The sequence below is a fragment of the Paramormyrops kingsleyae genome, chromosome 25 (assembly GCF_048594095.1).
Source record: "Paramormyrops kingsleyae isolate MSU_618 chromosome 25, PKINGS_0.4, whole genome shotgun sequence".
In the NCBI taxonomy this organism is placed as follows: Eukaryota; Metazoa; Chordata; class Actinopteri; order Osteoglossiformes; family Mormyridae; genus Paramormyrops; species Paramormyrops kingsleyae.
This window is the reverse complement of record NC_132821.1, coordinates 1,548,386-1,609,333: the sequence shown is the minus strand read 5'-3', so window position 1 is coordinate 1,609,333 and position 60,948 is coordinate 1,548,386. Positions and strand designations below refer to the sequence as shown.

At 45.3% G+C, this 60,948-nt stretch overlaps 2 protein-coding genes across 5 annotated transcripts; one reads left to right on the top strand and one right to left on the bottom strand.

The window, feature by feature from the left end:
• The first annotated feature begins 2,288 nt into the window (after positions 1 to 2,288).
• On the top strand, positions 2,289 to 11,116 carry LOC140582950 (uncharacterized). Of its 2 annotated transcripts, none has more exons than XR_011985754.1 (2): positions 2,289 to 2,571; positions 9,569 to 11,116. XR_011985754.1 is itself a non-coding variant. In XM_072707474.1 (2 exons), exon 1 carries the CDS (start codon positions 5,637 to 5,639, stop codon positions 6,678 to 6,680), a length of 1,044 nt encoding a protein of 347 aa, XP_072563575.1. In that variant the 5' UTR covers positions 5,039 to 5,636; the 3' UTR covers positions 6,681 to 7,154; positions 9,569 to 11,116. The 2 variants fall into 2 exon arrangements, 1 of the variants encoding a protein (XP_072563575.1); XM_072707474.1 differs by lacking the exon at positions 2,289 to 2,571 and adding an exon at positions 5,039 to 7,154.
• A 40,281-nt stretch (positions 11,117 to 51,397) lies between these two features.
• On the bottom strand, positions 51,398 to 58,924 carry LOC140582786 (uncharacterized). 3 transcript variants are annotated; one of them, XR_011985567.1, is made up of 2 exons: positions 58,708 to 58,924; positions 51,398 to 52,862 (listed from the first exon to the last, which is right to left on the bottom strand). XR_011985567.1 is itself a non-coding variant. In XM_072707114.1 (2 exons), exon 1 carries the CDS (start codon positions 56,402 to 56,404, stop codon positions 55,214 to 55,216), a length of 1,191 nt encoding a protein of 396 aa, XP_072563215.1. In that variant the 5' UTR covers positions 56,405 to 58,381; the 3' UTR covers positions 51,398 to 52,862; positions 55,040 to 55,213. The 3 variants fall into 3 exon arrangements, 1 of the variants encoding a protein (XP_072563215.1); XR_011985566.1 differs by lacking the exon at positions 58,708 to 58,924 and adding an exon at positions 58,389 to 58,701; XM_072707114.1 differs by lacking the exon at positions 58,708 to 58,924 and adding an exon at positions 55,040 to 58,381.
• Positions 58,925 to 60,948: the final 2,024 nt, after the last annotated feature.

The window sequence follows — 60,948 nt, the reverse complement described above, 5'->3', positions numbered from 1 at the left end:
TTGTGTCCCACTGTATCCCAGGTAAATTAAAATCACCCATAACCACCACATCATTTTTATTACTCATAATCCTGATATCATCATATAATATTCTGCTTTCCTCTACAGCTACATTAGGTGCTCTATAACAAACCCCGACAATTAGGCCATTTTAATCTTTAGCATCAAGTTTTATCCATACAGCTTCTGAATTTTTATTTTTATCAGTGAGATCCCTTGCCTGCAAGTTCTTTTACGTATACTGCAACACCACCTCCCTTCTTGCCTATCCGGTCTCTACGGAACAACGTATAACCATCCATATTATATTCATCACCATCATTGTCACTCATCCATGTTTCAGTTATTCCTATAATGTCATAATTGTCTGAAGAAATTAAAGCCTCTAAGTCAGTAATTTTGTTTCTAATACTCCTAGCATTCAAATACAGACCACTAATGGTAGGCCTTTTACAGTATCTACTTTTAATATTTATTTGGGCATTCCGTCTCTCCCCACAAAAATTCTTAACTGACCTCCCTGCCCCCCCAGTCCCTAGTTTAAACATTCCTCAACTATTCTGCACATACGCCTCCCCAATACACTGGTTCCCCTATGGTTCAGGTGCAACCCGTCCGGCTTGAACAGGTCCCACCTGTTCCAGAAGGTCTGCCAGTGCCCCATAAACCTGAACCCCTCTTTCCTACACCACCATTTTAGCCACGCATTTAATCCCCTTATCTCAGCTAACTTTGCCTTACTTGCACGTGGCACGGGAAGTATTCCAGAGAATACCACCGTGGATGTTCTGCTTCTAAGCTTATCCGCGACTTCTATAAATTTATCTTGCAGAACAGCCCTTCTTCCCTTTCCTATGTCATTGGTGCCAACATGCACCACGACCACTGGATCCACCCCGGCTGGGGCCAAAAGCCTGTCCACTCGATCTGGAAGGTCCCCTACCTGGGCACCAGGCAGGCAAGACACCGTACGGGACCCTCTATCACGGGTGCACACATAACTATCTACACCTCTTATAATTGAATCCCCTACTACCACAACCTCCCTCCTACTGGGGTTAGGTGGCTCCTTGGTGCCCAAGGGCTCACCTGCCTCCACAGTCTCTTCCGGCTCTAAAGCTGGAAGCACCTGAAAGCGGTTAGACACCGCTACTTCAGGTGATGCCGCCTCTGTGAATTGTGTACGCCCTTTTCTACGTCTACGACCTACGTTCACCCAGCTCTCTCGACCTACCTGTTCATCATTCTCCCCCCTCCCCGCTTGTGACGTACACACAGTCTCCCTAGAAGGCGTATTAACTCTCTCGTTTAACTCATTGTTATGTTGGATGAGAGCCAGTCGCTCCTCTAGGTCACGAACCTGGACCATGAGTGAGTCAACTAACCTACATCGCTCGCAGACGAAATCCGACTGGACGCAAGCATCCAGAAGGGCAAACATCTTGCAAACACAACACTGAGCTGGCCCCATAATTACCTAACTCACTATGTCCCCGTCCTTTACTCCCAGCCCAGTATATTAATAGAGAATATTTAAACTTTTAGTTGATCTAATTAACGTATAGTTAAAACAAACTGCCGCGTACACTAAAACACTAAATTAACACTTGCGTTAAATCGGAACTTTATTATAAATTATCCGGCAGCGTCAGCGATAACAACCTTTAAATTAAACTTTTAAAATAACCAAATTTACAATTACTTACCCGAGATTAACTTCCTGCTGAACCACGTTTAGCTAAACTAAAGCGAAGTTGCTCTAGGCTAGTCTAGGGAGGCCAAAAAACCACAAAAAACCCTCTCAAAGCAGGCTACTGCCGGAGCGGGAAAAAAAGTGGAAAATGTCCTCCCGGCCCCGACCGGCGACCGAGCAAAGCTCCGGAGCAACTGTCCTTTTAAAGTTAATGTTACCGATGTTCGATAATATTACCCGCGGGTGTTTGATGCGAAGGACGCAGACAGAAACGCCGCTCGCGCCCGCAGCTGTCGGTAACACTCACGCTGTCAATTAACAAGGATAGACAATTACACACTGAGGGAATAATTAATAAAATAAAGGGAATGATTCTATAAGGCTGTAACTAATCAAAACTAGAACTGACTGGCGCGCCGGCAAGGCAAGGCTACCTAATCGGAACAGATAGGGAGGGCGACAGAGAATATCAGCGGCCCCTACTTATCTTTTAGCCTTCCAGAAGGACAACTACTGTACGAGCCGGCTAGAATCACACATATGGTTGTCACGTACACGGAAGGTACCGAGAAAGGGGGGATGCCGAAAGGGCTTTAAAAGGGATACAGCTGATACATATGGCAGAGCCTCCTCCTGTACATGCTGAATGTATGTCAGATGGCCGCTCCCGGATTGCAATCTGTCAGACAATAAACCGGTGATTTGCAACTTCTCCCCGTGTCAGCTGTGAATCTCTTCTCATCCACGGACCCGGTGGAGACGCCGTGCTCCAACAATTTGGGGGCTCGTCCGGGATCCCCAGGAGATTCGCAAGATTCGGCTAAGGGTTGACGCGGCCTACTTGGACACAGAGAACTGCGAGGCGCCGACTAGAAGAGGTGAGCAGAGCCTGTTACATCAAAATCTGCACATTGGATATGTCAAATTGAGCAGTTTGAAGTGTCCAGTGGCCCGTCGGTAAAGACGGAGGAGAGGTTGCACGCACTGTGTTTATACAGTATATTGGGTATGTCTATGTATTGTGTATGCATTGTGTCCAGGTATCGTGCGCAGGGAAATAGAATTTTAGGGAGCAGAGGGTACGGGACCCCCGCAGGGAAATAGAATTTTAGGGAGCAGAGGGTACGGGTAGGGTTGCCACCCGTCCTTTAAAATACGGAATCGTCCCGTATTTGAGAATGAAATTGCGCGTCCCGTTTTGAATCAATACGGGACGGGTTTTGTCCCGTATTTTTTTATCATTTTTTTTTAAAGCAGCGTCTCATGCAAATCATCCCACACGCATTTTATGAAGATGTCTCCTTTCCTACTTTTGATTGGGTAATACTTGATGTCATCATTAGTTTGATTGGTCATTTTAACTGTCCAGTGAGGAGGGCGGGTCTTTTAAGTAGGGTCTGCAAAGTGTTGGCAGAGAGTAATATTGAAAAAATGGCAGATGCTTCTCCAGGTAACCCCCCGCGTCTTAAAGTTTCAGAGCTTAAACGCAAGCGGCTGCAAAAATACCGCAGAGAGTGGGAGGAAACAAATACTTGGCTGCAGAGTGTTAGCGGAAATTGTTATCAAGCCAACTGCACAATTTGTCGGAGAGCGTTCTCTGTGGCTCATGGTGGTCTGTCAGACGTGACAACATGCCTCCGGAGAGCAGCATTCCCGCAATGACAGAGCTCACAAAAATCAAAGCACAGTCAGACAGTTCTTCGTACCCCAAGTCTCTCCCGAAGCAGACATGGTAATGACAGTATAATAATACATAAATAAATAAATAAATAAATAATTGCTAAATAATGTTAAAAATGTGACCCAGTCTGTGAAAACCTAGCTGGAGTAATTTTTTTTTTTGTAATTTACTGTTTTCTACATGAAATAAAGAACAGTATGTGAAAATAATAAAAATATATGTGTTTAATATTAACTGAGTAAAACCATGTCAACAACTGAAATCACAGTGAAATGAATTATGGCTAAAATCAAACTTTATCTCAGAATTAGATTTGGCCTGGTTTTCACACACTGGGTCACAAATTGTAATTTGTAAAAATTCTGTAAATAGCCTACAATGTAAGTGGATCACATTCCAATGTAATATTATGATTTGTTAAGGTTAAGTCAGACACATAAGCATTAATTTATTACATGAAACATTACATTTAATACATTAATAAACAACATAATGCCCATGTAAAGAAAATAGGGGATGTGGCCCCCGCTGCAGTATGCGTCCCTTATTTTTTTGTATAAAAAGTGGTAACCCTAGGTACGGGACCCCCGCAGGGAAATAGAATTTTAGGGAGCAGAGGGTACGGGACCCCCGCAGGGAAATAGAATTTTAGGGAGCAGAGGGTACGGGACCCCCGCGTTGTCCTTGGTGTGGCAACCCCACTATTTGCTGACGAGCGGTAGAAAAGCTGGGTGGGAGACCCGGGGAATTCAGGACCCCGAACTCTAGATTGGGAGGAGGGAATAAGGTCCCCCTCTCTAACAAACAAAAAACAAAAAAAAAAAAAGAAAGGGTGAATCAAAGCACCAGCTTGGGTGCAGTTGTACTGGGTTGTGTGTGAGCAGTGTTGTGGGTTCTTCCTGTCCTGGGTGCTTATCACTCGCTCTCTGTTGGTTGAACTTGCCCGTGGCTCTGCTGTCACTGCTTGCGGTCTTACAGTTTGTCAGAACCGAAGGGGAGTTCTCACAGAACACCCCCTTCCAAGTTGACATTGCTGGGGATCGGGGGGGTTTCGGCTGGGAGCAGGCCTGTTTGACTGGGATTGAGCTTGTGGGACGTGCCCTGTTCAGGGGGGACATAACAGTAAGCTGCTTTGAATATAGTCTTATTATTTTAGAAGTTGTTGATTTATGTATTGGTGGTGTTTGTTAGTAGGACATTCGACTAGGATAAGGAGGTGTACTGAGTGTGGGTGGCTGAACCCACATCCGGAGGCAGAAGGGCTGCTAGACAAGGGATTAAAGACAGTCAGGACAGATTAAAGATGGACCGTGAGTTTGATCGGGAGCTAAATGACGGGGGATGGGCGCCCCCGGAAAATGCAGTGTGGAAGCCACTAGTAAAGCAGATCCAGGTGGTGAAGGAAGCCATAGAAGGGGCAAGTGGTGAAGGAGATAAAGAGAAGGAGGTAGCTGACGCCTGGGGGCGTATGTGTGCAGTGGTCCGGGGTGCTGGACAACAGATAGGAGACAGGCGCTCATTGGGAGAGCTATTGTGGAAAAAGGAGAGAGAGCATGCTAGGCAGAGGGACGAAGCAGCACGTAAGAGAGAGAGCGCTAATCTGATGCAGAAGTGGGGAAAATAATTACGTACGCAGTTTTGGGCTAAATCGGGGGAAGCCCACGTATACTGTATGTTCAACAGATAAGTTGCAAGTAAAGATGTATAAAGCAGAAATAAGTACAAAGTAGAAGAGATCAAGTTAGCAGGGGTCTGGATAGAGCATTTGTGCATTTCCATAAAACGTCATTGACAGTAGTGGAAGTGCGGGTTGGTAAATTTAGAACTTAAAATCTTAATAATAAATCTTAAAATAATAATTAAATAATAATTAAATCTTAAAATAATGTATTTGAATAAAATATTGTGATTAATAGATTTTATGGATTATAGAGACTAAGTTTAGAGATAAAGGGTATTAAACCACATCTTTGTGAGAAAAATAACAGTTTATAGACAAGAGGTTTTAGTATATGTGTGCCCGTAGATAATTGGGTGTAGTGTTAGGGATTTTAGTTAGGAGAGGAAATAAGTAGAAAATAAATAATAATAAAAAATAACAACAAATAATTTAGAGCCACACATCAAGGTGAAGTAGCTACAGTCAGGGAGAGAATTCGAAAGAAAAAAAAAGAATAGAGCAAGGGTTGACTGTGAGGAACTCTGTTCATTTTTAGACAGGAAAACAGTTCAAGTGACAGTAGAGTGCAGAAAAGCATTAAAATGCAGGCCCCGGTAAAGGCAGCAGAAACGCCAGTACAGCAGTTGGGGAGAGAGCACCCCCTGCTTAAAGCGAGGATAGAAAAGATGTCTAAAAAGTGGCGGAATAGAACAAAGGCCCTGGTAACTAAGTGGCCTAAAGGGGGCACATGGGATGTGGCAGTGTGTGAGGAGATGGAGACTCTGATAAAGTATCATAAGGCTAATAAGAACACAGAAAGGCGTAAAAAGAAAAGGAGTGAGGAGCTGGAGGTACTGAGGTTATTTAAAGCAAAGGGAGAGGCCTGGAGAAGGGAGCAGAAAGCCATGAGAAAGGCACTAAATGAGAAGAAGGGGGGTGAGAAAGAAGAGATGAGGCAGGAAGAAATATGGCCACTGTCATATCAAAGTCAGTGTCCGTTAGTGGAAGCCCCCCCTCCTTCATACAAGGGTCAGTTTACAGTAATAGAGGGGAAGGTAGAATTCAGAGGTGAGGTGACACAGAAGGATGAAGGAAGTAGGGAGCAGAAAGGAACGGCAAGTTGTTTAGATGGATACAGGGAAGTGAGTGCATTGCTGCGGCAGGCAGTGCAGGAAGGACTGCGAGGGAGTGAGAGAAGAACAGAAGGCCAGGCATGTGGGCCTGAGAAACAAGGGAGTGAGATAAAGGTGGGGTACGGAGCAAGTGGTAGTAATGCAGAAGGGCTGGTGCATCTGCTGGACACCCCTAACCCTCCATCTAAAGGATGGAGTCAGTTTCAGGAGAAGGAGACAGAAACAGAGAGTGAGGAAGGAGTAGAGGAGGGTAATGCAGATCATAGAATAGTGAGAAGCAGGAGGGCTGTGAAGCCCCCCACCAGGTACACTCCGATGCTTCCGCTGAGGGTGAACGGAGCACAGACACAGTATGTGCCGTGGGCAGGACAGGATCTGGAGGGCCTGATTCTCAGACTCCCAGTTCTGGCAGAAGGGGCCGGAAAATGGATAAAAGCATTTGAGGAGGAAACTATGGGTCGGCTCCTGGCGATGGGGGACATAAAGGCGGTTCTGGCTTGCGTTTTGGGGTAGACGGAATGGAGAGACTGCTGCGAAGCAGTGGCCTGGCAGCGGTGACAGGGACTCCTGTGAATGACGCATGTCACTTTGACGGTTACCGTGCTAACTGCTGGCATCAGCTGCGACTAATGTTTCCTCCACGGCTGAGTGTGGTTGAAATGAAGGTGGAGCCCATCAAGGAGGGGGAGAGCCCAGCTGCCTATCTGCAAGCTCAAGAAAAGCGGTGGCGCACTGAGACGGAGCAGGACCTGCAGAATCCGGCATTCAGAGAGAGGAGGAGGACTTTGCTAAAGAGCGTGAGAGGGAACTGACAAAGAAATGGAATCAGATGGAGCTGGAGGAGCTGACCGCTAAAAAGAAAAAAGTCCAGGCACCAGTGGTCTCTCCGGACCCAAGCCCCGGGGGCAGCCTGTGGACAGCCAACAGTCTCCTGTCGCTGGGGCCCCCCATGATACTAATTGGCCTCAGGTCCCTAATTGGAACAGAGTGAGTAGATACAATGGATGGGGGTTTCCTCAAAGGGCACCCATTTACCCACAAATTTGATGATCCCAGACTCTGGAGAGACTGGGGAACAGGCTGATTCAGCTGGTGTGCTGGAGCTGTGATCAGCCAGGACACACCTGTATGTTCCAAAATCTTGTTTAATGGAAGTTCAGATAGGTTACAAACATGTAAATATGCCCATACTAATATTAGAGCATATCCCAGTGAATTTGTCAGGCAGAGATGCTTTGTGTCAGCTGCAGACAGACATAAAATGGGGCGTAGAGGTGCTCAGTGGACAGTACAGCCTTCTGCGACAAAATTTGTTGTTCAATAGGGGACAGCATAGTTCATACGGGATTGAAGATGTTACTGATAAAGTTGGGGAAATTCTAGAACAGTGGGGCCCATTTATACAGGAACAATATAGCAATAGGCTGAATTGGACATAGAACAAACATACTTGTTTGTTGCAATGGAGAGATTTCAGTGTGATGGAATGCAGGCTGCTACCGAAGGTGAGTTGGTGAGAGTCAGTGGTGAGCAGAGTATGTAGGAGACTTAAGAGGTTTGTGGCTGTGGAGCATGATAGGAGTGCAGTGTGAAGGGAAATAAAGTGTAGAGGAATGTTGGCAGGAGACAAAATGTGGAGGTTAGTTTATGATTTGTGTGCAGCGAAATAGTTAGTGGGGGATCAATCAGTGGGAAATCCCAGTCCTCACACCCTGCTAACAGATGTGCCACCCATTGCAGAGTGGTTCACAGTTGTGGATTTGTAGATGGCATTTTTAAGTGTGTCCCTAACACAACAGTCACAGTTTTTGTTTGCGATCACCTATAGGGGTCAGCAGTTCATCCATGCGAGGATACTGCAAGGATGTGAACACATGCTTAGGGCAGATTTGGATGGATTGAATCACATTGCTACAGTATGTGGGTGATCTGCTATGTGTTATATACACAGGCACTGAAGCCACCGTTGCTGAAGGTCTTAGCGAAAGGGGGGCTTGAGGTGCACAAAGCTAAGCTGCAATACTGATAAGAACAGGCTGCATGCTTGGGGTGTGAGTTCAGCCACGGGAGGGGGCCTTATGAGGCCTCTGTGTGGAAACAAAGGGGATGTTAAGGACTCTGATGGTCTGTTTCACAACCGTGATGGATTTTTGGTTGTGCCTTTGTCGTGTGGTTGACACCTTAATAATGCATGCGCATGGTCTTGACCATTGCGCAAGGGGGGAGTGCTATGAAAAGAAAAAAAAAAACAAGGTTTATGAGTTGAAGTTGTACATGGGGTGTCTAACTCAAATATGCAAAGTTATTTTCAAGCAGGAAGAGGGGAAAGCAAGACGGCAAGAGAAGAACAGACACAGGTGGTTTGCAGGCAGGGTATGCAGTGGTGGCCAGACAAGGCCAGGATTATGTAACCTTGAAGGCAGACAGGCTGGGGGGAGCCCAGTCAGCCCAGAGAGCCGAGGTGATAGCGGTTATCGAGGCCCTGAAATTATCAGAAGGGAAAGAAGTTACCATATACTCAGACTCAGCATATGCTGTAGGCGCAGTGCATGTGGAACTCAGCCAATGGTTGAGGGCAGGATTCTTGACCTCGGGAAACAAGCCAATAAAACACGAAGCAGAAATGAGGGAATTGGCAAAGGCCTTGATGCTTCCCAAAAAAGTGGCAGTGGTCAAGTGCAAGGGACATAAAGGGTCAGGAACAATGGTAGCGAAAGTGGAAATTAGCGGGAGAACATTTTAAAACAAATTTGAGGAAGCACTTCTTTACACAGCGTGTAGTTAGAGTATGGAATAGTCTTCCTGCTAGTGTAGTGGAAGCTAAAACCCTGGGTTCCTTTAAATCAGAGCTAGATAAGATTTTAACAACTCTGAGCTATTAGCTAAGTTCTCCCCAAACGAGCTTGATGGGCCGAATGGCCTCCTCTCGTTTGTAAATTTCTTATGTTCTTATGAAAGGAAATCAGGCCGCAGATGAGGAAGCAAAGAGGGTCACAGGGTACGTGATGTCCAAACAGATGATCACGGTAGAGGAGGAAGTTCACCCGAATTACCGATTGACCCTGGAGAAAGCGTTGGGATTGAGACATGCGTTTGGAACTGTGTATCATCCGCAGTCCTAGGGAAAAGTGGAGCGAATGAACCAAATAATAAAACAAAAATTGGCAAAAATCTGCGCGCAGACCAAAATGAATTGGGTTGACGCTTTACCACTGGCAACGATGTCAGTGAGGTGTTCCATAAACAGGGGGACCGGGTTCACCCCCTTTGAGCTCCAGACAGGCAGGCAGTTCCTAGGACCCCAGAAAGGGTTAACCTGGACCCCCGACGAGGAGGGGGAGCAAAATCCTAGAGCATATTATGATTGTTTGCAAGGTCTCATTGCAGATTTCTCTAAACAGATCCAGGAGGCGAGACCAGAGAACCAGCCAGCCAAACCACACACGGCGGAGTGGGTCCTCCTGAAAGTCATCAAACGGAAGTGGTCAGAGCCCAGGTGGATGGGCCCCTTCCAGGTCACTGAGAGGACGTCACACGCGGTTCGTCTGAAAGGCAAAGGCGACACGTGGTTTCACTGGAGCCAGTGCGCGGCTGCGGAGGACCCAGGGAGAACCACAGCAGAGATCCAGGAGGCCCTGAGGGAAGGAATCCAGAGCGTCAGTTCGGCTGAACTAGACGCAACTCAGGTCTCAACAGAAGGGGCAGAATAATCCCCTGACCTGAGCAACCAGAGCAGGGTAGTCCACCCCTGCTCCAACCACCAGAAAGAACAAAAGCACCTCATCCACCACCAGACAACGCTAGGACCAGGATGAAGATCAAGATAAAAAGGGGAATGTTGGGGGGAAACAAGTGTGTTACGTGTGATGCTTAAAATGCTTAAAGTGTTAATGATTAGTGGTTTGTGAGCCATGCCAGCCATGGACCCCAAAGGGGGGCCGCGCCTGTGGCGGGCTGGGAGTGGAATTTCCCTGAAACTCAGGGTTTTTGCCCTCCTTCCTAGGCTGGATGGACAGATTGTGTGTGGAACTCTTTGGAGTCCTAAAGGGGGGAGTGTGCGCTATGTTTGGGGAAGTATGCTGTACTTACATTCCCAATAACACAGCACCAGACGGCTCAGTGACCAGGGCACTCGAGGGTCTCCGGACCCTCTCCAAAATGATGCATGCACAATCCGGGATCAATAACATCTGGGATGCTTGGCTGACCTCGGCGTTCGGACAGTGGAAAGGCTTAATGGGCTCGCTTTTATTATCCTTTGCTACTTTTACTGCGATTTTAGTTGCTTGCGGGTGTTGTTGTATTCCCTGCCTGCGCGCACTGTCAGTTTGTTTCATCACTACCGTGATAGAGAAGCGGGATGACACCTATGCGCGGATGATGCCTCTCCTGCCTGTCGGGCCGGAGAGGGGCAAAGGTCATTTGGACAGCTTTGAACTACAACTCCCCCGCCAATAGGATGATCTCCTTGCGGAGACCAAAAGGGGGAATGCAAAATTTCATAAATAAGGGAAAATATTACTAATCAGCATAATCAGGGTGATCTCCTTGCGGAGATCAAAAGGGGGAATTGAGGGAATAATTAATAAAATAAAGGGAATGATTCTATAAGGCTGTAACTAATCAAAACTAGAACTGACTGGCGCGCCGGCAAGGCAAGGCTACCTAATCGGAACAGATAGGGAGGGCGACAGAGAATATCAGCGGCCCCTACTTATCTTTTAGCCTTCCAGAAGGACAACTACTGTACGAGCCGGCTAGAATCACACATATGGTTGTCACGTACACGGAAGGTACCGAGAAAGGGGGGGGGGGGATGCCGAAAGGGCTTTAAAAGGGATAGAGCTGATACATATGGCAGAGCCTCCTCCTGTACATGCTGAATGTATGTCAGACGGCCGCTCCCGGATTGCAATCTGTCAGACAATAAACCGGTGATTTGCAACTTCTCCCCGTGTCAGCTGTGAATCTCTTCTCATCCACGGACCCGGTGGAGACACCGTGCTCCAACAACACGTAAAAATAAAAGTTAAAAATGAAACAACAACCACCCTCGTAACCGTGCTGGCACACAAACACTCAAATATACTTTACAGATAATTCAAATCAACCGCTTCAACAGGCGCACAACACAAGTGCACAAAGCGACTACATCACTCCCGAACAGTACAGCAATCCCAGCAGCCCAATCAGCCCAATCATCATCTTGAACATGACAATGAGTTCACTGTACTAAAATGGTCCCCACAGTCACCAGATCTCAACCCAATAGAGCATATTTGGGATGTGGTGGAATGGGAGCTTTGTGCCCTGGATGTGCATCCCACAAATCTCTATCAACTGCAAGATGCTATCCTATCAATATGGGCCAACATTTCTAAAGAATGCTTTCAGCACCTTGTTGAATCAATGCCACGTAGAATTAAGGCAGTTCTGAAGGCGAAAGGGGGTCAAACACCGTATTAGTATGGTGTTCCTAATAATCCTTTAGGTGAGTGTATATAAGAATTAAGTCCCGACCCCAAATATTTGTCCCATGATGCATTGCATTGCAAGTCAAACGTCCAAAAACCACATGTGTCTGAATGAGACACTGATAGAAACCTTGTACTTCACTTAATGACACCAAAGGGCTCTGACCATGCGTCGGTTTTTGACCCACCAGGATGAGACTGGGTTGTGCTCATGTACTCGCCTCCTGATCCTGAGCCTGTAGAGTACACGCTGAAAAGTGATCTGAGCCTGTAGGGCACAAGCTGAAAAGTGAACTGAGCTGGTAGAGCAGACACTAAAGTGGCACCCCTATAAATTACGTGCCAATGAATTCAAAGGGTTTCAAGTGAAGATCAAGCAGTTTAATGATTCAAATTGCAGGATGACAAACACCAAAAAACACTGAAAATCAGGCTCAAAAAAGCAGGTAAGTTCAGAAGTCAGTCTAGGGCAATGTAAATGCAAAGTCCAGAAATAAAGTAACAGACAAGGGCTTAGAAACTGGGTGGGCAAACAGGGCATCCAATAGAGACAAACTGTCATGACTGGATGCTAGGAGGGAGTGACCATCCATGAGCAGATGTGGGTTGTGAAGGAGGAGGCTTTGTTATGCACTATATGCACTTTAAGTTTTTTCTGGAACCAGAGCCTTTTTCCGGAAGCAAGGGCATTTTGTAGTGTTCACACCGCAGGAACTCCTTCAGAACCCTTTTTTAGTCTGGTCATTCCATGTCAAATCATCACACTTTCGGACCTCGCTGTCAGATTTAAGCGAACAAAGTTTGAACTTTTTGGGGGGCTATCCCCCTTTTGGGGACAGCTTACCCCCTTTTGGCTGCTGGGATTGCTGTAGAGGCTGCTGGGATTGCTGTACTGTTCGGGAGTGGTGTAGTCGCTGTGTGCACTTGTGTTGTGCGCCTGTTGAAGCGGTTGATTTGAATTATCTGTAAAGTATATTTGAGTGTTTGTGTGCCAGCACGGTTACGAGGGTGGTTGTTGTTTCATTTTTAACTTTTATTTTTACGTGTGTAATTGTCTGTCCTTGTTAATTGACAGCGTGAGTGTTACCGACAGCTGCGGGCGCGAGCGGCGTTTCTGTCTGCGTCCTTCGCATCAAACACCCGCGGGTAATATTATCGAACATCGGTAACATTAACTTTAAAAGGACAGTTGCTCCGGAGCTTTGCTCGGTCGCCGGTCGGGGCCGGGAGGACATTTTCCACTTTTTTCCCGCTCCGGCAGTAGCCTGCTTTGAGAGGGTTTTTTGTGGTTTTTTGGCCTCCCTAGACTAGCCTAGAGCAACTTCGCTTTAGTTTAGCTAAACGTGGTTCAGCAGGAAGTTAATCTCGGGTAAGTAATTGTAAATTTGGTTATTTTAAAAGTTTAATTTAAAGGTTGTTATCGCTGACGCTGCCGGATAATTTATAATAAAGTTCCGATTTAACGCAAGTGTTAATTTAGTGTTTTAGTGTACGCGGCAGTTTGTTTTAACTATACGTTAATTAGATCAACTAAAAGTTTAAATATTCTCTATTAATATACTGGGCTGGGAGTAAAGGACGGGGACATAGTGAGTTAGGTAATTATGGGGCCAGCTCAGTGTTGTGTTTGCAAGATGTTTGCCCTTCTGGATGCTTGCGTCCAGTCGGATTTCGTCTGCGAGCGATGTAGGTTAGTTGACTCACTCATGGTCCAGGTTCGTGACCTAGAGGAGCGACTGGCTCTCATCCAACATAACAATGAGTTAAACGAGAGAGTTAATACGCCTTCTAGGGAGACTGTGTGTACGTCACAAGCGGGGAGGGGGGAGAATGATGAACAGGTAGGTCGAGAGAGCTGGGTGAACGTAGGTCGTAGACGTAGAAAAGGGCGTACACAATTCACAGAGGCGGCATCACCTGAAGTAGCGGTGTCTAACCGCTTTCAGGTGCTTCCAGCTTTAGAGCCGGAAGAGACTGTGGAGGCAGGTGAGCCCTTGGGCACCAAGGAGCCACCTAACCCCAGTAGGAGGGAGGTTGTGGTAGTAGGGGATTCAATTATAAGAGGTGTAGATAGTTATGTGTGCACCCGTGATAGAGGGTCCCGTACGGTGTCTTGCCTGCCTGGTGCCCAGGTAGGGGACCTTCCAGATCGAGTGGACAGGCTTTTGGCCCCAGCCGGGGTGGATCCAGTGGTCATGGTGCATGTTGGCACCAATGACATAGGAAAGGGCAGAAGAGCTGTTCTGCAAGATAAATTTATAGAAGTCGCGGATAAGCTTAGAAGCAGAACATCCACGGTGGTATTCTCTGGAATACTTCCCGTGCCACGTGCAAGTAAGGCAAAGTTAGCTGATATAAGGGGATTAAATGCGTGGCTAAAATGGTGGTGTAGGAAAGAGGGGTTCAGGTTTATGGGGCACTGGAAGACCTTCTGGAACAGGTGGGACCTGTTCAAGCCGGACGGGTTGCACCTGAACCATAGGGGAACCAGTGTATTGGGGAGGCGTATGTGCAGAATAGTTGAGGAATGTTTAAACTAGGGACTGGGGGGGCAGGGAGGTCAGTTAAGAATTTATGTGGGGAGAGACGGAATGCCCAAATAAATATTAAAAGTAGATACTGTAAAAGGCCTACCATTAGTGGTCTGTATTTGAATGCTAGGAGTATTAGAAACAAAATTACTGACTTAGAGGCTTTAATTTCTTCAGACAATTATGACATTATAGGAATAACTGAAACATGGATGAGTGACAATGATGGTGATGAATATAATATGGATGGTTATACGTTGTTCCGTAGAGACCGGATAGGCAAGAAGGGAGGTGGTGTTGCAGTATACGTAAAAGAAAACTTGCAGGCAAGGGATCTCACTGATAAAAATAAAAATTCAGAAGCTGTATGGATAAAACTTGATGCTAAAGATTCAAATGGCCTAATTGTCGGGGTTTGTTATAGAGCACCTAATGTAGCTGTAGAGGAAAGCAGAATATTATATGATGATATCAGGATTATGAGTAATAAAAATGATGTGGTGGTTATGGGTGATTTTAATTTACCTGGGATACAGTGGGACACAATCTCTGGCTCTTCTGTAAATGAACTTGAGATGGTGGAATTAGTACAGGATTGTTTTTTTACTCAGTTTGTTAATACTCCTACCAGGGGAGAAGCCCTTCTTGATCTGGTTTTCTGTAATAACCAGGATAGGATTGGAAAATTAGAGGTTTTAGACCCATTGTACGGTAGTGATCATAACATGGTTAAATTCGAGGTTAATTTTAGTGTCCGAAGAGCAAAGTCGAAATTAAAAGTATACAATGTTAGGAAGGCTAACTTTAATGGTATGAGACGGAAATTAGAAACTGTAAACTGGACAGAGTTAAATAGCAAAACAGTAGAAGAGGCATGGGAATTTTTCAAAAGCACATTGTTGCAAGTGCAAGAGGACTTCATACTAGAGATGGGCGATCCACGTTTTTTCAGTTCCGATCCGATTTCGATACACAACTGACGATACCGATACAGATTCCGATACAAGAGCTCTTTTTACTTTGTTATACTTTACATATTTTTTTTTTAAGCTAGTAAATACAGATGGAAAAAATGTATGACAAAAAATATTTAATTAGGCTACTACAAACATACATAACATACTGTTCCACTTCATTTGTTTTAAGCGTTTTTGAGGCATTTGCAGTTCAATATCAATATCTTCAAAGCAAATATACACAAGTGGCGAATGCTTAAAATTTTAACAGTTTTTCTCCCATTGGCATCAGCGCAGTTACACTTTTGTTGCGATGGCAGCCCCTCTTGTATCACAAGCAACGAGTTCGCAAAACAGTCCAATTAAGTTAGCGACTCCCAAATCATCCATTGCTTTGTTTTGTCTCGCAGTTGGGATTTTCCATTAAACGCTATTCCCACCTCAAAACCTTATTTTACATAGATTGCAAAACGCTGTGCTTCCGGTTTCTGTTAAAAGCCTAAAATACTCCCAGATCGTCACGTCTTATCTTACGCTCCTCGTACTGCGAAGGGTATGCGCATGACCTCACAGCAGGCGGAAGTCACTGTACTCACACCCACTGAGTAGCAAAAAAGACTTAGGGGCAGTGATAGCGTTCGATTTGAATTCCGCAAAAACACACATGTAAAATGGGAAAGAGCTGTCGAGCGATTGATTGCCAAAAACTAAATAAGTAAGTATAGGACGTGGATCGGTCACGCATGGCCGATTCCCGATCCGTCAAATAGGTCTGGATCGGCGCCGATACCGATCCGAATATCGGTATCGGTGCATCTCTACTTCATACCTGTTTCCAGCAAAACTAAATCTAGGAAACGACAACCAAGGTGGTTTACTAAGGAAATTAAGAATAAAGTCAGGAGGAAAAGGGCTCTGTTCCAAAAATGGAAAATAACTAATGATTTCAAAATTAAGCAGGAGTATCTAAGTCTACAGGCAGAGTTAAAAAATGACATTAGGCTATCCAAGAGGGATGTAGAAAGAAAAATTGCATTGGAGGCTAAGCATGACAGTAAAGGTTTCTTCCAATATTTTAACTCCAAGAGAGCACTAAAAGCTGAAATCACTAATTTGCAGGATAGTAAGGGACTTATAATTGATAATGAAATTGATATGGTAAATGAGTTTAATGATTATTTTTCAAGGGTGTTCACAATAGAGAACACAAGTAACTTACCACCAATTAATACGAATACAGCATCGTCTATGACCAATATATGTATAACTGAGGTTGATGTGATACTAAGCCTAGCTAAACTCAAAATAAATAAATCGCAGGGGCCTGATGGCATCTTACCTATAGTCTTAAAAGAGATGAGGGATATTATTAGCCAACCTTTAACTTTAATATTCCAGAAATCGTTATCTGTGGGTGTGGTACCATCAGATTGGAAGCATGCTAATATAACACCCATATTCAAAAAAGGGGATAGAAGTAATCCAGCAAACTATAGGCCAATCAGTTTAACTAGCATTACTGGAAAAATAATGGAAGCTATAATTCAAGTGAAAATGGTAGATTACCTAGATGCAAATAACATCATAAAGGATAGCCAACATGGATTTAGGAGAGGTAGATCCTGCTTAACGAATCTACTTGAGTTCTTTGAGGAAGCTACAAGTGAAATTGATCACAAAAAGGCCTATGATGTGATTTACTTAGATTTCCAGAAGGCCTTTGATGTTGTCCCCCACAAACGTCTCTTGCTAAAGCTTAAAGCTGCAGGGATTTTAGGAACTGTGGCAACTTGGATCAAAAACTGGCTTACTGACAGGAAGCAGCGAGTAGTTATTAGAGGCACAATGTCACAGTGGGCCTCCGTTCATAGTGGGGTACCGCAGGGTTCAATTTTAGGACCTCTATTGTTCCTAATTTACATTAATGATATTGACACAAATACATACAGTAAACTGGTTAAATTTGCAGATGACACCAAGGTGGGCGGGGTAGCAGATACTAATCTAGCAGCAGAGAGGCTTCAACGGGATCTGGATTTAATTAGCGAATGGGCTGATACATGGCAGATGAAATTTAACACAGATAAATGCAAGGTAATCCATGCAGGGAGCAGAAATATAAAGTACAGATATTTTATGGGTTCCACTGAAATAAAGGTAGCTGATTACGAGAAAGATCTAGGTATGTATGTTGATGCTTCCATGTCCCCCTCTCGCCAGTGTGGGGAAGCAATAAAAAAGGCGAACAGAATGTTGGGTTATATATCTAGATGTGTGGAGTTTAAGTCAAGGGAGGTGATGTTACACATATAATTCCTTGGTAAGACCCCACCTAGAATACTGTGTGCAGGTTTGGTCACCATAGCTCAAGAAGGACATTGCTGCCTTAGAAAAGGTGCAGCGAAGAGCTACGAGAATGATTCCTGGTCTTAGAGGAATGTCTTATGAGGAGAGGTTAGCGGAACTGAATCTGTTTAGCCTTGAGCAAAGGAGACTAAGGGGGGATATGACTCAGGTCTATAAGATTCTAACGGGTCTGGATGCTGTTCAGCCAAATGACTATTTCAATATTAGTCTAAATACTAGAACTCGTGGCCATAAGTGGAAATTAGCGGGAGAACATTTTAAAACAAATTTGAGGAAGCACTTATTTACACAGCGTGTAGTTAGATTATGGAATAGTCTTCCTGCTAGTGTAGTGGAAGCTAAAACCCTGGGTTCCTTTAAATCAGAGCTAGATAAGATTTTAACAACTCTGAGCTATTAGTTAAGTTCTCCCCAAACGAGCTTGATGGGCCGAATGGCCTCCTCTCGTTTGTAAATTTCTTATCTTCTTATGTTCTTATGACTTTGACTGGCTATATTTACCTTAATATAAGCTGCACAGAAATGGTCCTCATATTGTTTTAAAGCTATTGTGCAGCTCTATAGATTGAACAAATAATATGCCATCCCCATATGAATAATTACTATGTAATAACTGATTAAAATACAAAAAATTTTATAACAAAAAACCAATATTTCAAAATTGATCCATTTTTTACTAAAGCTAGATCATAATGTCTTGAACATCTCCAGAAATTTGGTCTTTGGTTTTTAAGCTGTTGCTGAGATATCTTGACGTAAAGGTAGTGTCACATGGTTACATATCACTAATGGGCCTTTTTAATGGCAGCCAAACTGACATGAAATAGTATAACAAGCACAGGTGTACAGCTGTACTTGCCATACTATTGAAAAGGCCCACATGGCTAGTAAATATGGCTAATAAATGCCCTGCATTCAACAGAGGTGAATGAGATGTGCAAATCAGTCCAGTGTAAGTGCACACTTAGGGAATCACTCAACTTTGCAAGCATCAAAAGTTATGTCGTGGCTGCATATGATGATAGTTGTCGGCTAGGATGTGTTGACATTTGTTCGTTCAATATTGATCCCAGACACTCCCAATTTCAGTTTCATGAGTTACTCATGTGACCAAATCAGCATGGCAAGTTTTGTTAAAATCCATGACGATGAGGTTCGAAAGTGTGCTGATTTGACATGGAATTACCCAGTAGCTACTCCAGACTAGGTACTTTTGGTTTGAACACGAACTACTGGGGAGGCCCTTAAAGTGACTGCTTGCTAATTGGTTGACCAGAAGCACTGGCATAGGAGATATAGCTGAGCAAAAATTGAGCAGTTGCAATTATTTGTCATGACGATGTGGCATAGTGTAGATGGAAAAAAGGTGACAATCCACTTAGGGCTCTGAGACAACAAGGTTTTATTGAATAAAACTAAAAACACAATGGGGAAGTACAGCAAAGCAAAAGGACCATGAGGGGTCAGAAAACAAACAAGGAAAAATAAGGAAATAAACTAAAACCATGAAACAAAACACAACTAAGGAACAAGCAACCACCGGGAACAGGACTGGGCAAACTGGCAAAGTAATAACTATGCTGTAACATAGGCATAGCAAGGTAAATCAAAAGTGAGGACAAAAAGCAAAGACAAAGATAAACAATACCAACACACACACAGGAAAAACTGATAATACTTTAACTACCGACCTGAGGATTTACAGTCTCAGGGCAACACACTGTGTCCTGCTTTGATTGCGATTGATCGCCCCAATAACTAACCCATCAAATAACTAACAAAATGGCTTATTTATCCTCCATTTTTCTGGCATTCCAGTGTAGTTTTAGATGAAATTAGTTGTGAAATTTAGCCTGCAAACTTCTTGCACCTCTAATGCTAGTTTAGCACAAAAGCCTCAGTTCTGGTTGTGTGGCGTGAAAGCAACACACAAACGTGGCCAGGAGCTACAAAAGTACCAGGTCGAGACAGCCCAGGGATGAGGTTCTGGAACTTCGGTGTGAATATGAACAATAAGAAGAACTCAAACAAGAGATGAGAAGGAACTTAAAGGAAGGACTGGAATAAACCAATGATGTGGGAGAATCAATGGGCAGGTACTGGGAAGATCTACACTTGCACCAGATACTAACACAGATGACAACCACAATAACCGGCCTGTGGAGGAAGGCAAAGGCCAGCACATATATACATACATCAGGTATTTATGTGGCATCCTGGTAACAGCACAACCTAATTCCCACCTTTTGCCTTGGTAGTGCTGAAATCAAAAGACCAACACAAATAATTTCAGGCTAATTTACAGGCTTTTGTGGGCAGTCAGGCCACCAGGCAAGATACCCTGGTTACTTAAAATTCATGATGGTTTTTGTCATACTGTAATTTGTCTGGCCTCCTCCCACAGACCTGACCATGAAGAAAGGTTGTAGCAGTTATTCAGGCTATAGACGACTTACGTAAACATATAAAAAACATATATTTTTTAAAATAAAATATAAAAATATCTTCCTGTTCATATTATTTTAATGGATTTTTTTTCATTGCATTTCATGTTTGACCTTTGAAATATGGGAACAATTTTATTTTAATTTTTTTGGAATTAATTGGAATGCTGAGACGTGATTTTTATAGGCTATTTTATATTTATTACATGACATGAGTAGTGAGAGCGCAGAATTTCGTCCGGCGGAACAATTTTCAATCATTTTCTTATTAAATAGCACCATACAGAAACCATTGTGCCTTATCGTAGAGATATCAAAATATCAATATCAGGAATAGTCTAAAAAAGCAACCAACACACAATATCAAGTACCCAACCCTCTACCATTGGCCCAGGAAAAAATAAAAACAAACAACAATAATGATAATAATAATAACAGGTAGTCTCAGCACCTATAACAAGACCAAGGGCTCAATCAGGTTCAATAGTCTTCAAGGACTTAAACCAGTGGCCTGTACTACGAAGGGGGTTTAACCAAATCAGACTTAACCCCGAGGTAATTTGCGAACGCGAGGTTAACAAAATCATGTTGACTCCATCGGGGCTAATCAGGGGGGTATTCCAGAAAGCAGGTTATGTGACATACCCGGGTAAGTTTAAGGGTAAGTTAGTGGATAACCTCATCTTTCGGTTCCAAAAACGGAGGTTAACTTTCTGGGTATGTACTGTACGTAACCATAGCAGCTTACTCTCTGAAGATAACCTGCTACTGAGCAGGTTATGTTCCAGGGTCAGTTTGTTGCAGAAGGTTACTGAGCATGGCGTGCCCTTTTGATGACGATCCTGTGGACATGGAGGCACAAATTATACAAGGTTTTTTTCGCCGGAAGAGAGTTATAAGACCGCGTATTGATATCTTTTCATTTCCTAATGATTATTTGAAAAAGCGTTATCGGTTTTCAAAAGAATCGTTAATTTACTTAACATCTCTTGAAACCGCATATTGCAAATGTCACAAACCCAAACCGCGGGTCTGTGCTTAGCACAGAAAACATTCTGTACATAGCACTTCGGTTTTTTGCATCAGGGCATTTTTTGTACAATATGGGTGTTGGGTTGAGATTGTTTGTTTATATATTATCACTCGTGTATTCTTATGAATGTATAACTTGTTTTATATGGCAACTGTGTAAGTGCTTAACAGTAATTTTCTATCACGTGCAGCAGACGAGCCCACCTCTGCTGTACGTTCTGTTGTTCCTATTTCCACTCCCACTTCCACATCCCATTCTATCCCACTCGAAATGTTGTTCACACCCACAATGTAACCTGATCACCTTAATGTATAAATAAACCCTCTCGTGGTGCCACACCCTTGTAGCTACACTGCGGTGTGCACCCTTGCAAGTAAAACAGCGCGTGTCTCATACTCTGTGGGCCAGCGGCCGGGGGGGGGCTGATCACTCTCTCCGACATAAAACTTGGTCCTTCGAGCCGGATCGGGAATCCTGAGGACATCACCAGGGCGCCGAGAGGAGCGACACCGAAGTCTGTCGACAGCCGCTCGTCTAGGCCAGGCCGGTGGTTAGAACTGCGCTTGATGCCTGGTGATGCCTGACGGACCCCGATCGTCGTGACTGACCCCAGAGGTGAGACGTTTGGTTATATTTCGCCGAAAGGAAATAGTTTGGTTATATTTCGCCGAAAGGAAATAGTTTGGTTATATTTCGCCGAAAGGAAATAGTCTAAATTTGGTTATATTTCGCCGAAAGGAAATAATCTAAATTTGGTTATATTTCGCCAAAAGGAAATAATCTAAATTTGGTTATATTTCGCCGAAAGGAAATAGTTGAATTAGAATTTAATTGACCTGTTAACTGACAAAGGCTAGAGTTGGCCGTAATCAACTGGGTATGAATGTTTGTGTGAATGTGGAGGACTAAGTGATTTATAGAATCCTAGGCTGATTCTACTAGTCCTTTGTTTCTTTGCCTGGGAAGAAAGACGTACTGGCGATTGGGAGATCAAGGACGGGTTTCATCCCTGAAAACTGACACCGCTGCACAGATAGTGTGCAGTAGAAGGCCGTGTTAGTGTCCTCTCCCTAATCTCGTGCCAGAGAATTTCTGCTCAGGACCCTTGTAGTAATAACAATCGACAAGTAAAAGGATGGGGAAGGGGCAAAGTAAACAGCCATCCTTAGAGGGAGATGAAAAGTTTATGGAAGGATATGTGGAAGGAGCAGGGACTATAAGTAATCAAAGGTGGAAAAGAAAACATGGGTTTGGAGGAAGCCTCCATACGCCACACATTCTTAAGCTACAGAGTGATTTAAAACTAGAAATGTTGCACACTATGAATAGCGGAAAGTTGGACAGACGGAAGAAGGAGTATAGAATGTCAGAAAAATGGTTGGAACAAAGTAGGTTAAGAGACTCAACTAGACAGGAAAAGAAAGGTAAAAGGAAAGAAAAGCTTGCGGCCGCAGTACTAGTTACTCCTGATGAGGAAAGTGTAACAAAGGCCCCACATAGACAAGAAACATCTGCCGCTCCCCCGCTGTCGCAGCAGACACCGGGAGTAGCACTAAAAGATAAGCAGATAGCAGCGCCTAAAACACTGATAACACATTCTGCTCCATTAGCGTCATTGGCACCAGAATCTCCTTTCCATCCAATGGTGACCCGGAGCAAGGATTCTTCACTGTATCCAGTGAAAGACTTAGAGTCATATAAAACTAAATTTCACCCCAGTAGTGAAGACGGGGCATCAACCCCAGAGTTTCAATGCCCCATGGTGGAAGTTGCGAATCCTGATAGGGGGCAGGACGGAACAGGTCCCGAAACAATGTTAGTGTACAGACCCTGGACAGCAGAGGATAGGACAGCTGCTTTAAAAGGGATACCCCCTGTAGAAGAAGGTGTAGGAGAATTTTGGGAAGCGGTGTTAGAACTTCAAAGCAGCTTCCGCTTAAATGGGAGAGAAATGTTCCAGTGCCTGAGGCAACTGTTTACTCACAAATGGGTCAGAGTTGCAGGAGATTTCACAGGGCATGCGTACGATGGAACACCCCTCCCGCATGATTCATCCGCCCTGAGACACAGCCTAAGGCAGCTAGAAGAAAGAGTCAGAGAAAGATTTACGAGGAGAGCAGATTATGGTAAAATCTCACAATGCAGACAGAAAGAAGGGGAAGAACCAGAAGACTTCCTGGACAGATTGAGACAAGTTTTCAGAAGTAATTCAGGCATTCCCCCAGATGATGATGAGGCCGGAGTATACCAACAACAATTAAAAAGGGCATTTCTTGCCGGTCTAAGGCCTGAACTTAAACGGTATATAGATAAATATTGGGTCCATCAGAATACAGGCTCAGTGCAGCAAGCTATAGAGTACGCCCAGCATGCACAAAAGGCACAGAAACAAAAAGGAGAAGCGACCTTCGCAGCCTCTGGCGATACAATCGCAGTAGTTTATTCAAACCCCCAGGGCAGGGGCGGTTAAAGAGGTAGAGGTCGAGGAAGAGGTGGTAGGTCAGGAAACTCGCCTCAGTATGATAACTGCTGGAGGTGTGGGAGACCAGGACATATAGCCAGGCATTGTAAAACGAAGCGCATAGATAATCCAAATTCCACAGAGAATGATCAGTGACGCCAAGCTGAGAAGTTGCAGGCACCACTTTCTCCACCCCGCTAGGGCCCTCACTAGATAGGGAGGAGGAGGAGGAGGTTGACCTTCAAGTGGTGTGTCAACTGATAGCGCTTAAACAGCCTGCAGAACTGCCTAGGCGGCGGTTTATTATAAATGGAAAGACATATGATTGTTTATGTGACACGGGAGCCTGTAGAACAGTATTAACTACAACTCCGCCAAAAGCAACATTCTCTACTTCAACAGTATATGTGAGAACGGCCGGAGGGCAATCTGAGACCCATCAATTAACTAATCCCATAACGGTAAAAGATGAAGAGACAGGGACAGAGTGTGAGGTCCAAGTTCTGGTGAGCCCGTCATGCCCAGTAAACCTATTAGGAAGAGACCTTATGGTCCAGATGGGCATAAGCGTTGTTGCCACGACCATAGGCATGAAAGCAATAATAGACAGGCAAGCTTTAGTGGTCCATGGATCGTCAGTTCCGCAGTATTATTGGTCTCTAGACCTAGGCCAAACACCACAAGCTCGGGAATTATTAAGGAAAACTATCAATCAATCAATCAATCAACGTTTATTTATATAGCACTTTACAGCAACCTAAGTTGAACCAAAGTGCTTCACAGCAATAAAATGTAATTCACTACATTTCTGTAATTCACTACATTTCTCTACAAAGGCGCGGTAACTAGAGTAAAGCAGGAAGCAGATAAGGTTCAATTTATGCCCGACGATGGCCTCCATGTGACCATGTGGTACAAACCCAGACCTGGCCCTGACTACCGATATGATCGGCAGTTTCACGCTATGGGACCACCCCAGGTCACATTGCAGTATCTGTATGTTAATCCCACAACTGGCTACGCTGCAGCCTCAGTGTTATTGGGTCCCAAACAACAAAATTTATTCAGGGAAAAGGTGCCTCATGTGTCACTATCAAAGCCACTCCAGGGTAGATGGCGAGATCTTGGGTATTTTGTGGAAGATGCCTCTTATAGATCTACATATTACCAGCCTGACCCAAATTCAGATTGGAAACATGATAAAAGCACAGGGGTTTGGAGGTTCCCCCTCGGATGGAGAATTAAAGTCACATCTGTAACACATTTAGACGAACCTGAATGACAAGATCTATTATCAGCCGAGGCAATGGAGGACCCAGAATTGAGCCACATTCCTGAGGGATTGTGGTCCAACTCCCCTACGGATGTAGGATTGATTAAAGGGTTCCCTCCTTACAAAGTGACCCTGAGGTCAGATCACCACCCAGTGGTACGACAGTACCCATTAAAGCCTGAGGCTGAACAAGGCATAGCCCCAGTAGTGCAAGATATGCTGGCATCGGGGATACTGAGGGGGGCGCTAGAGTCCACGTGTAACACCCCTATTTTCCCAGTGCAAAAAGCGAATACGGGTACATGGAGAATGGTATAGGATCTGAGACCAATCAATGACATCGTGCAACATGCAGCACCAGATGTCCCAAATCCCCATCTCCTACTCAATTCATTGACACCAGACAAAAAATTTATACAAAACAGCGGCATTGGTGAGCCACGGGAATACCCATGTCTCAACAGGAGGGATGGTACATATAATACATCAACGATTCTATACTATAAATTTTTCTGATTATGCAAAGAACTTTTGTAGATCATGCCTTATCTGTTGTAAGCATAATTACAGGACAACCTCAAACCTGGAGATTGGGTTCTCATCAAGGTCCTCCTTCGGAAGGACTGGAGCTCTCCCAGGTGGGACGGCCCATATCAAGTGCTCCTCACGACCCCGACAGCCGTGAAGATAGCGGAGCGACCATCGTGGATTCACAGGAGTCACTGCAAGCTCATTAAACCCCTACAGGAGCCAGTACAACCGACGGAGTAGCAGTGGAAGTCCGCTACAAAGGCGCGGTAACCAATAGGGTGCCGACGTCTCAACCCGGTGAAGAAACCAACTGATCTGCACTAACTTTTAGAATGGCTGACTGTAAGCGGTTTCTTATACAATGGCTTCTGATCCTCCTGACTGTAGTCGGCGGGTTGCTTTTGTGGACGAGGTCCGCATCGGATAACACTCGCCGCGTCCCCAGGTGGACGCACGATGGCTCCCACCTGAGACCTCTTACAACTGACCATTCACATCCCTATATGCAAAATTACTGGTATCGCTACGTACACGACACAGTTACGAAGTCCAATGTTTCTAACTGTTACATATGCTCACATATGCCCACACATGCGGAAGGTCCCGCAATATTTGCTAAACCCATGAATGAATCCCAGGCTAAATGTGCTTCTTCATTTGGAGGGGTTGGATATCAGCATTTTGGTATCACCATTAATGATACGAATCCCTATGCCCCAGGGCTTATTAATGGTACTTGTAATCTTCTGTTCTGGATCGACTTCAATGTCACTAAATCCACTTCCTCATTTCCATTCTCTGTTTTCATGAACAAGGACCCAGGAACATTTAACCATACAATGTGTTATGACCAGATGTATGGTACTGGAACTGTGACCAAATTGCTGTTTCAGGTGAAGGTGCACCAGTCAACATGTCAGGCCCCAGCAATGGGTCCTATTGGGTGCAAGGTGTAGCCTGGTTATGTGGTAGTCGTGCCTACTTTGTGCTGCCACCCAATTGGTATGGGGTTTGCGCGCCCATCTTCATTTCAGATCATACCTTTATTGTATCAACCAGTTCTGTTTCAGGTTCCACTCGCAGACGACGTTCTACCGCACCAGCACTACAGCCACATGACAGCGTCTGGGGAACTGATGTGCCCCCAGAGTTCAAACATTGGTCCACAGACCAGAAGGTTTTATTAGCACTGTTCCCCTGGGTCGGAGTAGCAAAGAACACTTTACAACTGGAAACCATAGAGTATCGCTTAGGGCTCTTTGTTAATAATTCTATTGTAATTAATGAACAACAAAATGCACAATTGGATGTCACGAGGCAAATGGTGGTTCAAAACCGTATGGTGCTCGATATGTTAACAGCGGCCCAAGGAGGTGTTTATGTTTTATTGAACAATACTTGTTGTACATACATTCCAGACAATGTCCATTCCCCTAATATGACTGAAGCCATGAACTATCTCAGGGATCTGCGGAGAGTCCTAGTCGCGGACTTTCACCCTAGCGCATCCTGGTTTGATTGGCTATTTCAAGGGGGCTGGCTTGGACTACTCAAATTTCTTGTAATAATGGTTATTATATGTTTGATTTTTCTTTGTGTTTTTTCCATTTGTATTGTACCATGTTGTAAAGCTGTGATTAGCAGAATGGTTGTTAATTCTTTTGTTGTAGCATACACTAACCTGAGCCAACAAGAGTTCCTCGCTGATGAACATGATGACGCCGTAATTTAGTGATGCCGCCCACAGAAAATGTATAGACAAGATGTGGATGGTGGATGTAGAATACACGGTTCATGATAAACAGGAGGGACTGTTGGGTCGAGATTGTTTGTTTATATATTATCACTCATGTGTATTCTTATGAATGTATAACTTGTTTTATATGGCAACTGTGTAAGTGCTTAACAGTAATTTTCTATCACGTGCAGCAGACGAGCCCACCTCTGCTGTACGTTCTGTTGTTCCTATTTCCACTCCCACTTCCACATCCCATTCTATCCCACTCGAAATGTTGTTCACACCTACAATGTAACCTGATCACCTTAAAGTATAAATAAACCCTCTCGTGGTGCCACACCCTTGTAGCTACACTGCGGTGTGCACCCTTGCAAGTAAAACAGCGCGTGTCTCATACTCTGTGGGCCAGCGGCCGGGGGGGGCTGATCACTCTCTCCGACAATGGGCGACGCAGAGCATGTGGGAAAGGCAACTGTGTGTAGAGCCGTTCGCACAGTATGTCTGGTACTTAATGCTTCTTATACATGTTTGTGCAGTTCCCTGTCCATAAAGCTCTGCGTGTTATTAAAGAGGAATTCCACAGAGTGGTAGGTTTGTCCTTTGTAGTAAAATCTATGACGCATATTTAATATGTATTCATACTATTTATATCTATACATGTATTCATCCTGCACACACACACACTTGATACTGTAAGAAAACCTCTGTGGGTATAAAGGATCTATCCTTTAGCTATCCTAGCCCGCTCCCCACAGGTTACCCACCCAGCAAGCCCAAGGGATACACGCCACCAAGTTAGGGATCAAATACTTTAATTAATTCATCTCCCCTCAGCCGACCCCCAGCACAATACAACCAGCCAGGGAGCAGATAAACAGGCTGTAACCCCGCCGCCAGAGTGTGTCACACAGCAACTCAGTAGGTTCACCAGCACCCCACTCACAGAAGCACAGCAAGCCAAGCAAAATCGTAATTCACATTCGATTACACCAAACACCCCCCTCCGAGGCGGCAGTGTACACCATCCCATCCAGCCCTCCCTTAACCTACCGTATTGCACAGACCCGATCGACTGACCATCCTAAAAACACATACACACACACACAAGAAGAATCTTAAAAAGGACACTTCCCTTTCCTCTACCAGACCCACCCACGGGGTCTAATCAACTAAGCCCCAGGGATTAAACAAGGCTGGGAACCAACTTCCTCCTGTAATGACAGTAGTCTCACCCACCGGCAACAGTCTCGCCCTAATAAATCCGCGCAACATCTACCTATTTCACCCCCCCTACCTATCTTCGCCGGCAGCGATCCTAATGACCGCGACCAGCACTAATCAGCCCCTCACGCAACACTGACCGGCATTCCTTCCCTTGTCTCCAACTTTTCCCCTCTTATCACCACACTCCGCTACATGCCTCTCCCCCGCTTAATTATTGATTTCACCTGTGGCTAATCTCCTTATTACTCCCGGACAGTCTCATCCATTCACCACACTTCCCCCTTGCCAGGAAAAAAAGACTCGAGTCAGTCCAACCCCAATTCAAAATCCTTCGTCCACACCGGCCGCCGCTTCTCCCGCCGCAGATGTCCTCGTCCTGAGAGGAGTGGCCGCACCATTTCCTCGGCCTCCATGTTGCTGCCCTTTTCACTCTGGTCTCCGACTCTCTCATCCCCACCAGTGATCCAATGTCCCTCTGGCTGGCCCTCTGCTGCTTGTAACCCTCGATCAGCTCCCATTACTTCCACCTCCTGCAACTTGGCTGCAGCTGCTGGTATACACGGTGGTGCCTCCCTGTCCACCTCCACCGGCTCGGACGACCTTGGCAGGGGTGTTGAATCCATAGATGGGTTACTGTCCAGAGGATCCTCCTTTTGCACACTGGATGGTTCCCCTGCACCAGACAAACAGACAAAAGGTTTAAGTCTATTAAAATGCACTATTGTGTCCGAACCCCCTTCAGGCTGGCCCACTCTATAAAGGACATCAGAAATTACTTCCAACACCTTAAAAGGGCCCTTATAACGTCTCTGTAATTTGGGACAACGGCCCCTCTTCCTCGCTTTATTCTGCACCCATACCTGCTCTCCCACAACATAGTGCTGATGATTTACTCTAAAATCATAAACCGCTTTTTGCTGTGCAGAGGCCCGTTCCTGGTGTCTCTTCACTGCCCCCACCACAGTAGACAACGTATCAGTGAGTGCCTTCACATACTCTGACACCGCCGAAAACCTCTCCTGATGACCCATATTCCACGTCACATCCACAGGGAGAATGATCTCCCGACCAAATAACACCTTATATGGTGTGAACCCTGTGGACGCATGCACACTACTCCTGTAGGCCATAAGGACATACGGTAATAGAACATCCCAGTTCATCTGTTTGTCCTCCACGAACAATGCCAACATAGACAACAGGGTTCGATTGAATCTTTCCACCATCCCATTAGATTCAGGATGGTAGGGAGATGTTCGCGTCTTCTGTATATAAAGCAACTGGCACATCTCTCTGAACAATGTAGATTCAAATTTTCTCCCTTGGTCAGAATGTATACTGCGTGGAGCCCCTAACCTACACACCCACTGCTCTACCAGGACTTTAGCCATTCTGCTTCCTGGTTTGGCACGGCATAAGCCTCCGTCCATTTTGAAAAATAATCACTCACCACTAAAACATATTTATTTTTTAGTGGGGTTTCAGGCAAGGGACCCAATATGTCCACAGCCAGACGTTCCATAGGTCGGGATGTCACAGAGGGGTTCAGGGGAGCCCTAGGGGGAAGGCCATGAGATTTACGAGAAGCACAGTCCGGGCACGTTCTACAAAACTGCAGAACATCCCTAAACCACCCAGGCCAAAAGAAGCGATCCTTAACTTTAGCTTGTAATTTCTGAATTCCTAAGTGCCCCCCTGTGGCAGTACTATGCAGCATTTGCAAAGCCGCCGGTACCATGCTCCTAGGAAGCACCACCTGGGCCCCGGGGGCTGCATCAGAATAACTTGGTGGGACCCGGACCAGCCGCTGGCCTTGTAACTGCAACTGGCCCCACACACACACTGGTATTTCTTCAACTCGGGATACTGCTGCCATTTATCCACCCCACTCTGCAACCCCTGTATTAAACTAATAATTACACTAATCTCACCATCCTCCCTCTGTGCTTTACTTACTTCATCCTCCAACCCAAATTCCACCCCACCAGTCTGAGTTTGGGCCTCCACCCTTACTACACAAATACTGTCAGAGGGCCCTTTCTGCCCTGAAGAGGGGATAGGGGAGCTAGCCACAGCCACTTCCTCTGGCAATGTCTCAGGTAAGGACAAAGGCCTATGGGACAAAGCATCTGCATTAGTATGTAATTTCCCAGGGCGATGAATGATTTTATATTAGAATGCAGCCAGCTGCTCCACCCACCGAGCCAATTGTCCTTCTAGGCCCTGAAAATTATGTAGCCATCTCAGTGAACTATGGTCAGTGCACAAGGTAAATTCCTTCCCCAATAAGTAATGTTTGAAATGCTTTGTGAAAAATACCATGCTCAACAATTCCTTCCTAGTGGCTGCATACTTCCTCTCCTCTTTTGTCAGTGCCCTACTCGCATAAGCAACGACCCTTTCTACACCCTCCTCACCCTCCTGGCATAACACTGCTCCAATGCCAAAGTCACTTGCATCCGTATCAAAAATGAAATGTTTATGAGGGTCAGGGTACGCCAAAACTGGTGCTGTGATCAAACTAGTCTTTAATTGTCGAAATGCCTCATCACACAACTCATCCCATTTAAATTTCCGTCCCTTTTCAGTTAACTGATGCAATGGCCTTGCCATGTCCGCAAAGCCCCTAACAAAACGGCGATAATAGGAGGCCAGCCCCAGAAAACTCTTAACATCTGTTTGAGTTTGAGGAACCGGCCAACTCCTCACAGCTTCCACCTTATCCTGATCGGCCATAATGCCCTGAGCCGAAATAATGTGCCCCAGATAACGCACTTCTGTTGCAAAAAGGTTACATTTACCAGGCTTCACTTTTAAATTTGCCTGCCCCAACTTGAAAAGCACCTCATCCAGCCTATGTAAATGTTCCTCAAAAGTCCGACCAAAACAAATAATATCATCCAAATACACTAAACAGGTTGACCACTGCAAGTCAGCCAGAACCAAATCCATTAAACGCTGGAAGGTGCTGGGTGAGTTACATAGGCCAAAACTTAAAACGTTAATATCAAACAATCCCTGCCTAGTTATAAATGCAGTCTTTGGCCTGTCCCGAGGGTCAACCTCAACCTGCCAGTAACCACTGGCAAGGTCAAGGGTTGAAAACCATCGCGCATTGGCTAAACTATCTAGGGCATCATCAATCCTTGGCAGCGGATAAACATCTTTCACTGTAACTTCATTAAGCTTGCGATAGTCTACGCAAAATCGGAGGCTACCGTCTTTTTTCCGTACTGGCACTACCGGAGCTGCCCAAGGACTACATGAGGGGCGTATGATGTCATTCTCAAGCATCTGTTTAATATGGTCCGCGACCTCCTGCTGCAAATGCAGAGGCACCCGACAGGGGGGCATTTTAATAAGCCTAACACCCCCCGTATCAATTCCATGACGAGTCAGGTGTGTCCTCCCCAAATCACTATCATTCCGGCTAAATACGCCACTATGGCGTTGAAGTAACTCTCGAATAGCTATCAATTCTAAAGATGAGAAACCCTTTTCTGCCAACCCCAGCTGTGAAAAAAGAACATCTACAGACCACTGTACGGTCTCTGCAGATATGGTGTCCTGTTCCACAGTGACGTCCGTATGAAGGGTGCCCACCTTCATACCCTCCTTTAAAACACAGGGCCCCTCGGTCACATTTATAACCCTGACAGGTACCACCCCTTGCTGCGCGCTACAAACCACCCGCGCCACCATCAAGTCACAGTGTGAAGACAGGGAGCCAGACGGTTCGAGCAGGCCTACCGCACGGCCTGCCAACAACCCTTCCACAACCCCAGCAACAATGGCCTCCGTGCGTGGCCCTACTACAGTATCTGCCTGTACAGTAACTAGTTTTGGTTCATTAGCCTCAGATGATGAAATTAGAGGCAATTCCTTCCCCATCAAACTACAAAATTTATTAGCAAGGTTAATCACAGCCCCATATTTTGACAGGAAATCAATCCCCAGCAAAATTTCGGTAGACACATCAGCCACTAAGAAATCCACAACCAAGGCCAAAGGTCCAAATTGACAAATGGTTTGCCACCTCCCAACCACCTGCATATCACCCCCATTTGCTGCTGATGCTACACCCTGATACGCTGTTAATTCCCCCATCCCCTTTGTAAACTGTAAACACCTCTGTTTGGGGATGATAGAGGCTTGCGCCCCTGTATCTACTAACACATGAGAAAAACACCCACCTATTTTTGCATTAAGGTAGATACCGGAGCTATCCGGAGAATTGTGAGCCAGTCTGGCCAGTCTGCAGAAAGGGGTGGGCATTTGGCCCACTGTGCCCACCCCCTCTAGTTTCCCTGCACATAGGGACAGTTACGACGCAGGTGCCTAGTGCATCCACACTCCCAACATGCATCTCTAGCAGTTGCTATTGCTGCCCGTTCAGGTCTACCTTGCTGACCACGCCTCCTTTCCTCACTATTACTCCCCCTGCTCATCTCAGTCACAATAGGGGATGGCAAAGACGCCACCGTCTGCTGCAGAGTTCTAACCTCTTGCCTTAAACCCTCCACCACCCCCAACAAGAGGTCCATCTGTTGATCCCTAGGTGATTTTTCCGTAACAGCACACACCCGGGCATCATAACTAATCTGAGACCTTTCCAGGCTCTTTATTAATTCCAACTCGGCAGCTATATTAATGGCTTCTTCTAATGTATTAGGCTTCCGACCGCGAAGATATATTCTCAAAGTGCCACTCCCAACATGTTCTACAAAGTGGTCTCGAGCAAACATATCACGCGTCACATTATCGCCAGAAGGATAAGCTTTATAAATAAGCCGGCGCAATGCCATACCAAAATCCCGAGCCGATTCGTCTGGTAATCGTCTACGGGACAAAAGTTGGCTCTGTTCCAGTCATCACTATCACATGGTTCCAAACATCTGCCTAATGCCTCTTTTAAACTTGAATAATTACTGCGAGCAGCCAACCCGGAATACAACTCTTGCACGCCCCGACAAGAGAAGTGACAAAAATTTCATTTTTAAAGAATCATCCCAACCATTCACTTCGGCAGCCACTTCAAACTGAGCAACCCAATCAGACCATTCCCGATTAGTACCAGTAAACGTTTCGGGCATAAACACCGGGTGAGTTGCTACTGGCAAACCCTGAACGGAGCTACCCTCCCCCGTCGGTGGCTGTTCCACTACTTCTGGGTCAGACATTATCCCACCGCTGCCACCAGTGTAAGAAAACCTCTGTGGGTATAAAGGATCTATCCTTTAGCTATCCTAGCCCGCTCCCCACAGGTTACCCACCCAGCAAGCCCAAGGGATACACGCCACCAAGTTAGGGATCAAATACTTTATTTAATTAATTCATCTCCCCTCAGCCGACCCCCAGCACAATACAACCAGCCAGGGAGCAGATAAACAGGCTGTAACCCGAGAAGGGTCTGGCTGCAGGCTCCAGCAGGAGGAACTCCACTAGAGGGACGGAAACACGTGATCTCCACGAGCGGGTCCGGACATGACGTTACGCAAACTTACGCCATGGAGGCGGTACCATCTATCACATGATCTTCACACACAGCTCGGACTTGTTAGTGGGAGAGTTTATAACTTCGTCGACAGAAAAAAGTGAGTAGAACAAGAAACAACAAATATTGCAGTTATATAATTTGCATGATTTAAAAATGTTCGTCAGTAAAAGATATTCGTTGCTATTAAAATGTATATTTGATGTAAACGTCTCGCTAAAGTTGTCGGTAGCATTCTAGTCACTGGAGTTTTAGAAAGTATCGGCCAATGTTTTTTCCCCCCAAATTTAGCTTTAAATTGGTTACTTAAGCGTAGACTGATTGTGTCCGCAAACTCCCGTGTTAGACAGTTTATAATTTCTAATCAATTCCATACAAATTTTGCTACTGAAAAAGAAAAAAAGTATATGTATAAATATTTATTTAGTTCCGAATCTGTTTAGCTTTAGTGAACTAGGCAGCTCTTTTACAAATGTTACATGTGCTGTGTAATGTGTTTTTAGGCAGAGTGAAGTAATTATTACTGTATATGACAATTATACTTATCTATATATTATACTATTTTAGATGCACATATCTATATGGGATGCTTAGTCCCAGCTGGTTCTGGAAGAACGCACCACTGCCCTCTTTGTCCAGCTTTTAAGCCGGCAAAGAGGGTCAAAATTGAGAGACATATGGATGTACATATGAAGAATGCCGTTCATTTCAAAGTTTTCATTTCCTCTTTCTTAAATGGCAAATATTTTAACTTTGTCTCTTGGTAATCTCAGGTTGTCATATAATTGAATGTACACATTAAACTTTCTACTTTGCTTTCTTTGATATATACTTTCATTTACTTTGCTATACCTAATATTTCCACATCATTAAAAAAAAATTCTGTTTTACAGACAAATGCATCTGTAGGTGCAGACTCTCATGCCGTGCAGAAGGCCACTACCACTGCCCCTTCTGTCAAAAGACAATTATACGACGAGCGGATATGGAAAGACATTTAATATCATGCCAAGGGCCTCTTCCAGCTGTTCTACCTGTGGCCTCCGCCCCTTGTACCGCTGTTCTACCTGTGGCCTCCGCCCCTTTTACCGCTGTTCTACCTGTGGCCTCTGCCCCTTGTACCGCTGTTCTACCTGTGGCCTCCGCCCCTTGTACCGCTGTTCTACCTGTGGCCTCCGCCCCTTGTACCGCTGTTCTACCTGTGGCCTCCGCCCCTTCTACATATGTGTTACTGGACACTCTGACGACTTCTGTTTTAAACCAACTGCCATTTACATTGCACTGTGAGCATGTGAAGCACCTTTTGTTTTGACCTGTTGGTCATATTGTCTGTATAAAGCTGTTTAAACTTCACTGGATGGAAGTATATTAACTTTGTGTCTCATTAACAGGAAGCTTGCTGTGACCATAATACCTGGAAAATGGTCTGAGAGATATGGCTGTGACTTGGAGGTATATGTACTAACTTGTATGCACACATATTGGGCCAGTTTTGCAGAAAAGGATTAAGCCTAGACTTGAACTAGACTGCACTACCAATGAAGAGTCACCCATAGTGGCTAGTTGAGAAAGGCCAGTTTACTGACACTGTCTTTTTTTCCTGTTATAACAACAGGGGTTTCCAATTCAAAGCTTGGGAATTGATTGTGGAATCTTCATGTTGATGGTGAGACATGCTGGTTAACATTTGTAGGCATAAATGTTGGATAATTGATTTGAATTTTAAAACATATTTCTTCTGCAGTCTGCTTTGTATGTGGCATTGGAAGCCCCCTTTGACTACTCCATAGTAAGTTGCTTTAAAATAAAGTAGAAATGTAATCCTGCCATCACAAAATAGGAAATTTGCAAATAATATGAATTGGACCGTCAGAAAGCTATTGACAATCTAAAACACAGTAATGACCTGGACAACCTCGATCCCTTTCTTTTTGTATTTCAATACAAAGAGGATATGGAACAATTTCTGAAGAACTGTGTAGATAATCAGCACCTCCGGGTCAACACTATGTTTTTATTGCCTTAGGAATGAGTCGCAGTGCCCATCACTAGTCTTTGTTTAAAGTTCATTTTTAATAACTTTGCTTTAATAATTATATTGTTGCTCATTTTATTACAATAATCACATTATTTGTTTTATTCTTTTTTTCCACTCAATTCCACTAATTTTTTCTAGATGCTACTCCAATCTTTGTGGAAATGCGCCTATTTATTTATGCAATTTATATTTTATATTTATATGTTTATATGATAATAATAAAGCTGTTACTTTTCCAACCCTATGCAAATGGATACATTAATATTTAGGCTAAATCCTTTAAAAACTTGGTAAAACCTTTACAAGGTTACTTGTGTGGTTGATTGAGCTATTGGGACATTTTATATCATGTCTCATGTCATGCTTTAAAGGTCTGTTTGCACTTAGTTTCCTTTTAGTTCCCTCGGCCTGCACCCCACCCTCTGTGACTGGCTACAGGACTTTTTGACTGGCAGACCTCAATCTGTCAGGATTGGCAACAGGACTTCAGCCAGCATTATTACAAACACTGGCGTCCCGCAGGGCTGTGTCCTCAGCCCCATCCTCTACACCCTGTTCACCCACGACTGTGTCGCCACCAGTAAGGACAACATCATCCTGAAGTTCGCGGATGACACTGCAGTGATCGGTCGCATCACTGGAGGGGACGAAACAGCTTACAGGAGAGAGGTGGCCGGCCTGGTATCATGGTGTGAGGACAATAACCTCACCCTCAACACTGACAAAACAAAGGAAATGATAGTGGACATGGGGAAGACGAGGAGCCCCCGCCTGCCACTGTTTATCCGGGAGCTTGAAGTGGAGAGGGTGAGCAGCTTTAAATACCTGGGCATCTACATCTGTGAGGACCTCACCTGGACACTGAACACCACACAGCTGGTCAAGAAAGCTCAACAGCGGCTGTATTTCCTGAGGAGGCTGAGGAAGTTTGGCATGTCACGCAAGATCCTCAGCAATTTCTACAGCTGCATTGTGGAGAGCACACTGACCAGCTGTATCACCGCATGGTATGGCAGCACAACTGCTATGGACCGCAAACGCCTGCAGAGAGTGATAACAACTGCGGAGAAGATCATTAGGACTCCACTGCCCTCTTTGCAGAGCATTTACCATCGCAGAGCACTGAGGAGAGCTGCCTCCATCCTCAAAGACCCGACACACCCCCAACACGGACTGTTCACACTCCTGCCCTCGGGACGAAGGTTCAGAAGTGTGAAATCTAGAACATCCCGGCTAAACAACTCTTTCTTCCCCACTACAATCAGACTCCTAAATAGACGACCTACCTCACTTACATAACAGATCACTTTGCATATCATGACCTACCTCATTTGCACAACAGGTCACTTTGCACTTTAAGCTCTTTTTGCACTATTTTTCTCAAGTATGCTCTTTTGTACTTGTAATTTAATTTAACCTGGCATTTGTGAGTGGACAGCAAAGTAAGAATTTCATTGTACTGAGAAATACTACTTTTCTGTACATATGATAATAAACGCTTTGAATCTTGAATTTTTTAAGTTAAGGGGCTTTTGATACGAAGTATATCGAACTTCTTAAGTCCCATAGAGTGATTTGTTTTATCGTGTGCGCACAAGTTAATATTTGAAAGGAACAGGTTAGCTGAGCATAGCTGTCATGTTGTAAGAGGTTTATTCAAGCACGCCGTACTACGTTTGCTAGACCTGGCATTAGGGTACAATAAGATACAACAGCCTTGCAATTAATATTACTAATAAATGCAACGCTCCCGCGAACTACTTTGACATTAAGGCTGAGGTATACAGTCCGTGTGAATGGTCGCGACAGAGGTGAAACGCCATGAACAATACTTTTTTCCTTCATTATCGGTAGTCAATAGTAAAGCAGGTACAATAAATACAATAAATAGGTGTCGGTAATGACAAGAAATGTTAGGGGAACTCGGTGAGGCGAACAAATCAACAAAGTAAAGAGTATTAACGTCCGTTTCCAATGTTAATAAAATCGATCACCAAAATAAGTATATACTTTAAAAGACTCGCTTTCTGTTCGGTCGAGTTAAAATCCGAGCTGTGTCTGAAATGATATGTGGTACCGCCTCCATGGCATAAGATTGCGTAACGTCATGTCCGGACCCGCTCGTGGAGTCACGTGTTTCCGTCCCTCTAGTGGAGATCCTCCTGATCAGTGTTGCCAATTCCGCTTATTATAAGCGACTTTGGGCTTGTTTTTTTGTAAAGTCGCTTACAAATATTGATAGTCGCGGGTCGCGTTTTTTTGGGCTTCTTTCTAAAGTGTAGTTGCTTATTTGGGCTTGATCCCAGCTCCATAATAAGTTATCAAGCAGATATTTTCTATATGTTATTTAAACCATAGACAGATATAAACGATTTAAACGTAGGAGTTTGTCTAGACTGTTCCCTCTGTCCCTTCCTCCCTCCCCTTTCCCCATACACACAGGAGACAGCAGTTTTTTCCCACCCACATCCTGCTTCTAATTGGCTCTGACCCAGATGGCAACGAGTACTAGCCAATCATAGGCAGGTTTAGTTTTTTTATGTTTGTTTTTATTATTTATATGGTTTTATTATGTTCTTGTTTGAATGTGGGCCATTGAGAACGTCTGGATGTAGAACTAAAACATGTTGAATGTTTCAGGATATTTAAGATATTTTCAGATATTTCATAGGTTCAGCTCAGACAAATTGTTATGTTGTTAAATGTGTTTAATTTGCACCTTGGTACCTGAAGCAACTTGAAAGATAATGGTGTTATTCTGTTATTCTTCATATATATGAGGCTGAAGTGTTATGAGTCTTCTGTTTTTGGGTTATAGTTATTTAAAAATGGGATCTTCTGCAGTCCCTGCAATAATAAATAAAGAATTTGTGAATTCTGTCAGGGTCGGCCTCCCGCTGTGGTCCTTCCGTGCCCCTGCCCCGTTTGACCAGCAGGTGGTGCTGGTCATCCCGTCCATACGTCAGTCCTTGTTTCTCCCCCATTACTTGTTTGGTCTCGTGGCTCAATGTATTAAGCATGTGCTGTCTGTTTGCCCCTCGGTCCTGAGTTCCCTCTTGTTGTGAGTTCGAATCCCGCCTCCTCTGTTTTTGTATTTAGCTCCCTGGTTTTTTCCTTTGTGCTTGTTAAACCCTGGTGTCTGATTTAGTAATCGGTTTTGGTTTTGTTTCTTGTTCCCCTGCCTGTGTTATTTAGGGTGACCAGATAATCCATGTCAGGGAGGACACTTTGAGCTACTTCAGGTTTTACAAACTACTTTCAAATTGAAAGGCTCCTGTGCTCGGCTAATTAGTTCAGCTCTTCTTGTGCTTTGATTGGTTTATTTCCTTGACTGAAAGACTCATCCAGCTGTTTCACATTAGCATTAGTGACACATGCATGATTATAGGAGACTGACCAATCAGCACACAGCAAGAGCTCAGTGCTCAAGTGAAATCCAGGTCCGTTTAATTGAAATGGTAATTTACAATTCCTGTCCTAGCTCAGAGTGTCCTCCCTGACATGGATTATCTGGTCACCCTAGTGTTATTCCTATGTACTTCCCTAGTGTTGATATATGCATTCTTGGTTAGTTCTTAGTTTCCCTGATTGTTAGTTTCTTTGAGTTAATTGGTTTCACCTGTGTCTTGTTTCCCTAGTCCTTGTTAATCAGTCTCACCTGTCCTGTGTTAGTCTCGTTACCCATTAGTATTTTAGTTCCTGCCTGGGTTCAGTTCCCGAGTGGTTCATTGTTGATTGGTCTATGAGTGTGTTATTGCTTGTCTTGGTTAGATCTGTGTCCTGTATTTTCCTTCCTGGTTTTTGTTTTGTAATATTTAGTCTTAGTTTATTCCCTTTAGTGTTTGACCCCCCCGTGGTCCTTTTGGTTTTGTGTGTATAGTGTTTTTTGTTATATTTAATAAACCCCCGTCTGTCTCTGAGCCGCAAGTGGGTCGTCCGCCCTTTTTTGTGCCTGCACCATGCCACGCTCCCGTGCCCGAGCCGCCGGCATTCATGACAGAATTCAGTATGATATTTATTTGTGTGTGCACATTTTTGTAATGTTTTTCAAATGTTTTCTAATGAAGTTTTCTAATGTTAAATAATGTTAAAATGTGGTTTAACTCCCTCTTGTGGTCATTGTCCTGAAGGTCAGGGGGGAGAAAAATAACCTACTGTATTGACCATCTGTATCCACAGTTTAAAATCCGTCCCCACGAATTGTAAAACTGCACACAGTTTATTTATTTTTCTCTTCCCTGAACCTAGGGGGGCTCCGTAGAAAAAGTCGCTTGTGTTGGGCTTGTTTTCACAGGCCTGGGGGGTATTACAGAAAGCTTGGTTAACTTACCATTTGGTAAATCTTAACCTCTGGGTTGATATACCCCAAACCCGCATACCATGAGTATGTCGGTTCCAAAACACCTGAGAAGAGTAAGTTCAATCAACCTCCTATTGGTTACCCAGAGTTAATGCGCGTGCACCGTGCATACGTTAAGACAGGGGTGCCCAAACATTTTCCCTTAGTGGGCCAAAATGAAAATCTATCGGAGGACCGCGGGCCAAATGTAATATTTTACACAAAATACAAACACTAATAGTAAAGTAAAGTAGGCTACTTTTATTTATCAAACAGTTATCTAACCTTCCTTTCTGTGTAAATAACATTAAACAAAATATGACAAATAAGTCATATATAGGCATTTCGAGCACGTCTAAACTTTTGTAATCACATGTACTGCAAAATGTCAGAGTGCACGTCCAACAGCAACACAACAACAGTAGCAACAATATAAGCAAAGACTCATGGGACTTTTTGTAAATTGTTAAAATATGACTATTTATGAAGTGTGGAAATGTACATATGTGCACAGATATACTCTACATTACCCTTATAGTTGCTTGTATTTCAATTTTAGTCTTAGATATTTCAAATGTAATCAAAGCACCATGAGTGAGGACTGTATAATGTACAGTCGAACCCACTTATCTCGACCTCAGCTAACTCGCCAACCCTATTAAGTCGACGTTTTTGAAGTGGAACCGCCAAATTCCCTTATTGCAATAGCATTTCTCGTCGGTTATGTCGATTCTTTTATGTCGCCGAACCCTAATATCTCGAGCACGAAAGAGGGCCAAAATCGCCACTTAACATCGGTTATCTCGATCCCCGTAACTAATCGCCGGCTTTTTAAAATGTATCACAAGTGCTAAACAGCGCGTATTCAAATCGCATTCGCATGGTAATTCGCTGAACAACGCAGGTGAAACGCGATCTAGGTAAATCCCCATCAAAACCAAAGCCAAGCATATCTGCATGCGGCAATGACAACGAAGACGAAGAAGATGCGGACGAAGATTTGGAACCAATTCCCTCTGCCGGTGAGGTGATAGAAATGCTACAAAAAATTTGACAGTATGGTTCTTTTGTAGGGGATGGACTGTTTTAGACAGCATAAATAATATCGAAGCATTTGTTTTCAAGCAGACTGTTAAAGGCAAAAAGCAACTAAGCATTTTAGACTTTGTAAAGAAACCATATTAACTGCGTGTACGATACATTTCAGAGCTGTCAGAGCGAAATGACTTGTGAATGTAATTTTGACACTGCAGATTTGCTTTTTGTAACAACGAATTACACCCCGCAGGTTTTTTTGTGATTTTGTGAGCGATCTTTGTGTTTGCAGTGTTGGATAATATAATTAAAGGTTTGTATCGAGAATCGACTGTGGTTTTTATTGTATACTGGTAAATCTCCGCTTTTAGTTGGTGCACATATGCCTTTTGTTGTTAGCCGACATGTATGTGCATTTTTATAGCATGCCGATCGCGTCATCAAACAAATCACGGCAACGCCAAAAACCCGTGCATGTACATTCTAATTTATTAACGCACATAAATACATTTCAAGCATATCTTAATACAGTATATTGCCGCCATATTGGTTTTCGGTTATCTCGATCATCGGTTATCTCGACGCTTTTTGGCAACCCCCTAGTCCGGCGACATAACCGGGTTCGACTGTATATTAGTTAGGCCAACGTACACTAAAAAGTAAACGCACGGATAGCTACATTGGGATTCTTGCTTTAAGAATTTTTGAAACAAATTTTAGTACAGTATAATTTAAAATTTTAGATATTCATTGGCGGGCCAATCTAAATAGTACGGCGGGCCAACCTTGGCCCGCGGGCCCCGCTTTGGGCACCCCTGCGTTAAGACGTTTTCAATTGATCGCCGATTTCACGAATCAAAATGGAAAATCAAAGTGAAAAAAAGAGAGCGGCATACTTCACGGAGGCGGAGTTGGACGTTTTAATGCACGCATAAGAGGAATTCAAGCCAATAATAATGAAAAAAAGCAATACGGCTGCATCGGCTAAAGAAAGAGAGTTGGCTTGGCAAAAAATAACGGACAGAGTAAATGCGTGTGTATTAAATTGCAAATTTGACATCGCCTCCCCTTTTATTATAATGCAAAATAATTAAACACGTACCCCTCCGCATCCTTTTGACTGTTAAATCACTATGAAAGCATTTACTTTTCCTGCCATTCATTTCTTTAGGTTAAAATAATGTGTATCGACTAGGAATATATGGTTTCTTATTTAATAAGGTGTAATCCTTCTGGAGCAAGAAGAACTTTGAGCCAAGTCAAAATGAAACACAAAAACATTCCGCAAAAAGGTAATATTTGATTACACGATCACTGAACTATTTATTAAACACGATTTAGTATATTCTTTCTGTCATGTAGCTAATAGAAAAAAGGCTTAAGCCCATCTAACTGGCGGGGGCCCACCACCACCTCCCCTCACCCCATCTGAGGGCAACCAGTGGTAACCAGCATTGTACTGTCCTGTAATGATTACCTATAGTTAGTGGGAAAAAAGTAATGAGTTTGATGATTTTAACAAGGCAAAAAATTACGGATACAAAATCAAGTTACCTGCACATTGATATTAACATAGTCTCCCTCATTTATTGAAGTAGCTTTAATGGGAATGTAGGTGCCATCAATGCACCCAATTATGAATGAATGAATGAATGCCTTTTATTGTCACTATACATGTATTACATGTATTCCAAATTACATTTGGAAACCCTGAAATAGAAAGTCATATAGGCCTATGGAAGTATCAAGTGTGTGTGTGTGCAGGATGAATACATGTATAGATATAAATAGTATGACTACATATTAAATATGAATCATAGATTTTACTACAAAGGACAAACCTACCATACCTCTTTAATAACACGCAGAGCTTTATGGACAGGGAACTGTACAAACGTGTGTAAGAAGCGTTAAGTACCAGACATACTGTGCGAACGGCTCTACACACAGTTGCCTTTCCCACATGCTCTGCGTCGCCCATATTGTACAAAAAATGCCCTGACGCAAAAAACCGAAGTGCTATGTACAGAATGTTTTCTGTGCTAAGCGCAGACCTGCGGTTTGGGTTTGTGACATTTGCAATATGCGGTTTCAAGAGATGTTAAGTAAATTAACGATTCTTTTGAAAACTGATAACGTTTTTTCAAATAATCATTAGGAAATGAAAAGATATCAATACGCGGTCTTATAACTCTCTCCCGGCGAAAAAAACCTTGTATAATCTGTGCCTCCATGTCCACAGGATCGTCATCAAAAGTGTCAGGGTCAGCCCCCCACTGTGGTCCTTCCGTGCCCCTTCCCCGTTTGACCAGCAGGTGGTGCTGGTCATTCCGTCCTTCACGTCAGTCCTTGTTCTCCCCTGTCTCCTGTCTGGTCTCGTGGCTCAATGTATTTAGCATGTGCTGTCTGTTTGCCCCTCGGTCCTGAGTTCCCTCTTGTCTTGTGTTCGAATCCCACCTCCTCTGTCTTTGTATTTAGCTCCCTGGTTTTTTCCTTTGTGCTTGTTAAACCCTGGTGTCTGATTTAGTAATCTGTTTTGGTTTTGTTTCTTGTTCCCCTGCCTGTGTTATTCCTATGTACTCCCCTAGTGTTGATATATGCATTCTTGGTTAGTTCTTAGTTTCCCTGATTGTTAGTTTCTTTGAGTTAATTGGTTTCACCTGTCTTGTTTCCCTAGTCCTGGTTAATCAGTCTCACCTGCCCTGTGTTAGTCATTACCCCTTGTAGTATATTAGTTCCTGCCTTTGTTCTGTTCCCCGCTGGTTCATCGTGTCTAAACTCTTGTTCATCGCGTCGTGTCTGGTTTTCCTTTGAGTGTAGTTTACCTAGTTTGTTAGTTTTCCTTGTGTGTATTTAGTCTAGTTAATTCCTCCCTGTTTTAGTTTTGACCCCTCGTGGTCCTTTGTTTTTGGTTAGTCGTTTGTAGTGTTTATCTGTTTTCTTTAATAAACCCCTTTTCTGTTTCCTGGAGCCGCAAGTGGGTCGTCCACCCTTCTTTTGTGCCTGTGATGCCTCGTTCCCGTTCCCGTGCCGTCCAGAAACATGACAGAATGAACCAGCCAAAAAGACGATCCCCAGGCTCCAAGACGCCTGCCCCACCTGATGGACAAGTCACCGCCCAGACCTGGGAGGAGGAGATCAGCACCCTTCGGGACGTCTGGGTGCGACTGTCCCAGACCCCGACGCTCCTCCAGTCGCCCTGGTTATGCCGTGCCCTGACCGAGGCCGGCAACCAGCTGCTCCAGCTCTCTCCAGCATCTCCGGAGGAGGAGGTGCGAAGGCTGGAGAGGGTCTTCTGGCACCTGGTGGACCTGGCCGGGTCGCCTAAGGAACCTGAACCAGGTTGCCCAGGGGAAGCCACGGCCGCTTCCGCCGCTCCGCCCGAGCCCTGCCCAGGGGAAGCCACGGCCGCTTCCGCCGCTCTGCCCGAGCCCTGCCCAGGGGAAGCCACGGCCGCTTCCGCCGCTCTGCCCGAGCCCTGCCCAGGGGAAGCCACGGCCGCTTCCGCCGCTCTGCCCGAGCCCTGCCCAGGGGAAGCCACGGCCGCTTCCGCCGCTCTGCCCGAGCCCTGCCCAGGGGAAGCCACGGCCGCTTCCGCCGCTCTGCCCGAGCCCTGCCCAGGGGAAGCCACGGCCGCTTCCGCCGCTCTGCCCGAGCCCTGCCCAGGGGAAGCCACGGCCGCTTCCGCCGCTCTGCCCGAGCCCTGCCCAGGGGAAGCCGCTGCCGCTTCCTCCACTCTGTCTGCGCCCGGCCCACAGGGGGCCGCCGCTTCTGTTCTGCCTGCGCCCGACCCACAGGAGGTCGCCGCCTCTGCGATGCCCCGGCCGCCCGCGCCCGGCCTACAGGGGGCTGTCGTCTCTGCGACGCTCCGGCCGCCCGCGCCCGGTCCACAGGGGGCTGCTTTCGTCTCTGCTCTGCCCGCGCCCGGCCTACAGGGGGCCGTCGTCTCTGCGACGCTCCGGCCGCCCGCGCCCGGCCCACAGGGGGCCGCCGCTTCTGCTCTGCCCCGGCCGCCCGCGCCCGGCCCACAGAGGACCGCAGCCTCTGCTTCTGCTCGGTCCCGGCTGCCCGCGCCCGGTCCACAGGGGGGCGCCGCCCCTGCTTCTGCTCTGCCCCGACTGCCCGCGCCCGGGCCACAGGGGGCCGCCGCCTCTGCTCTGCCTGCGCCCGGCCCACAGGGGGCCAGGCCTTTTGACTTTGCTCCTGCATCTCCGCCCAAGACCGTCCTGACCCCATGCCCCAAGGCCCGGACTTCTAACCCCACACAAGCGGACCTTTCTTGGCGCTGGTGGGGGCCCAGCAAAGGACCAGCCCGGTTCTCTGTCTCCCGAAAGGGGAGACGGGGACATGCCAGGTGGTTCAACCGCCCTGACCTAGCCCCTTCCGCATTATCACCCTCTGGTCTTGCACTCCCTTCCTTGTCACCTTCTGGTTCCCATCCTACAGACCCCTCTTCATTAAGTCCCAGTCTTGCAGTCCCTTCCTCATCGCCCTCCAGTTCCCGTCCTCCTCCTGCAGTCCCTTCCTCGCCGTCACCCTCCAGTTCCCATTCCGGTCCCGTGCCCTTATCATCGCCCTCCAGTCCCAGTTCCTGTCCCAATCCTGCAGTCCCTTCCTCGTTGTTCCCCTCTGGTCCCCATCCTTCCTTATCGTCCTCCAGTCCCCATCCCGGTCTTGTGCCCTCCTCGTCGTTCCCCTGTCTTGTAGTCCCCTCCTCGTTGTTGTCCTCCGTTCCTAGTTCCCGTCCTAGATCTCCAGTCCCATCCTTGTCGCCCTCCTATCAGCCACCTACCCCACATCCTACCCAACAGTTCCCTTTTCTGTTTCCCGGTCAGCTGCCCCAACAAGTCCCGTTTCTGCCCTTCCCTTCCGGTCCCTCTGCCCCGTTTCGGTCCCAGTCCCATGTCCCTGGTCCTGTCCCTTCTGGTTCCCCTGCATTGTTTTCCTCCTCGTGCCCCGGGTTTTGTTCCTCCGCGTCCGTTCCCAGGTCCTTTTGTTTTTGGTTCCCATGCTCTGTCCCCTGCTGTGTTTCCCCGTCTGGTCTTCCTGTCTCAGCTCCTGGTGTCTGCTCTGTCTATTTTCGTGCCCTTCCTGTCTGAGTTTTTGGTTCTGTCTGTCCAGTTCCTCGGTTGTCGTTAGTCTGTTCCCTGTCTGGTTCTGCGTCTTGGTCTGTTCGGTCCGTCCTGTCTGTCCGGTTCCTTGGTGGTCGTTCGTCTGTTCCCTGTCCTGCTCCGCGTCTGAGTCCTGTCTGCCTGTTCTCTGTGGCCCTGGCAGTGCCCCGGCGCGCGTCCGGTGTCCGCGCGTTAGGTGGGGGGTACTGTCAGGGTCAGCCCCCCACTGTGGTCCTTCCGTGCCCCTTCCCCGTTTGACCAGCAGGTGGTGCTGGTCATTCCGTCCTTCACGTCAGTCCTTGTTCTCTCCTGTCTGGTCTCGTGGCTCAATGTATTTAGCATGTGCTGTCTGTTTGCCCCTCGGTCCTGAGTTCCCTCTTGTCTTGTGTTCGAATCCCACCTCCTCTGTCTTTGTATTTAGCTCCCTGGTTTTTTCCTTTGTGCTTGTTAAACCCTGGTGTCTGATTTAGTAATCTGTTTTGGTTTTGTTTCTTGTTCCCCTGCCTGTGTTATTCCTATGTACTCCCCTAGTGTTGATATATGCATTCTTGGTTAGTTCTTAGTTTCCCTGATTGTTAGTTTCTTTGAGTTAATTGGTTTCACCTGTCTTGTTTCCCTAGTCCTGGTTAATCAGTCTCACCTGCCCTGTGTTAGTCATTACCCCTTGTAGTATATTAGTTCCTGCCTTTGTTCTGTTCCCCGCTGGTTCATCGTGTCTAAACTCTTGTTCATCGCGTCGTGTCTGGTTTTCCTTTGAGTGTAGTTTACCTAGTTTGTTAGTTTTCCTTGTGTGTATTTAGTCTAGTTAATTCCTCCCTGTTTTAGTTTTGACCCCTCGTGGTCCTTTGTTTTTGGTTAGTCGTTTGTAGTGTTTATCTGTTTTCTTTAATAAACCCCTTTTCTGTTTCCTGGAGCCGCAAGTGGGTCGTCCACCCTTCTTTTGTGCCTGTGATGCCTCGTTCCCGTTCCCGTGCCGTCCAGAAACATGACACAAAAGGGCACGCCATGCTCAGTAACCTTCTGCAACAAACTGACCCTGGAACATAACCTGCTACTGAGCAGGTTATTGTTGGAGTCAGAACTCCGCCGGGTCCGATGATGAGAAGAGATTCACTGCACAGTCGAGGAGTGGTTGCAAGTCACCAGTTTATTCTCTGACAGATTGCGCAATCTGGGAGCAAACATCCGACATACATTCAGCATGTACAAGAAGATGCTCGAACTCTAGGGGTCGGCTCTAGGTCTTTATAGGCCTTTTGGGGTGTGGCCCCCCTCGTCTGTACTTTTCCATCTACGTGACTACATCATACTTTAGCTTTTGCTCTAGTTAGTATGTGTGCATGTTCCCAAACAAGGGTAAAAAATGAGTGTCAGCAATATGATGGGTTCCTGTTCTCTTAGTGTCTAGAACAAGGTTATCTTGACCCGTTCCCTTGCTGTAAGTTCCTGCTTTTTCCCATTTACGGGTAAGATCACCTCATCCTAGTCTCAGTTCCCTTGTCTATTTTCTTCATTGGGTTAGAGGCCATACAGTCATAAAATTATTAGTTGTATTTCTTAAATAATTAACCCTTCATTATCTTCAGAGAGTAAGCTGCTATGGTTACGTACATACCCAGAAAGTTAACCTCCGTTTTTGGAACCGAAAGTTGAGGTTATATCCACTAACTTACCCTTAAACTTACCCGGGTATGTCACATAACCTGCTTTCTGGAATACCCCCCTGGTTGCTTATTTATCTCGTGAGATCTGGCAACACTGCTCCTGATGGAGCCTGCAGCCAGATACTCTTGGCCCGCCGCCAGAGTGTGTCACACAGCAACTCAGTAGGTTCACCAGCACCCCACTCAGAAGCACAGCAAGCCAAGCAAAATCGTAATTCACATTCGATTACACCAAACACCCCCCTCCGAGGCGGCAGCGTACACCATCCCATCCAGCCCTCCCTTAACCCACCGTATTGCACAGACCCGATCGGCTGACCATCCTAAAAACACACACACACACACACACACACACACACACACACACACACACGAAGAATCTTAAAAAGGACACTTCCCTTTCCTCTACCAGACCCACCCACGGGGTCTAATCAACTAAGCCCCAGGGATTAAACAAGGCTGGGAACCAACTTCCTCCTGTAAGGCCACTTAAAATTAATAAATTGTTTTACATGACTCAAACTTCTAAAATATTGGTGAGTAGGGGATTTTATATTTTATATTTTTAGCGAAAAGACGAACGGCAATAGAGATATACTAAAACTAGAAAAGTTCTCAAACAGCTCGCGAAGGTATAATATTACTCGGTATATTGATGCCCTGCCAAGATTTTAATACCGTGGACCCACACACAATCTGACAAACGATAAAAACCATTGTCCGAGAAGCGTCAAATTGAAAAATCCGAGGCTGACATTCAAGATTTTTCACCCACAGTTTTTGAGGTGAAAAAACGGATTTTTTGAAAAATATAAAATATAGGCTAAAAAAAATCGAGGCGGCACCAAAAAATTTAGGCGGGCGGCCATGTAAAACAATTTATTAATTTTAAGTGGCCTAATGACAGTAGTCTCACCCGCCGGCAACAGTCTCGCCCTAATAAATCCGCGCAACATCTACCTATTTCACACCCCCCTACCTATCTTCGCCGGCAACGATCCTACAAGTAATGACCGCGACCAGCACTAATCAGCCCCTCACGCAACACTGACCGGCATTCTTCTCCTTGTCTCCAACTTTTCCCCTCTTATCACCACACTCCGCTACATGCCCCTCCCCCGCTTAATTATTGATTTCACCTGTGGCTAATCTCCTTATTACTCCCGGACAGTCTCATCCATTCACCACAATACTTCCCTATATGACTTTCTGTTTCAGGGTTTCCAAATGTAATTTGGAATACATGTAATACATGTATAGTGACAATAAAAGGCATTCATTCATTCATAATTGGGTGCATTGATGGCACCTACATTCCCATTAAAGCTCCTTCAATAAATGAGGGAGACTATGTTAATAGATAGATAGATAGACAGACGTCTTTATTGTCACTATACAAGTACAGCGAGATAGCGGAGGAAATCTATTCATAGTATCAATGTGCAGGTAACTTGATTTTGTATCCTTAATTTTTTGCCTTGTTAAAATCATCAAACTCATTACTTTTTTTCCACTAACTATAGGTAATCATTACAGGACAGTACAACGCTGGTTACCACTGCATGGTTGCCCTCAGATGGGGTGAGGGGAGGTGGTGGTGGGCTCCCGCTAGTTAGACGGGCTTCAGCCTTTTTTCTATTAGCTACATGACAGAAAGAATATACTAAATCGTGTTTAATAAATAGTTAAGTGATCGTGTAATCAATTACCTTTTTGCAGAATGTTTTTGTGTTTCATTTTGACTTGGCTCAAAGTTCTTCTGTCTCCAGAAGGATTACACCTTATTAAATAAGAAACCATATATTCCTAGTCGATACACATTGTTATTAAATTTAACCTAAAGAAATGATCGAATGGCAGGACAAGTAAATGCTTTCATAGTGATTTAACAGTCAAAAGAATGCGGAAGCGGTGTTTAATTATTTTGCATTATAATAAAAGGGGAGGCGATGTCAAATTTGCAATTTAATACACACGCATTTACTCTGTCCGTTATTTTTTGTCAAGCCAACTCTCTTTCTTTAGCCGATGCAGCCGTATTGCTTTTTTTCATTATTATTGGCTTGAATTCTTCATATGCGTGCATTAAAACTTCCAACTCCGCCTCTGTGAAGTATGCCGCTCTCTTTTTTTCACTTTGATTTTCCATTTTGACTCGTGAAATCGGCGATCAATTGAAAACGTCTTTATGTATGCACGGTGCACGCGCATTAACTCTGGGTAACCAATAGGAGGTTGATTGAACTTACTCTTCTCAGGTGTTTTGGAACCGACATACTCATGGTATGCGGGTTTGGGGTATATCAACCCAGAGGTTAAGATTTACCAAATGGTAAGTTAACCAAGCTTTCTGGAATACCCCCCAGTACTACGACGCCAGTTGAGAAGTTGATTTGTTAAATCGGTGTTAACTGCATTGGAGTTTGTGCGCGTTCACATATATGGAGCACGTTCGGCAACGCAAGGCACCGTTTGACTCATAGCGCGATCTCCATATGTTTCACGGAGGAAGACTGCATGCTAATTATGTAGCGTTATGAGGAGTTTAAATCAACCCTTTAAAGAAAGTCCAATACCACTGCAGGTAACAAAAGCAGGCAGGCTTGTTGGCAACGTATTGACGACGAAGAAAATGCATACGTACATTTTCACGGTCATAAAACGTGGTCTAAAATATCCCACGACCGAGTATTAGACAATGTAGTGTTTTCTGAAAAGAATTGAAATACTGTTAATAAATACAGAGGCTAACAGAAGCGACACAATTCAGAAATCACCTATTATATGCTGCTAAGTAATATAATGCTCCCTGAAGTTCCATTACTATATGTTACTCATAATGAAACCTAATGTTAACAATAACTGATCCGATTTCAAATGCAATAGTAGTGGAAAGCGTTCGTCGCAGCAAGTCAAGATGAAATATAGAAACATTGTCACATGTCAAGTGGTAGGGATATGTATTTATATTTCTACTCATTATGAAAGATTTGTTGTGTCTAGCCTTCACTAATGGGTGAGGGTAAAATGCGGACCGTTTACAAACAGCGGATTCCGTGTTTATAAACAGACGTGTCGCAAAAGACGCACGCCGCGTAGACAGATCACGTGGCATAGAAAGAAACCCATACGACGTTACCTAATTACGGGGTGCGTTCGAGGTGTGTCTGCAGCTGACGTGACGTGGAGCGCGATCTGCCGTCGGCTGCAGGGGTGGAGTATACGCTGGATGTAAACAAAGGGGTATTCGAGGAGCTCAGGAAGGCGCAGCAGCTGCGCGTTCAGCCAGTGCAATTTTGTCATCCATATTACAGAGTACAATACGATTGTCCGAAATCCTTATTGTTGTTAATGTTTAACAATTATTTAATTGTTGGTTGTTTTTTTTTGTTTTTTAATGTTCTATATATCATGTTGAGCATTTTCTAGTCGCGGATAATTTGGATTTGGACGTTGTTGGAGCACGGCGTCTCCACCGGGTCCGTGGATGAGAAGAGATTCACAGCTGACACGGGGAGAAGTTGCAAATCACCGGTTTATTGTCTGACAGATTGCAATCCGGGAGCGGCCGTCTGACATACATTCAGCATGTACAGGAGGAGGCTCTGCCATATGTATCAGTTGTATCCCTTTTAAAGCCCTTTGGGCATCTCCCCCCCTTTCTCGGTACCTTCCGTGTACGTGACAACCACATGTGTGGTTCCAGCCGGCTCGTACTGTTCTTGGCCTTCTGGAAGGCTAAAAGATAAGTAGGGGCCGCTGATATTCTCTGTCGCCCCCCCTATCTGTTCTGATTAGGTAGTCTTGCCTTGCCGGCGCGCCAGTCAGTTCTCGTTTTGATTAGTTACAGCCTTATAGAATCATTCCCTTTATTGTATTAATTATTCCCTCAATTCCCCCTTTTGATCTCCACAAGGAGATCACCCTATTGGCGGGGGAGTTGTAGTTCAAAGCTGTCCAAATTACCTTTGCCCCTCTCCGGCCCGACAGGCAGGAGAGGCATCATCTGCGCTTGGATGCCATCCTGCTTCTCTATCACGGTAGTGATGAGACGAACTGATAGTGCGCGCAGGCAGGGAATACAACAACACCCGCAAGTAACTAAAATTGCAGCAAAAGTAGCAATGGATAATAAAAGCGAGCCCATTAAGCCTTTCCACTGTCCGAACGCTGAGGTCAGCCAAGCATCCCAGATGTTATTGATCCCGGAGTGTGTATGCATTGTTTTGGAGAGGGTCCGGAGACCCTCGAGTGCCCTGGTCACTGAGCCGTCTGGTGCTGTGTTGTTGGGAATGTAAGTACAGCATACTTCCCCAAACATAGCGCACACTCCCCCCTTTAGGACTCCAAAGAGTTCCACACACAATCCTGTCCATCCAGCCTAGGAAGGAGGGCAAAAACCCTGAGCTTCAGGGAAATTCCACTCCCAGCCCGCCACAGGCGCGGCCCCCCTTCAGGGTCCATGGCTGGCATGGCTCACAAACCACTAATCATTAACATTTTAAGCATTTTAAGCATCACACATAACACACTTGTTTCCCCCAACATTCCCCTTTTTATCTTGATCTCCATCCTGGTCCTAGTGTTGTCTGGCGGTGGATGAGGTGCTTTTGTTCTTTCTGGTCGTTGGAGCAGGGGTGGACTACCCTGCTCTGGTTGCTCAGGTCAGAGGATTATTCTGCCCCTTCTGTTGAGACCTGAGTTGCGTCTAGTTCAGCCGAACTGACGTTCTGGATTCCTTCCCTCAGGGCCTCCTGGATCTCTGCTGTGGTTCTCCCTGGGTCCTCTGCAGCCGCGCACTGGCTCCAGTGAAACCACGTGTCGCGTTTGCCTTTCAGACGAACCGCATGTGACGTCCTCTCCGTAACCTGGAAGGGGCCCGTCCACCTGGGCTCTGACCACTTCCGTTTGATGACTTTCAGGAGGACCCACTCCGCCGTGTGTGGTTTGGCTGGCTGGTTCTCTGGTCTCGCCTCCTGGATCTGTTTAGAGAAATCTGCAACGAGACCTTGCAAACAATCATAATATGCCCAAGGATTTTGCTCCCCCTTCTCGTCGGGGGTCCAGGTTAACCCTTTCTGTGGTCCTGGGAACTGCCTGCCTGTCTGGAGCTCAAAGGGGGTGAACCCGGTCCCCCTGTTTATGGAACACCTCACTGACATCATTGCCAGTGATAAAGCGTCAACCCAATTCATTTTGGTCTGCGCGCAGATTTTTGCCAATTTTTGTTTTATTGTTTGGTTCATTCGCTCCACTTTTCCCTGGGACTGCGGATGATACACAGTTCCGAACGCATGTCTCAATCCCAACGCTTTCTCCAGGGTCAGTCGGTAATTCGGGTGAACTTCCTCCTCTACCGTGATCATCTGTTTGGACACCACATACCCTGTGACCCTCTTTGCTTCCTCATCTGCGGCCTGATTTCCTTTCGCTACCATTGTTCCTGACCCTTCATGTCCCTTGCACTTGACCACTGCCCCTTTTTTGGGAAGCATCAAGGCCTTTGCAAATTCCCTCATTTCTGCTTCGTGTTTTATTGGCTTGTTTCCCGCGGTCAAGAATCCTGCCCTCAGCCATTGGCTGAGTTCCACATGCACTGCGCCTACAGCATATGCTGAGTCTAAGTCTATGGTAACTTCTTTCCCTTCTGCTAATTTCAGGGCCTCGATAACCGCTATCACCTCGGCTCTCTGGGCTGACTGGGCTCCCCCCAGTCTGTCTGCCTTCAAGGTTACATAATCCTGGCCTTGTCTGGCCACCACTGCATACCCTGCCTGCAAACCTCCTGTGTCTGTTCTTCTCTTGCCGTCTTGCTTTCCCCTCTTCCTGCTTGAAAATAACTTTGCATATTTGAGTTAGACACCCCATGTACAACTTCAACTCATAAACCTTGTTTTTTTCCTTTCATAGCACTCCCCCCTTGCGCAATGGTCAAGACCATGCGCATGCATTATTAAGGTGTCAACCACACGACAAAGGCACAACCAAAAATCCATCACGGTCGTAAAACAGACCATCAGAGTCCTTAGCATCCCCTTTGTTTCCACACAGAGGCCTCATAAGGCCCCTCCCGTGGCTGAACTCACACCCCAAGCATGCAGCCTGTTCTTATCAGTATTGCAGCTTAGCTTTGTGCACCTCAAGCCCCCCTTTCGCTAAGACCTTCAGCAACGGCGGCTTCAGTGCCTGTGCATATAACACAGAGCAGATCACCCACATACTGTAGCAATGTGATTCAATCCATCCAAATCTGCCCTAAGCATGTGTTCACATCCTTGCAGTATCCTCGCATGGATGAACTGCTGACCCCTATAGGTGATCGCAAACAAAAACTGTGACTGTTGTGTTAGGGACACCCTGAAAAATTCCATCTACAAATCCACAACTGTGAGCCACTCTGCACTGGGTGGCACATCTGTTAGCAGGGTGTGAGGACTGGGATCTCCCACTGATTGATCCTCCACTAACTATTTCGCTGCACACAAATCATAAACTAACCTCCACATTTTGTCTCCTGCCAACATTCCTCTACACTTTATTTCCCTTCACACTGCACTCCTATCATGCTCCACAGCCACAAACCTCTTAAGTCTCCTACATACTCTGCACTTCACTGACTCTCACCAACTCACCTTCGGTAGCAGCCTGCATTCCCTCACACTGAAATCTCTCCATCGCAACAAACAAGTATGTTTGTTCTATGTCCAATTCAGCCTATTGCTATATTGTTCCTGTATAAATGGGCCCCACTGTTCTAGAATTTCCCAAACTTTATCAGTAACCTCTTCAATCCCGTATGAACTATGCTGTCCCCTATTGAACAACAAATTTTGTCGCAGAAGGCTGTACTGTCCACTGAGCACCTCTACGCCCCCCTCTGTACATTTTATGTCTATCTGCAGCTGACACAAAGCATCTCTGCCTGACAAATTCACTGGGATATGCTCTAATATTAGTATGGGCATATTTACATGTTTGTAACCTATCTGAACTTCCATTAAACAAGATTTTGGAACATACAGGTGTGTCCTGGCTGATCACAGCTCCAGCACACCAGCTGAACCAGCCTGTTCCCCAGTCTCTCCAGAGTCTGGGATCATCAAATTTGTGGGTAAATGGGTGCCCTTTGAGGAAACCCCCATCCATTGTATCTACTCACTCTGTTCCAATTAGGGACCTGAGGCCAATTAGTGTCCTGGGGGGCCCCAGCGACAGGGGACTGTCGGCTGTCCACAGGCTGCCCCCGGGGCTTGGGTCTGGAGAGACCACTGGTGTCTGGACTTTTTCTTTTTAGCGGTCAGCTCCTCCAGCTGCATCTGATTCCATTTCTTTGTCAGTTCCCTCTCACGCTCTTTAGCAAAGTCCTCCTCCTCTCTCTGAATGCCGGATTCTGCAGGTCCTGCTCCGTCTCAGTGTGCCGTCGCTTTTCTTGAGCTTGCAGATAGGCAGCTGGGCTCTCCCCCTCCTTGATGGGCTCCACCTTCATTTCAACCACACTCAGCCATGGAGGAAACATTAGTCGCAGCTGATGCCAGCAGTTAGCACGGTAACCGTCAGAGTGACATGCATCATTCACAGGAGTCCCTGTCACCGCTGCCAGGCCATTGCTTTGCAGCAGTCTCTCCATTCCGTCTACCCCAAAAACGCAAGCCAGAACCACCTTTATGTCCCCTATCGCCAGGAGCCGACCCATAGTTTCCTCCTCAAATGCTTTTATCCATTTTCTGGCCCCTTCTGCCAGAACTGGGAGTCTGAGAATCAGGCCCTCCAGATCCTGTCCTGCCCACGGCACATACTGTGTCTGTGCTCCGTTCACCCTCAGCGGAAGCATTGGAGTGTCCCTGGTGGGGGGCTTCACAGCCCTCCTGCTTCTCACTATTCTATGATCTGCATTATCCTCCTCTACTCCTTCCTCACTCTCTGTTTCTGTCTCCTTCTCCTGAAACTGACTCCATCCTTTAGATGGAGGGTTAGGGGTGTCCAGCAGATGCACCAGCCCTTCTGCATTACTACCACTTGCTCCGTACCCCACCTTTATCTCACTCCCTTGTTTCTCAGGCCCACATGCCTGGCCTTCTGTTCTTCTCTCACTCCCTCGCAGTCCTTCCTGCACTGCCTGCCGCAGCAATGCACTCACTTCCCTGTATCCATCTAAACAACTTGCCGTTCCGTTCTGCTCCCTACTTCCTTCATCCTTCTGTGTCACCTCACCACTGAATTCTACCTTCCCCTCTATTACTGGAAACTGACCCTTGTATGAAGGAGGGGGGGCTTCCACTAACGGACACTGACTTTGATATGACAGTGGCCATATTTCTTCCTGCCTCATCTCTTCTTTCTCACCCCCCTTCTTCTCATTTAGTGCCTTTCTCATGGCTTTCTGCTCCCTTCTCCAGGCCTCTCCGTTTACTTTAAATAACCTCAGTACCTCCAGTTCCTCACTCCTTTTCTTTTTACGCCTTTCTGTGTTCTTATTAGCCTTATGATACTTTATCAGTCTCCATCTCCTCACACACTGCCACATCCCATGTGCCCCCTTTAGGCCACTTAGTTACCAGGGCCTTTGTTCTATTCCCCCACTTTTTAGACATCTTTTCTATCCTCGCTTTAAGCAGGGGGTGCTCTCTCCCCAACTGCTGTACTGGTGTTTCTGCTGCCTTTACCGGGGCCTGCATTTTAATGCTTTTCTGCACTCTACTGTCACTTGAACTGTTTTCCTGTCTAAAAATGAACAGAGTTCCTCACAGTCAACCCTTGCTCTATTCTTTTTTTTTTTTTTCGAATTCTCTCCCTGACTGTAGCTACTTCACCTTGATGTGTGGCTCTAAATTATTTGTTGTTATTTTTTATTATTATTTATTTTCTACTTATTTCCTCTCCTAACTAAAATCCCTAACACTGCACCCAATTATCTACGGGCACACATATACTAAAACCTCTTGTCTATAAACTGTTATTTTTCTCACAAAGATGTGCTTTAATACCCTTTATCTCTAAACTTAGTCTCTATAATCCATAAAATCTATTAATCACAATATTTTATTCAAATACATTATTTTAAGATTTATCAAAGTTCTAAATTTACCAACCCGCACTTCCACTACTGTCAATGACGTTTTATGGAAATGCACAAATGCTCTATCCTGACCCCTGCTAACTTGATCTCTTCTACTTTGTACTTATTTCTGCTTTATACATCTTTACTTGCAACTTATCTGTTGAACATATACGTGGGCTTCCCCCGATTTAGCCCAAAACTGCGTACGTAATTATTTTCCCCACTTCTGCATCAACTTAGCGCTCGCTCTCTGGCGTGCTGCTTCGTCCCTCTGCCTAGCATGCTCTCTCTCCGTTTTCCACAATAGCTCTCCCAATGAGCGCCTGTCTCCTATCTGTTGTCCAGCACCCCGGACCACTGCTCACATACGCTTCCAGGCGTCAGCTACCTCCTTATCCTTATCTCCTTCACCACTTGCCCCTTCTATAGCTTCCTTCACCACCTGGATCTGCTTTACTAGTGGCTTCCACACTGCATTTTCCGGGGACGCCCATCCCCCGTCATCTAGCTCTCGATCAAACTCGCGGTCCATTTTTAATCTGTCCTGACTGTTTAGATCCCTTGTCTAGCAGCCCTTCTGCCTCCGGATGTGGGTTCAGCCACCCACACTCAGTACACCTCCTTATCCTAGTCGAATGTCCTACCAACAAACACCACTAATACATAAATCAACAACTTCTAAAATAATAAGACTATATTCAAAGCAGCTTACTGTTGTGTCCCCCCTGAACAGGGCACGTCCCACAAGCTCAATCCCAGTCAAACAGGCCCGCTCCCAGCCGAAACCCCCCCGATCTCCAGCAATGTCAACTTGGAAGGGGGTGTTCTGTGAGAACTCCCCTTCGGTTCTGACAAACTGTAAGACCGCAAGCAGTGACAGCAGAGCCACGGGCAAGTTCAACCAACACAGAGCGAGCGGCGAGCACCCTGAACAGGAAGAACCCACAACCCTGCTCACACACAAACCAGTACAACTGCACCCAAGCTGGTGCTTTGATTCACCCCTTCTTTTTTTTTTTTTTTTTTTTTTTTTTTTTTAGTTAGAGAGGGGGACCTTATTCCCTCCTCCCAATCTAGAATTCGGGGTCCTGAATTCCCTGGGTCTCCCACCCAGCTTTTCTACCGCTCGTAAAATTCTATTTCCCTGCGGGGGTTCCCGTACCCTCCGCTCCTTATAATTCTATTTCCCTGCGGGGGTTCCCGTACCCTCCGCTCCTTATAATTCTATTTCCCTGCGGGGGTTCCCGTACCCTCCGCTCCTTAAGGTTCTATTTCTCTGCGCACGATACCTAGACACAATGCATACACAATACATAGACATACCCAATATATAAACACAGTGCGTGCAACCTCTCCTCCGTCTTACTTTACCGACGGGCCACTGGACACTTCAAACTGCTCAATTTGATATATCCAATGTGCAGATTTTGATGTAACAGGCTCTGCTCACCTCTTCTAGTCGGCGCCTCGCAGTTCTCTGTGTCCAAGTAGGCCGCGTCTACCCTTAGCCGAATCTTGCGAATCTCCTGGGGATCCCGGACGAGCCCCCAAATTGTTGGAGCACGGCGTCTCCACCGGGTCCGTGGATGAGAAGAGATTCACAGCTGACACGGGGAGAAGTTGCAAATCACCGGTTTATTGTCTGACAGATTGCAATCCGGGAGCGGCCGTCTGACATACATTCAGCATGTACAGGAGGAGGCTCTGCCATATGTATCAGTTGTATCCCTTTTAAAGCCCTTTGGGCATCTCCCCCCCTTTCTCTGTACCTTCCGTGTACGTGACAACCACATGTGTGGTTCCAGCCGGCTCGTACTGTTCTTGGCCTTCTGGAAGGCTAAAAGATAAGTAGGGGCCGCTGATATTCTCTGTCGCCCCCCCTATCTGTTCTGATTAGGTAGCCTTGCCTTGCCGGCGCGCCAGTCAGTTCTCGTTTTGATTAGTTACAGCCTTATAGAATCATTCCCTTTATTGTATTAATTATTCCCTCAACGTCCAGCTACCATGAACGTCACAGTTTGTAGGTGCCTGTTCTTGATAAATAAAATGAATCATAATAATAAATAAAAATGTTTCTTTCACCAAAAAAAGTGTATTCTGACGTATTTTTGTAGATTTCAGAAACACTATCGAACTGTATCTTTGTGTTGTCTGGTTTCATTTTCTCATATAATTAGGAAGGCTATACTGTACACCTTGCAAACACTCATGTGAAATATCGACACTATTATAGAAACGTCACGTTGGTTGGCACTGTACAAGTCATTATATCAGAATTAATACAAGAAAGAAAAAGAAAATTGCAAAGCATCTGTTACATTTAAACATGGAAGTAGCATGTAGAAATAAGTCCCCCAGGCTTGGCATGTAGTAGTGGAAAAGGTTAAATTTTATGAAAACATTTAAAAGTGTTTGTGGCAGCATTTGTAATTATCCATTTTGTCCTATACACTGTAACAATAGGGAAGCTGCCCTGCATAATCTAAAAGTCCACAGAAGTGGCATGTAGAAATGAGGCCCCAGAACATGTGATATATTGCCAGCAGGGGCGGATTAAGGTGTACAGAGGCCCCTAGGCTACAGTAGTCTGTGGGCCCCCCAACCCCGCCCCCCTCCGCGCCAATGGGGACCCCCTTGCAGGCTGGCACACGTGGGGCCCCTAGGCTTAAGCCATATCTAGCCTGTGCGTTAATCCGCCCCTGATTGCCAGGAAGGTCGGAATTTGTACTTTACAAAAATTTAAGATTCAAAAGGTTTATTCGTCTCGTACACAGTTGTACACACACAACATGTAGTGGAATGTAACCCTGGTCACTCTGAGCAGCTGTGCATGATAAGAGAGTAACAAAATACACAAAAAAATAAGAAAAATAATATGATAAAAAATATATGAAATGTTCAGCTGTACATAATCTATACATAAATGATAGGTAAGAGGTATATAAGTGCAATGTGCAAGAGGCCTGAGGTATGTGCCAATGATTTGGACAGGGTGAAGCAGTACTTAGAGGCATTGAGTATTGTCCTGATTTAGGAGCATTATGACCTGGGGGAAAAAGCTCCTCTTTAACCTTTCCGTTCTGGGATGCATTTCCCAAGACCATAGTGGAGCAAAACTGTTGTAAAGTTGCGTAGTTTGAACTACAGTTCTTGAGCTGTAGTTAGAAGCTTAGTCCCGGGTAAATACGTCAGCGATGGTGGAAAATGCATTCTAAGAAGGGTATAGTCACCGTGTAAGTAAGAAATTTAATAATCTTTCATAACTAATAAGGAATAATTTAGCTCTACGATCACATATAATGTGAAGTTGTCTGAAAATTTAGTTTGAAACGTAATTATTGTGTGGGTCTCTGGTCATAAGTATGGTAACTGTCGGTAGTGAGCAATAGGGACACCTTGCTGGGTGATGCGGGAAGAATCCTCTGTGTGACCCATCTGTACGTTGACGTCAAACTTCAACTCACCAGTGGCACTTGCACTCTCATCTAACACATATTGTATGTTCTAGTCACTCTTTGGCTTCTTCTCATGTTTAGAAACATGTGTGAACAATTTTGAGTCATTGTGTTTAAATGATGACTACTGTATGGTGGCTGTGCTGAACTTCTGCAGCCTGTGTTTTCTATTTTGCATCAAAGTTCACCACAGTGCAAAATGTGTTTTGATGAATGGGAATGTGTTTCAAGTTTTGCTCAAATCTGCAAATTGTGTTTAAAGTTTCACCAAAAGAGTGATTGATTCAATAAATGAGTTTTGGCAATTGGAAGTTTTGTTCCAAGAATGAGGTTTAGTCTTTTAGCAATTCAGAAAAACTGTAACAGAAACATAAGGCAAGGTAAACTTTAACTTACCAAAGCTCCTTGGGGCGGTCAAACCAGATGTGTCCAGTTTATACAGATACTGCACAGTTAGGGGTAAAAGGCTGTTATGGGCAGGGTTAATCAATTGTACAGTTGTGCTTAAAATAGGGTATAAAATCCTTCAAATACTACAAAAGTTATGTAAGAGAA

What these genes read in the sequence shown, in the direction of transcription:
- LOC140582950 (XM_072707474.1), top strand. Translation starts at nt 5,637, where the DNA reads ATGCAGGCCCCGGTAAAGGCAGCAGAAACGCCAGTACAGCAGTTGGGG.
- LOC140582786 (XM_072707114.1), bottom strand. Translation starts at nt 56,404, where the DNA reads ATGTGGCAGTGTGTGAGGAGATGGAGACTGATAAAGTATCATAAGGCT.